Below are 72089 nucleotides of genomic sequence, written 5' to 3'. Positions count from 1 at the left end.
TATGGCAGGCTTGCAATTAAGCCAAAGTGTGATGATCACACTAGTCGGTACAATAAAATACAAATTCTTAAAACAAAAGGAATCATTGTTCACCTATTGAGACAGTAGAAACAATAAAGAATATTATGGTACACACAGGAGGAAAAGGCAGGTAATTACAACACAACTTAATCTTACCTTATAAATAGCTTAATAAACTGTAACCACTAACATTTCAAAAAGCAAATTACATCAAAGCACATTTTATTTATATTACTGATCATGCCACAAAGTGTAATAGACTATGTATTACTGTGTTAGTTGGTTGTAATATGTCAAGAAGCATTTGGTAAAAGAGCATGGTTTTGGAGTTCATATCAAAACCAAATAATGAGGTTAAATTCAGGGTGGGGGTGGTGGAATAAAACTGATTAAATCAATGACTTCAGGGGTTAAAATAAAAACTGCAAAGAAGGTATGAATCGAATCAATATTCCCAGACTCTTCAGCATTATAGACCTGGGGACTTACAATCCAGTGAATTAAACGATTTTCTTTTGCATGCATTTGGACACTTTAAGGATTTCCAAAATAGTTCAAAAGATAATCTGTACTTATTATTTAATCATGGTAAAAAATGCTGAGGTAGCAGATAATCACTATTGATCTATGTTTTAATATGTATATATATCCACCTCAGGGGCTCCATGAGATCTTCTGGAAAACGGAAAGAAAATGCAAACATTCTCTAGATCTGGGGAAGACATTACTAATGACAAGGTCTGCTAAGCATGCTGTTGAAAATTGATCAACTGAATGACAAATAGCAATTGGGCTGTGTGCTGAATGAATATCATCTGGGATATTTAGGAAAACACATCAATTTGTGTGTATTTAATGATGTTTTAGTAAAAATTTTTTAGCACTAAGTGAAGGTTTGCCAATTATCAAGAGAATTGGGATTATTTAGCACTTACATTGCAGAACCCAGTATGGATTCCCTGACCCTATATTCAATGCCTACAACTTGAATTTGTTATATAAATATTATCTGTGGAACTATGAGAACAGTATGGGACAGTGGACAGACTACGTGGTTTGCAGTGACAGAGACACAAATTTGAATTTCCACTATAACTCTGAGAGTTATTATACTCACTCTCTCAGAACCCTAATTTCCTACCTTTAAATAAGGAGCTCTGATTACATGCTGTAGTTGCTATCTTTCTTGGTGCCTCACAATCTTTCCTGCATTCTTGACATTACTGAACCCATCCTGGATGCAGAAAGATCATATCCATAAGCTAGGCTAATCAACTCTCAACCCTACTTCCATAATTAACTCCCAACTGTACTTCCAATCTCCAAGAGTGATTGTTGCCAGAGGATGAGAACATTACTCCAGCTGAAACAAGCGGATGTCCTCTGCTCTTGTATTCAAACTAGACATGAAGGAGACCAGGTCCCTTTTCCCCTTGATTAGGGATCTGCAAGGCATTGAACCAGAGTGACTACAGACATACCCCTAAGAGAAGCACATATGCGATAGCAGAGGATAGAGACAACATGGAATCCAGAGATGTTCTGACGTCACTTCCACCCCATGGCTTCAATTGTAAGATGAACCATCCCCTTTTTAAATGAAACCAGTTACAGACGCATTAGCAACTTATAACTTGAGTTCCACTAAGGCTCCTTCCTTGGGGGTTGTTTTGGAGTTAAGAGAGAGTACATGTAGAATATCAATCATTGTTTAAAAGCATTGTTAAGTTGAGGCCATCTTTATTATGACTTACTCTCCTTCCGCTTTTCACATATAAAGATTCTCATTTATAAGTTGAGTCAGCCTGGGGTTCAAGAATTAAAGTAAAATTGTAAAAATATTTGATAATTCAAGCGAAATATGAAAATACAACTGCTATGACTAGTAATCCCACTGTTACTACTACTACTACTATCATATCTACTATTATTACTATGACTACTGTATCTCTTTCATTTGCTGAATAACTACTGTTTCTGGTAGTATGCTAATGACTTTCAATGCATCATCCCATTTAATCTTCATAGAAATTATTACTATTATTATATCCATTTTATTGTTATATAAATTTTATTATTATTCCAGTATACAAAAGGGAATAGAACATTAATGAATTTAAGTGGCATAAACTGAATTCAAGTCCAGGTATGTTTAACTCTAAACCTGAGAACCCGACCATTAAATCACGCTTACTGACATTCATATAATTCAGATGAAAATGGGGTATTTGCATGAATCATCCTGATAATTCCTTCATTTCTCCAGGTTTCTCATTGTGTATGTGGCATAAGCCCAATGGCAGGATCACTGAACATTTCAAAATCAAATCAAGAAAGAAAATCTCCCAAGCTCTGTTTGATTACAAGTCTGAGAGATGCAAAGCAAATCATACTTCATTTTATGGATTCTCCTTGAATATATTTTATAGAATATATATCAAATTTGGTGGATAATATGCACATATTTAAGACTTATAAAACGAAGCATGAAAATGGCTCAAAGTGTGTTTTGGTGTTGCTATGTTTTCACCATCTAAATCTTGAGAGAATTTGTCATAGCAATAAATCTAATAAATGTCTCTGCTAAGAAAAAATGGAAGCTGTCATAAACCCAGATCATGCTGGAAAAAAATGAGATTATACTTAAACTAAATGGAAGGGTAGAATATTGCTAGAGGGAGATAGAGTTTTGAAAGGTGCCAGAAAATGCCAAGTGAGTGAGTTGTTCCCTTTATCTATTGTGCATCCAATTTTTAAATATTCTTTATCTGGACTTAGTCCTATGTTGGTCATATAATCTGCAGCTAAATCTCTCGGTCATTTCTGGGTCAGCTCTGGTGTCCTTTTCTTTATATTATTTTCAGAAAAAGTGTTTAAACTACCTTTTGGGAAAACTATATTCTTCTTCCTTTTCAGCTGTCAAAATGATTTAAAGTGTGACCTCTCAATCAATGGACAATGGCCACTTGGTCTTTAAACGATTTTTTCTCTCTGCTTCTCTTTTGTCTTTTGTTCTCTAAGTGTGCCATCTAAAGCAGTACTTTGAGTTGTTCAAATTGGTCCATTTCCTGAATTGCTTTTCCCTTTCAATGTCTCATTTAATGTTTCTCTAATGGTTAGTTACTGTCAAAAGCCCTGCAAAAAGGTATGTCTTTGAGTTTACCTCTTCCCTAATGAACATAATCTTGAATATTTCATAATATAATTCTTTGAAAAGCATGCAGTTTTATCTAATTGCAGACTCATTTCCCTGTCCTTCTTGAAGGATGTGTGCTGTGAAATTTCTGTTGATATTTTTTAACTGTAATTTTGCCTTCATAATATAAAAAAAGTAAATTAGAGGAAACACCTTTTTCTGAGTGTCAAGCATAATTTTACTTACAATAAATACTGAATAAAAATGATAAGGGGAAGGAACAGAAAACAAATATTTATTGAATGACGACTTTTTTTTTGCCAGCTTTTTGGACTGTACTAGGTATTACCTCATTTAGTACTCACCACAACTATTTACAATTTGGGGAATGTTCAACAAAAGTTAGTGAATAGTTCCAGTGGTTAAGACTCCATGCTTCCAATGCAGGGGGTGTGGGTTCTATCTCTGGTGGGGAACTAAGATCCCACATGCCACGTGGTGCAGCCAAAAAAACCAAACCAAAACAAAACAAACACATTCTCTCCTTAAAAGCCAATGAATAGTTGGATTTTTATCTATTACTTTTGTGTTTCACTGTAAAGCTATAAACCAAGACTTTGCAAATTTCTGCATAGTAAATAAAGTACAGAAAGCACTTCTTAAAATGATAAAGTTAAAAATGAAACATATAAATGATTGTCAAAAATATTTCTTAAAATGAAATACATTGTTTTCTCAGGCCAATTATTATTATTACTTTTTAACAAATCTTTTACTTATGTGAGCACTCTTCCACCCCTCAAATAAGCCAGACTGGTAATAGGTTCTGAAAGGCAGATCTTCTTTTTGGCTTACTAGACATAAGGTTGATGTACACCCCAAGCTGAAAATCATATTTGTCCCTGCTACTGTTTTGTCCAGGCCCTCCTCAAGCCACCCTTGTCTAATTTTTCATTTTTTGCAAAGATCTCCATTTCCCAATTTTCTTACTTCTAGCTTTATTTTCTCCTCCCCACTGTATAGGTCATTTTTCTGTATAGATCAGAATTTAAATGCAAAGTATTTTAAAATCTAATTCAGCATATCCTTCCAAATATACCCAAATATACCATCAAATGCTTCACAGAAAGCCCTATACTCTTCCATCTGCCCCCCTGAATTATCAAACATCCCTTTTGTAAGGATGCATGACCTCTGAAAATGAAATTAAGAAACACAATTTCACTTAGAATAGAGTTAAAAAGAATAAAAATTTGAGAATGAATTTATCAAGAATTTAAGACCTATTCTTTAAAACAACAAAACATTGCTGAAAGAAAATTTAAATGATCTAAACTAAATGGGGAAATGTTCCATGTTCATGCATTGGAAATATCAATATTGTAAAGTTGGCAATTTTCCACAGTTTTAAGTACAGGTTCAACATAATCCCTATCAAAAGCCAGCAGATGTGTTTTTGCAAAAATTGACAAGCTTATCCTAACATTTAAATGAGAATGAAAAGGACCAATGATATCCAAAACTAATGTGAAAAAGAACAGTGACAAAGCTTACTATAAATCTACAGTAATCACGGCACTATGATTCTGGTAGAAGGACAGATATATAGATTAATAGAATAGATTATTAGAATGCTGTTCAGAAATAAACCCTAGCGTTTATGTTCAACTGATTTTCCACAAAGGTGCTAAGACAATTCAGTGGGGGAAAACATAGTCTTTTCAACAAATAATGCTGGGGAAATTGGATATTCTTGTGAAAAAATTTAATTCAGACACCTCATATCATATATAAACAAATCCAATGCATCATACACAAAAATGTAAAGGTTAAAATTATAAAACTTCTAGAATAATATCTAGGAGAAAATCTTTATGATTTTAGGCCAAGTGTTTTTAGATATGACACCAAAATAGTTGTATGTAAAAGAAAAATAAATAAATATAAATTGGCTTTTATTAAAAAAAAAACCTTTTTGGTTTTAAAAGACACTCCTAAGAAAATGAAAAGGTAAGTTATAATGTGGGAGAAATATATATATGTATATATATATATACATATATATACATATACACACATACAGTTGACCCTTGAACATCATGGGTTTGAACTTCTGGGTCCACTTATGTGCAAATATTTTTTCAATAGCAAATACTACAGTACTACACAATCAATGGTTGATCAAATCCAAGGGTTCAGAGGAATCATGGATACAGAGGAATGACTATAAGTTGTATGCAAATTTTTGACCACATGGAGGGTCAAACTGAGCCCCTAACTCCCCACATTGTTCAAGGGTTAACTATGTACATATACTTACCCTTTATGATTTGGCATATGATTCATTTTAACTTATCTGTGTATATGTCTACATAATTTTCATGAGAATATCCAATTTCCCCACCACTATTTGTGTATGGAATATGTAAAGAACTCATAATTTAATAATAAGAAAGACAACCCAATTAAAAAGTGGGCAAATAAACTGAATAGACCTTACACCAAAGAAAATATATGAATAGCTAATAAGCACACGAAAAGATGTTCAGCATTAATAGTCATTAGGGAAATACAAATTAAAAAATCACATGAGACACCACTTCACACCCTCTAGAACAGCTATAATTAAAAAGGCAAACAATCAACTGTGTAGGCAAAAATAGTGGAAAAACCGGAACCTACTTATATTGCTGATGAGAATGTAAAATGGTACAGCCAATTTGAGCTGTTTCTTAAAAAGCTGAACATAAACTTATCTATGCACTGGCAATTTCACTCCTAGAAATCTGCCTGCAATAAAACATTGGTCCACACAAAGACCTATGCTCACAGCAACTTTATTCATAATAATAAAAATTCTGACTACACATAACATGATTTAATTCATATGCAATGTCCAGAAAGACCAAATCTATATAGATAGAAAGCAGACAGTGGTTTCCTGGAGCTGGGAGTCAGAACCGGAAATGAAAGCAAATAGTCCCATGGCATATTTTCAGGGTCATGGGAATACTATACGACTGGATTGTGGTTACACAACTCAATAAATTCATTAAATGTCCAAAAAAGTGCGTGAATTTTATGATATATGTGTTAATTTTCTCTTGCTCCTGCAACAGATTGCCAAAAGCTTTTTGGCTTAAAATAATACAAATTAGTTATTTTGCAGATCTGTGGATCTGAGGTGTGGTAGAGGTCTCAGTAGGCTAAAATCAAGGTGTTATCATTCTTCGTCCCTTTCTGGAGACTCTAGGGGAGAATCCACTTCCTTGCTCATCCAATATTGACAGAATTCAGTTCCACGCAGCTGTAAGACTGAGTTTTCTGTTTCCTTGCTGAAAGTTAGGGACCACCCTTAGCTCTGAGAGGCCTCTCTTCAGCCCTTGCACATAGCCCCCTACGTCTCGGAACCAGCACTGGGCATGGAATCCTTCTCATGCTGCCATCTCTCAGACTCTTCTCTCATCAATGCAATATTCCTTGATCCAGACAGAAAAGATTCTCAGATTTTAAAGACCCATGTGATTAGATTGAAACCATCAATTATCTCACTGTCTCAATGTCTTTGACTTCAATCACATCTTCAAAGTCTCTTTTGCCATGTAAAATAACATATTCATGGTTCAATGTATTAAGGTGTAGACATACTTGGGGATCCATTTTCACCTGCAAAAAACAGTTTTTTCCATGGAGTATTTTTTTTAATCCATATCATGTGCTTAAATTCTAATGGCATACAGTAAAGTCTCTGAATAGGCCCATGTAGAAAATTACAACAACTGTGTATAATGACAATATAGATTTTTTTCTTTTTTTTCCTTCCAGATCCTTATGTTTTAGTTTCTTTTTTATTTTCTGATCTCATATAACCCTATGGCCTTAAAAACCTAACAGCTTTCCTAGTGTCTCAGGCTGAGAATGTCAGAGCCATCCTTGATTTCTCTTTTTGATCTCAAACCCAATGAAAAAGTCCTCAACAAGTCTTGACAGCAGTACCTAGAACCGAATAATGAAAATGACTACTTTACTATTTCTACTTACACCACTTTATTCCAAATCCCTGTAAGATTTTTCTTGGGCTCCTCTGCTATCTGCCTTAATGATTTCTCTGCTTCCATCCTGCCCTGCTTTCCCGCACCCAGTCTATTTTTCATTTAGTAGTCAGAATGATCACATAAAATCATTATTAATCAGAGTCCCTAATAATAGCTAAACTCACCAAGTCCTATATGCCAGTACTTAGGTACATAATTTAGAGGGAGTAAGCCATTGACTTTTTTTTTTTTTTTTTGCCACTCCAGCTGGGTAGTGGAGTTTTTGTTTTGTTTTGTTTTTTGTTTGTTTGCTTTTACATTTATTTTATTTATTTATTTTTTGCTGTGCTGGATCTCTGTTATTGCATGCAGGCTTTCTTTAGTTGCAGAGAGCAGGGGCTACTCTTTGTTGCGGTGCGTGGGCTTCTCACTGCGGTGGTTTCCCTTGTTGCGGAGCACGGGCTCTAGGTGCACGGACTTCAGTAGTTGTGGCATGCGGGCTCAGTAGTTGTGATGTGCGGGCTTAGCTGTTCCACATCATGTGGGATCTTCCGAGACCAGGGCTCGAACCCGTGTCCCCTGCACTGGCAGGCAGATTCTTAACCACTTCGCCATCAGGGAAGCCCTAAGCCATATACTTTTCACAATAACTCTATAAGGTAGATATTATTATTTTACCCATAATTACAAATTAGAAATTAAAACCCTGAAGAATTTGGCTTATACAAGAGTAAACTTCTAGTAAATCCAGCAGCCAGGATTTGAACATGGGTCAGTTACTCCAAAGTCCATAATACTCTTACAACTATGCTGGAGACTCAATCCATCATTTTTCCAAATGTTGTTGAATATTAAATTCAACTCTATGTTGATTTTGAGTTTTGTCAGCCACCAAATGCCAAAAGCAGTCCCTGCTTCCCCACCCTTCCCCAATGTGTGTACTTAGGAGACTAAGGAGAGCAAGGTGGTCAATATCTTTGGCCTTATGGACAGGGCTGTCTGGCTGGGAGAGGCATCCAGCTGCCCAAAGAGATGACAGGGAGACTGCAAGATAATCACTGATGTTGTCACCATAAAAGGAAATGGGCATTCTGTCTCCCAGCTGGGTATCTGCCTAGGCAGTAAACTTGTTGACCTTGCTCTCTGCCTTTCTCAGCAGGGAAAATAAGCAGTTGGAGTGAAGGCGGCTGGCGGTCTAGGAATCTGCACTCCCATCTCTTGGCAGCTGGGCTGCCGGTGTGGGTAGGAAACGGACTGAATAGGAATCAGAACTCCCAGATCAGAGACCTGGGCAGTGGGGAGGACCTGCAGGGCCCCCAGATCTGTCACCCACACTGTGCAGGAACCAGCAGGTCAGTGCCTGCCACACAGAGACTGACGGCCAGCAGTATCAGCTAGAGAAGCAGAGAAAGTTGGCAAGGAGGGGCCAAAACCCAAATGTGGCCACAAAGAGCCAGTTGTCCTCTTCCCTGCCTACCTCCCTACTCTGAACAATGTAGAGGATTACATCCTAGCATCGGAAGGAGAGGATGGATAGAACTCTGAAACATGGGATTCAAATGTGAGACTGGAAGTTTGAACGTGGACTGGACAGATTTTAATAAACTATAACCAGTGGTCCATCTGCAGGTCTCACTCCTACTCATCTTTCATGATCAACTGTCACATTTTCAGACTTTTTCCAGAGCACTTTCTCTAAAGTTGCCCCTCCCCTGACACGACCATACAGTTTATATTCCCCTGCCTTTTTTTTATTTATCCATCAAATTCCCAACTATAGAACATTCAGAATGGAAGAAATGCTGTTCTATTTGTTAGCAACTCCATCCAGTCATCCAAATTGACTCCAGTTTGGAAGGTTGGTCTAGAAACTTAGAAAGACAAGAATGGAATTAACCGTTCTTTTCCGGGGCAATGTATTTTTAGAACGTCTCCTACATGGAAATTGCACTGTTGAAGGGATGGCCTCGGTGTCATGGGGCTTATCACCACTCCGTGTGTCTCAAAATTAAGCATCCCTGTGTCTGGGACCCACGTAATACACTTTCCCACTTTTCTACTCCCTTACCAATCCCAACTCTGTTTCTCTGCAATTTATAAGATAGGAATAGTTAGAAGACTCACTTCCAGACAAAGGAGTTACAAAAATTTGTTACTTTTAACCAGGCTTAAATTGTGACCATGTCATTGATTCATGACCATGTCATTATTCAGTGATGAAAAAGTCTGTCTTACTATGAAATTTGGTCTCACCATTTGGAAATATCTACTTTGCTATCTCCTTTCCAAATTTTCTGAGTTAAAATTAAGAAAGTTAATTGAGAAACATTTTGCACACCAAAGTATGGCATAACAAGAATCTTTCCATCTCCATATGTGAATGACCTAGGCAATTACTTCCACCATTCAAAACTTCTGCTTTCAGAAATATGCTGTTTTTCTTCTAATTTGAAGAACAAATGTGATTTTTAAAGCACCTCCACTGCTCCATTTTATTAAATAGGATGGGTGGTGAATGTAGCAGTAAGTCTGTTTAAAGATTCACTCCGGCACTGCAAGCTCTTGCCAACATTGTAAATGTGAGTTAACATTCTGGAGACCAAACCATCTTTCACAGATAATGGATATGCAGAGTCAGACTGCATGAATCTGCTAGCGGCATAGCCAGATTCCTCTCAAGCAAGAGAAAGACAGAATCATTATTCTGCTGGCCAAGTGATTACCTGGGAAAGGAGCCCTGGCTGTGCATATCCAATCCCTGGTAACTGTGTTCTTTGTAAACTGATCATTTAACACATCTCTATCTAAAGACCAATCATTCTCATTAAAAACTAAAGAACCATGATTATTACCCTGTTTCTATTTAGTTAGAAAATTAAACTATCCTCTATCTTAATTCTCCATTTGTCATTAGAAGTTCAAACCAAAGGTAGAAATAAATAATACTATGGAAATGTGTATCTGATGCAGCATTTTAAATACCCAGTAGGAATAGCAAAGATGACAATGAGGGACAAATAGGTAATGATTGGAAATAATATTCCATATAAATTCCAAGGCAAGTCCTGCTCTTTGAGACTTTTAACCATGTTTTAGTGGGTGATACTTAGGGCTGAATATGAGCAGAAATGAAATAATCATGATGGTGTATATTTCATGATGTGATTTAGAAGCCATTAAGAGAATTAACTTTTCCATCCTCAGAGCAACCATGGAGAACACTATTATCATTCTACTGATAAATGTGGAAACTAAAGCTCAGAGAGGCTCAGTGACTTTCCCAAAGTACCCCAGCTGACGATGACAGTAATGAACTTAAGTTGTCTTTATCTAAGATCAGAAATACTACCACTATAGATGATGGTGTTTGTAACTTCTATGCATTATTTCCAATTGTGTGTTGAACATAAACAAGTAAGTCAAAGATGAGATGCATAGGGTATTAGCTATTATGCTAAAGAAAAAAAAATGCTTTCGTGTACTTCTAGGATATAGTCATAATACCTACACAATACTTATCATTCATTTATTCCTCCAAGTATGTACTGAGTACCTACTATGTACCAGGCAAAAGCAGTGACTACTGAGACCAAAAAGAATTTCTGTGTTCTTCAGACTCATAATCCAATGGATTAGAAAAAAAACAATTAGAAATCAATGTGACAAACATCACGATGGTCCTAAACAAGTAGATTTGGTTTGTATTTAACCTTCCTGGAAAGACCAAGGAAAACTCCTTTGAAGAATGAGTTGAAAAGTTCAGTTACATGTGAATGCAAGGGAAAGCGCTAGGCAGAAGGGAAGTAATTTGGAAAATATGGACATAGGCAGAACCATAAAGTGGTAAGATCTTTTAGAAATATTTTTCCTGGATAGTCCCAAGCAATACAAAAGTACGCACTTTGCAAGTGCATTTATTTAAAATGTATTTGGTACTTAAAAATGAATCTTGTTTACTTTGTTACTTAATTAACAACTTTTGGTAAAAAGAAGAAGTTGCAATGGTAAAGTTCTGCAATACTTATACAATAATTGGAAATCCTCAAAGAACTCAAAGGCCGACAAATGATTAATGCTTAATTATGGAGACTATGGAGAGTATTATAGAAATAGAAAGTATATTCTGATTAGTGACATATTCATAAAACACCAGTAATAAAAAATTTTTCCATGAGCTCTCTATAGAGATGGCATTAACCAACTCTAACATCATCAAATTCTTAATGAAGTTGTCTCTGTCCAAAGTAATGGCATGTCATAGTAAACTAGACCTTCTGAAGAAAGTTAATGTGCCTCTTTGACATTCTTTCATTCTCTGAAAAATCTTTCCTAAGGTTTATTCTTCCCAGCCCTACCCATTTTCTAACACTCTTATGTATGTGCATCCTATTCTTCATTCTTTTTCTACTTACTTTCATTCACTATCAAGTACAGAATTCTATGCCGGCCAACCAATAAAAAAATCCAGACCTGAGCCTTAAAGCAGTCAGTTTGTGACTATCTGTTAAGTGCTTAAGAGATCTGGGAACTAAATCTTTTCCAGACAGCAAGCTCAAACCAAAGGAAAGGATAAAGGATCAGGTAGAAAGACTTGGGCTAGAAAAGATAGAGTTAAACTTGATGTGGCTAACAGAGTTTGGATATTCATATTCATATTCATATAAATGAATTCATGTACTGTCAATAAGATATATGGCATACTAATTATTTTGCTGAAGTTCAGTAACTGGATATGAACCACTTTTCCTTCCAGTGTTTATTATCCAGTGAACCTCCTCTCTGTCCTCTCTTCCTCTGTCCCTATACAAATTATTTTCTGAAGCAACTCATGGGGCAAATCCAGCTCACTATTTGTTTTGTGAATAAAGTTTTATTGGAATAAAATCACACCCATTATCTTATTTATTGTCTGTGGCTCCTTTTGTGCTTTAATAGCAGAGTTGAGTAATCGTAACAGGGACTAGTTGGCCTACAAAGCATAAAATATTTACTCTCTGGCCCTTTGTAGAAAAAGTTTGCCTGCTCTGAAGAACTCATTAGATAATTATTACATATTACCTCATATTATTTTCTTTTCATGTGGTTCATACTTCGCTGGTGAAATTGTTGGCCTTTTATAAGAGGGTATCGTGTATTGTATGACTTAGCATCACTGAACAATAACAAGTAAAGTAAGCTTTAAACAATAACTATGCAAGTTCCAGGAGTTGAGGAATTATATGTTTCTTATTCATTGTTTTACACTCGGTCACTTGCACTGTGTCAAGTACAGGGTAGATGTGCAAAGCAAAAAGCAAAAAGAATGGAAGCTGGTTATTGATTGCCGAGCTTGGGGGGATATCTGAAATATCTTGATTTTAAGGACAACATCCAAACAACCAAACTGATTTAAATCTGGTCATATGTACAAACTGTACATTAATATATGACATAATCAAATAGTCAGCTCCAAACTTGGAGTCAAGGAATGGGTCATGATCTATTGTATTTGAGATAACTATATATGTCCATTTATTTAATGGACATCCAGGTATAGCATATTTCCTCTAAACAATAAACATTCTTCAGTATATTTTTCTATGAACATAATGCTTATTCTTTAGACAACAACTTCAAGCTTTAGCACCAACTTAAGACTAATTTAAACTCCAAAAATACACAGAGCCCTCCAGGAGAGGGCTTAATTATCAGAAAGGTAGTGCAGATTTTTTTTTTTTTTTTTACTTCTTAATTTTTCTTTCATTTTTATTACCTTGCCTTAGCTCATGCCACACTTTTTCTCAGGCTGATTTATAGGATTTGAAAAGGAAGCTAAAAGAGCAAATTTTGAAGCCTGGAAATGTAGAACCTGCTGATTGTATAGCAGAAAAATCAAAACATTTAGATATCTGTCTATTGACTGTTTAAGGGAGTGCATGTCAAAATAAAGAGTCAGTCCAGCATTCCCAGAAAGAACTTTGTTGCTTTGATTCTCATCCATTATTTTAAAAGAAAGACACTTTTTTTCCCCCTGAAAGGTATAGGACCAGATGGATTCTGTGATGCTACTGTTTTGTAAGAGTCTGCAACTTGACGGCACCATGGTGTTACGGTGTGGTTTCAGCAGTCCTTTAGCAAATGTCCTAATGTCCACACTCCTCCTTCCCTGCCCACATCCATGTGGTCCACTTCAGCTTCTCCCAAAGCAGCTGTTTCAGCATACTGCCATCATCCATCCTCCACTTGTATCCAGCCCAGTGGAGCTTCATTAAAGTGAGAGGAGCTTCATTGCAGGGGGATTGGCTGCTTGCCAGAGCTTCAGTATTACTCATCCTTCCTTACTGCTCCTGTGTCATAAGCTCTTGGGAGACACTGAATCAGGTTTGCAAGAAACTCCATGGAGAGTTGTAGCAAGCCCAAGTTTTACTGCCTCCACCTACTAACTTCAAGCTCCACTGGTAACCAGCACTTGCCTGGCACAGAGCAGCATGTGCAGATATCCTGTATTTCAAATCCTGTACACAGAAATGACTTGGCAAAGGTAATGATAAGGGCATCTACTTATTTTTATCTGTTATTCTTTTGGCCACACTGCGTGGCTTGTGGGACCTTAGATCCCCCAAAGAGGAATCGAACTGAGGCCCCAGCAGTGAAAGTGCTGAGTCCTAACCACTAGACTACCGGGGAATTCCCTGAGAGCACCTACTTAGAGAAGAAAAATATATCATCACAATCTTGAATACCATTATGTTAAACCATTACAAGCATTGAGGTTTACTTACCAAGAAAAGCTAAAACTACTAGGACCTACCCTCTCCATGTCAACCGAACACGTGTTTTCCAATTCCTTATTTTCACAACCAAGAAATCTGCATCTTAGCAGAGCTTAATCTTCTGTAAAAATTTAAACTCTTCCACCAAATTAGGAAAAATACTTGGCAGAATATAAAATCAATCAGAAATATATTCTGAATTCATTTCCCATTTTTCATACAAATGAAAATGCAGATCAAATAAGCAGAAAGAGAAACTTTGAAGTGCCTTATTTCTCTACATTTTAAAACTGTAGGGAATAAAGAGGCATAAATAGGAGATTATAATCTAGTTCGGTAATTCAGCTTGCCAGGTCGCCACCTTTAGGTTGTGTTAAGTGAAAGAATTTAAATGTTAAATATGAAAAATATTTTGGCCCTATCTAACTTTCTTACACTTCAAATGACGAAAAAAGAAAGTAATGTATTAAATATACAATTAGTACCAGACTTGGGGTTACAACTCTTCTCAATTTACCTTACCACTGAAAAGATGTATCATTTTGAGACACAAAAATTTTCATATCCGTCTCCGATCATTCAAACGCCCTTCTCAAAAAACAAACAAAAAAAAACTAACAACTTTCTAGTTTTCACTGCAATGCTGCATCCACTGTACTCTGAGAAGCCTTACCTTACACAAACTAGAGGGATGGGCCCATGAATTTTACTTTTCCATTGTGCTTGGTTAGAAACATAAATAAGATTTGATAACGGAAGCCCAGAAGACTCCACCTGCCTTCCTGTTTTCCTTCAAGGGTCACAGATGACAAGTGTAGTGTAAAGCACATGGTATAAGGAAAAAAACATAGTTTTAAGGTACACTTAAATACCTGCATTATATATATATATATGTATATATATATGAATGTAGATATAGGTATTGCTATATAGATATAGATGTAGACAAAGCAAAAGCAAGTAAAATTTTTAATGGAGAATTAGAAGTTTTACTTGTAAAAGCAAGAATGCTTGAAGAAATTCTAATAGCAAAAATAAATGGTTCTGAAGCACCTAGGGACAGGACAGGAGTAAAGACTCAGACGTAGAGAATGGACTTGAGGACACGGGGAGGGGGAAGGACAAGTTGGGATGGAGTGAGACAGTGGCATGGACTTATATATACTACCAAACATAAAATAGGTAGCTAGTGGGAAGTAGCCGCATAGTACAGGGAGATCAGCTCGGTGCTTTGTGACCACCTAGAGGGGTGGGATAGGGACGGTGGGAGATAGATGCAAGAGGGAGGAGACATGGAGATATATGTATATGTACAGCTGATTTACTTTGTTATACAGCAGAAACTAATACACCATTGTAAAGCAATTATACTCCAATAAAGATGTTAAAATATATATATATAATATTTTGGGGAGAAATGATTTGACACATTTAGACTGAAGGAGAAAATCAAAGGTATAGATAGATATTTGAAGTGATGGGGCTATACCTTAAATACACATATAAATAACCTGAAAAACTATTATAGAACATAAAACAATTTTAGTTATGTGGCTGAGTAAAAACATAATGGGCAAAACTATATATATACATATATATATATATATATATATATATATATATATATATTTCCTACATAAAAATAGCCATCTAGAAAACATAATGAGAGACTCCCCCATTTTTACAATAGTAACAGAATAAGATGAACTTCTTTTGGAAAATCTTAACAGAAAAGTAGAAGATATAAAAATGAAAAGGGGGACTTAGAATACTTGAATAGAAAACCATGAATTTTCTTTGACTCTGTATTATAAAGATACCAGTTTTGCATAAATCAATCATAAATTTAGTGTAGCTTTAATACAAATCACCAAAATGATTTTTATTTGCAACCAAGCAAGCTAATTATAGGGTATATTTGGGATAAAAATCTTGCAAAAATTGCCAGGAAGATTCTTTTAAAAATGAATAATGCATAGTAATTAGCCCTGTAAGATATTTCAATATGTATATAGGTTTAGAAAACAAAGCAATCAGGTACTTATTCCTAAAAATACAGAAGGATCAATGGAATAGCAGAAAGAACATAGAATTAGATGCCCAAATAGGAATTTAGTTTATAATAAAGGTAGCCTCCAATTCCTGAAGAAATAATTCATCCTTGAATAAATATAAGTAGGAAAACTTGCCAAATACCTGAGAAAAGCACAATAATAAATTTGAATTCTATATCAGTCTTTAATACAAAATACATAGCAGGAGAATAAAATAAATAGAAAATTAATTGATAAACACATTATCATAAAATTGAAGTTTTTTCATAATATTAAAGGTGGGCAAAACATTTCAATATAGTAAAAAATTAAGAGTCTTAAAGTATAGATACATTTGACTACACAAAAGTTTTTAAATTCTTGCTTGAAAAGTATTATTATCCAAATTAACAATCAATGACACACAAAATAAAGATATTGAGCCATCTGATAGGCAAAAATGCAATTCTTAATGTATAATGAGCAATTACAAATCAATGAAAATCTGTGAAAATTCTATAAAAAAAGGGCAAAGGATATGGAAAGATATTTCATATAAAAATAAAGGTAAAAAACTTTTAAGCACATGAAAAATACTGTGTAAATTTTCCAATATAATAAAATGTATTCAAAATTGATAAGATGAGACATGATATTTCAACTATCACAACAGCAAGAGTGTGAAAGGTTGATTATACACTGAGTTGATGTTGGATATGTTGGAATGTGAGTGTGTGGGTTCACATAATGGAAACTTCTTTGCAAGGAAGTTTGTTTTTAAGTAGCCAAATAAAAGTCACATAAAACATTTGATGCAGTCATTTCATTTTAGGATTGTATCCTGCAGGTGTTTTCATACTTCAGCACAAACCATTTGGATAAGGATATTTTTCTCACTATTTTTTGTGGTAGCATAAGATTAAAATCAACAGAAATGGTTAAGAGATCATTGGTCAAATACATTATGTATAAGCATATAATGAATTAATATGTTATGGTCATTAAAATTTGTTAAGATCTATATAAATTGATACCAATAACAACCAAGATGTTTAGTTTGGGGAAGAAAAATGTTGCAAGAGAGCATATATATTATGATACCATTTAGATATTCAGAGATATATCTGAAATGATTCATAGGTCACTGGTAACTGGATATTTCTGGTAAAGATTGGAGATACAGAGAGACAGCATTGAAGGGAGACACATTCCCTGTTAACCATTGGTATTATATTAATTTTTCACTATATATATATAACGCTTATTAATAAAAATAGTATAAGCAAATGTAGGTTCTCAGTGATGGAAAAGGGATTGTAAGGAAATGTTCTGTTTATTCCCTTGAACTTCACTGAGTGGTTTTTAAACCTTGAGGCATGAATGCGATCTGTATATAAATGAGCTTTATGAAAGAGCTAAGTCTACTGGCATTTCCCCGGACACACAACGAACATAAACCGTTGTTTTGAAAAACGCCATCGACGGCTGACTGCATTTTCCCACTTATACTCAGATCTTTTCACTATTATAAGGGAGATATTTTTTCATTCATTCAGCGAGTATTCGTTGAAAGGTTTTAAGAACTACTGTTGTAGGTGCTTGAGATGCGTCAGTGAATAAAACAGACCAAATCTAGGCCTTCCCGCTAGAGGGAGCTGCAATCGCCTTCTAATACAAGCGATCACCTCTCTCTGGGGCCTGAACCCTGACTCTCCACATTCTAGCCTTGGAGGATGGCATGACACACTTGGAATCTATACACTGAAAAATGTGGATGCATAATTTATTGACGAACACGTGATGATGAGAGTGGATGGGCTAAAAGATGATATTCAGAAGTGTATTTTGGCTGACCACATTTAATGTATGATATGTGATGTCAATAACAGAAGTGAAACCATTTTTCAAAGTACAACTTAATAGACTTCAAATAATTACATTTTGTTTCTGCATAGGACTTTACCACTTTAAAATACTTTCATTTATTACTTTCATTTGCTTCTAACAGTTCGACCCTAGGAAGGAAGCTGGGACAAGTATTTCTTGCCCCAGTTTACAGATGGAAATGTGAGCCTCATAAAGGTTGTAAATTTTTAAGGTTTACTTGACTGATAAGTGGCAGATCTTAAAGGAGTGCCCAGGTTTTTAAAATCTTAGTTCAGTTTTTAGGAGCACATTACTTCTTAGGAAATACAGGAACAGTTCTACAGTTGTCAAATACTGAGACAGTTCACAGGGCCATAAAGTTGCACCGACAGTGCAAAGGTAATAAATACCACTAGTTCTTGCTCATACACCGAAGGGCAATTAAAAAAAAATCTATACATGTAATGCTATTAAGAATGCCAAAGATGCAAATATTTTGTGTTAACATAACAATAAAAGAGATTAGTCTCCCACATTTTCATGGGTTCAATCGCTCTGATGAGGTTAGAAGAATGTATAATGCTAGCTTCCATCTCTTTCAGTGTTTGTTTTGATATGAAACATAACTCCAAGAATCTTAATGAATAGTGTAATCTTCACTCAGAATAATCTTTTAGAAACTATACCAAGTGTACTAAATTACTTATCAAGTGTGCTAAATTACTTACATTTCTAGCAGATAGTATCCAAACTAAATTGATAAATATAACTCGGTCTCCCTATTGAAGTATTTAGAAATGCTTGGCTAGTCAATACGTATAAAAGCCTTTGAAAATACTCTGAAAAGTACAACGGAATGGGGACTATGACTTACAGTCTATGAGACTATGATCACAAAATCTGTTTGAGATCAGACATTATTTACCAACACTCTTCCAAAATAGTCAGTGAAAGCATCATCTTATAAAAGATGATAAAATGATGACATATTAAATGTATTCAATGTGAAATCAGAGGGAGTCAGTGTCAAATAAATCTGAAAATGCATGCACATATACAAATCATATACATTCTTATTGACTGATGATCAAGGTAGGGTCCAGACTATACAAAACCTGGTATCTCAAGATGTTCTTTGTGTGTACTTGTCATATTCTCTGTCCCTGACCATTCCCTATGTATATTTCCTCTATGTCAAAAACATCATTTATGGGCATGCCTGGGTATTAACAAGCTAATCTCTGATTAATCCACATGATTGAAAATATACCTCTTGTAGGTTGCTGCAAAGAGACATCTGACCAAAGGAAGAAATGAAGCCTTAAAACCAACTTGGGTCCAGGTACCAAATCTTGGCTCCCATGTGACTGACTGGACCTGCAGCTTGTCAACCTAGAAGAAAGAGCTGCATTTTTTTTTTTTTTTTTTTCGGTACGCGGGCCTCTCACTGTTGTGGCCTCTCCCGTTGCGCAGCACAGGCTCCGGACGCGCAGGCTCAGCGGCCATGGCTCACGGGCCCAGCCGCTCCGCGGTACGTGAGATCTTCCCCGACCGGGGCACGAACCCGCGTCCCCTGCATCGGCAGGAGGACTCTCAACCACTGCGCCACCAGGGAAGACCAAAGAGTTGCTTTTTTAAAAAAAATTTATCAGAAAGGATAAATCTTTTAGTAATGTATACAGAATCATCGGTCTCTTTTAGTTGCTATTGTGATTGAGATGTAGTAAAACTGAGAGCCAATAAAAATACTTAGAAATAGGTATTTTTTTAAATCACAGTAAGAATTTGTGGAAGCAAAACTATTTCATAACAAAAATACCCACTCCAATTTATGTAAAAACTGAACACATTCTCCAGGCTGTTCTTATAATAAGCCAAGTGGCAGCAGTGCTAAAAATGGAACTGAAACAGTCTAGATTTTCCTAGAAGCATGGTCCTATGTCACTTTAGCTCTGTATGGACTAACTCATACCTAGTCTACGTGTGCAAACTAGCTTAATCACAGGGAACACACAGAACTTGTTAACCAAAATCATCTTGTATAAGCATCCAATAACATATAAACAAGGATTAAAGGGCAGAAGAATATACTTACTCTGCTACTATATCCTTCATAGGGAAAGGTGTAGTCATCTAACTGACTGATGGCATCTCTATTGAAGCCTGTATTTTTTAAATGAAGACTAAGCATATTAAAGAACTAGGAAATGGAAGAGCATAGAGAATACATCCGAGGAAGAATGCCATGGCCTGATGGAAAGGACATGTTCCTGCGAGTCTAGAGAATATGTTTACTCAGTTCCTGGTTCTGCCAACAGCAGTCTGGTCTGACTGTGAAGTCGCCTTTGTCAAGCTTGATTGCCTTAAACTGCACATGTAGGGGCTTGGTTAGACAACTTGTAAGGACCTTCCCAATCTTGAAGATCTATGATTTGTTGAAATTGGCAGCTCTCACAGCAAAGGAGGCATCACTGGCTGCCTCAGAAGGTCAAGAGTGCAGAGATAAGCAGCCATCCTCACAAAATTTGTCTTCCCCAGGGGAGAAGACTGGGAAGAAGTGAAGCTGAGTCATTGTAAATCAAAGCCCTTGGGGGCATGGAAGTACTGAAAGAACACAAGTTTGAAAGTCAGAACCGAGTTTGAATTTAGTTCTTACATTTGCCACTGTTTGGTGTATGCTAAGTTATTTAACATTTCCGAGTCCTAATTTTCTCCTAGGTAATAGGAGTATAAAACCCTGCCTCGCAGCACTGTTGGGCTTGGATGGACAGGGTTGGCTAGCACAGGCCTTTCATTCGGCTTTAACAGAGAGCAAGCTTCTTGAGGACAGAGACTGATATAAAATCTTTGAAGCCCTAATACACTGACAATTAAATGACACACTGTAGTTGCTTTTTAAGTGTTATGTTCATTGAATAATCAGTTATACAATTAACAGCAAGTGACCCAAAAGTAAACTGTCATCAGGGTTGTTTTCCAAGGACAATTGATTCAATTACTATTTCTTTTGGATGGAGTGCAACATCACTAACATAAGCTTCTATATAATACTTAGAGTAATGGGCAAACTTTGAATATTATTGTTATCCCCTTGACTACAAAGGTTTAAATCATGTTCACATTTCTGTTTCAGAGCTTAGGGAAAAGTCTCATATTTTAAAAATGTATTCTTTTTAATGCACAAGGACAACCACTGGTGATTAAAATGTTAACTCTTTGCTATTTTGAAAATTTGACTATCTGAATTTTTCTTACAGAAGGTTCCAAATACAGAGGCTTATGTTTCTATAATACAGAGGATTGAGCACAATCTCATTGACAAGCAACAACCCTCCATCCCCCAAGCAGAAAATAGACATGGCATTCATAGCTGTTCTAATTATCTCTTTACGCTTAGATAGCCATTAAGTAAAACACCTAGTGGTGTTTATACATGTATAGATTGATCAATTTATATGAGAATGATAAAATAAAACAAGCTTCTGCTCTTTACAGATATTTTGGCCTTTTAAAGTACAAATGTAAAATGAGTGAAAAGATTAACTGACTAATCTATATAGCACAGTGAATCCATTAGAAATTACTTGTGAGGCCTACATATTTTGAAAACAGTGATTTATTAAGTTGGGAAACTATTAAGTTTGTAGGTATGTTCATGTAAATGTGATTTTGTGTATAATTTCTACTTATTTCAAGACAAACATAATTTGAACACAGTAAAATAAATTTTATTTTCTGGGAAATTGACACCTTATTGATTTTAATTTCTCCAAATCATTCACCCAACTCATTCAGAACATGGGAAATTTTCATAGTCATTGGTTACATTGATTTTTTCTTTATGTTATTGATATTGAAGTTTAGTCATTTTCTTTTCAGACTTTACATATAATATGTTAAGTTTCATTCTATTTCTTACATCTGGTGAATAATGTAACTTCATTTCCCTGAATAGGAATAATCTTGTTTTGTATGATTTTGAAATTGGTGTGACCCCTAGAATTTAGAAATTATAAATTCATAGAATATTTGGTCTAAGAAATTTCCTGTGAAATCCTTGTAAATTTGCATGCAAGTTAGTTGTTCATAATCTAGTCTCAATTGCTTCATTCCTTATAGTGGAGGAGGCAAAATATAGAACTAAAGACAAAGGAGATAAATACAAAATCATACATGGAGTTGCAACAATTTTCATCAGTAATTGGTAGGAAGAATGAAACACTATCCACCAACTTGACAAAATTGATATTTATAAAACATTTACCCAATAACTGTAGAATAAGCATTATTTTCCTGGGTACATGGAACATTCTCCAAGACAGATTGTATATTTATCCACAAAACAATTCTAAACAAATTCTTAAAATTCAAGTCTTACAAAATGTGTTCTGTAACAATAGAAGGATTAAATTAGAAATCAAAAGCAGTAAGACATCTTAAAAATCCCTAAATATTTGGAAGTTAAACAACACCCATCTAAATAATACATAAATCAAATAAATCATAATGGAAGTTACAAAATAAATTAAACTTTAGTGAAAACACATACAAATTTGGGAAGTAATTAAGGAAGTTCTTAGAAGGAATTTTAGGTCTATATTTAAAAAATATCAAATTAATTATCTAAGTTTCCTCCTTAAGAAATTAGAAAAAGAGAGCAAATTAAAATAAAATTAAGTAGAAGTTAGAAATTTTAAAAATGCGTGAAAATCAGTGACATAAGAAATAGATCAAATATAGAAAAATCACATCATCAAAAATTTACCCTTTGAATAAAGTGAATTATTCTCATAAAATTTTAGCAAGATGTATAAAGGAAAAAAATAAAATAGAGTGAGAAAGCAAAAGCTACTAATGTCAGGGATGAAATAAAGGACATTAGTATAAATCCCACAGACAGACAATAATTAGGAAATATTAAGGGAAACAATATACCAGTAAGTGAGACAACTTAAATAAAATGGAGAAAGTTCTTGAAAAAAAAAATTTGTCAAATTGGTATAAGTAGAAATAGACGCCCAAATATACCTATCAAAGAAACTGAGTTCATATTCAAATACCTTTCCAAAAAGAAAAATCAAGGGCCAGATGTATAAGTGAATTTCATCAGTCATATTTAAAAGAAATAATACAAATCATAAACAAGTCTTTTACAAAGATAGAGAGAAGGGACTAATTTTAAACTTGATTGGTACAGCATAACTTTGATATTAAAGACATTACACACAAAAAATCAGAGAAAAATAAACTTTATGAACATAGATGCAAAATTATTGACAAAAGTTAGCATATTGAATCCAACAATATGCAAAAAAGGTAGTATGTCATGACCAATTAGTGTTAATCCAGAAATGTAATGTTGGTTTAACATCTTTAATCATTGTAATTTATCACATTAAAAGTATAATGATAATTAAAATACATACAGAGAAAACAATTTGACAAAAGTCAACACCTATTCATGATAAATGTTTTTTTAAATCTCAGTATCTAGAGTTAGAAGATGCTTTGTCAATATGAGAAAAAGGACATCTATAAAAATCTACAGCTAACGTCTCAATTAATGGCAAACATCAAGCATTTTGCACTTAAACAAAGCAAATAAAGAAGACAAGGATGTCTGGTAGGTGCTCATCTCTTCTATTCAACATTGTACTGAAAAATCCTAATAGATGCAATAAGGCGAGATAATAAATGCTTTAAAGTGTAAAGATTAAAGAGAAAAAAATAGAATAGCAGTTATATATTTGAAAATAATTTGGAGTATGCAAAATAGCTATTAGCTATAAGAAATGAAATTGGGAAAATTGCAGAATACAAGATTAGAATAAAATTGATTTTATTTCTGTATGCAATCTATAAACAATCTAAGAAAATTAACATAATAGCACTTATTATAGCACCAAAATACATAAAAATAATTAAGAATAAATTTAATGAAAATGTGCAATATCTCTATGCTGAAAACTACAAAACATTTTGAAGAGAAATTAAAGAAGATATGAGTAAAGGGAGAAATATACCATGTTCATGGATTGTAATACTTGATATTTTTGAATATACATTCTCCCTAAATTGATGTATAGATTCAATACAATCACAACCAAAATCCCAGCAGACCTTTAAAAAGAAAATTTGTAAGCTCATTCTAATGTCAATATATAAATACAAAGGATCTAAAGGAATCTGACATTTAAAAACACAAACACTGGACGGGGGCATGGGTTCGATCCTTGGTTGGAGTACTAAGATTCCGCATGCAGCACTGTACAGCCAAAAATAAATAAATGAATAAATTTTTTTAAAAACACAAGCACAGAATTGGATGATTTATATTTCCTGATTTCAAGACATACTGTGAAACTACATCAAACAGTGTTGTACTGGTCTAAGGATAAACACATGGATCAATGGAACAGAATAGGGAGTCTCAATCCACACATATATTATCACTTGATTTTTTTTTTTTTACAGAAAAGTACAAAGTCAATTTAAAGGGAAAAAGGAAGAAGCGTGTGTGTGTGTATTTAGCATGTTTAACAAATGTTAAAACAACTGGATATTTATGCTAAAAAATAGAAACAAAAGAAAGAAAAATAATCTCAGCCCCTTCCTAATCTATAAAGGAAAATTGATTTGAAATGGTATAGACCTGAACATGAAAACTAGAGACACACAAGCTAGAAGAAAACAGATTATCTTCGTGATTGTGATAAATTATTTCTTAGAACGCACACACACAAACACACACACACTGTCAATTGATCTTATCAAAACTAATAATTTCTGCTCAAAATACACCATTAAGAAAATAAAGTGAAAAGCCACAAACTGAAAGAATGGTGCATCCATTATTTATAAAGAACTTCTACAATGCAGTAATAGAGAACTCAGTTCAAAAAGAGACAAATTAGTTGAAAATAACTGAAAAAGAAGACACATGAATGCTCAATATATATATGAAAAGTACAACAGCATTAGTCATTAAAGAAATACAAATCAAAACCCCAATAAAACATCATTTGTCACCTGCTAGAATGTTTAATATCAAGAAAACTCACAACGCTGACAAGATTGATGCAACTGGATCTCATACATTGCTGAGAGTTTCACTGCATAAATGGCACAATAACTTTAGAAAACTGTTTGGTATTTCCTTTAAAATTATGCATGTTTCCACACAATGATGAAACAATTCCACTTTGAGGTATTTAACATATGTTCACACACACACACAAAAAAAGTTTATAGGTAACGTTCATCACAGCCTTGGGCATAATTGTCTTAATCTGGAAACAACTCCCATAAATATCCATCAATAAAAGTATGGATAAATACACTGAAATATATTTATACAGTGGAATACTATTAAAAATAAATTAGAATAAAGTAATGATATATTCAACATGTGTAAATTTGTAAAATATTTTATTACACAAAAGAACCTAAGCACAAAAGAATACAATCTCTATGATTCTATTTATATACAGAACAAGAACAAGGAAAAGTAACATGTAACAATGAAATCAGAGGTGGGAAGGGGCATTTATTTAAAGGGATATGAGAGAATTTTGTTTGAAGATAGATGTGTTCTGCATCTTAATTGGAGCAATTGTTACATGTGAATTACCAATTGTAAGAACACATCAAACTGAACACTAAAGAAATTATGCACGTAAATTATATGTGAACAATTTAAAAGCTATATATCCAACAAAAATGCCAACAAATATCCAACAAAAATGGGTTGATTCTTTTTTGCCTATAGGATAAATTTCAAATACATTTAAACACATACAATGTTCTATATAGTTCACATTTTTCATTCAGTTTTCTTTCTCAACTGTTTTTCTACTTACTTATGCCCCATAACCTCCAGTGCTACCGAAATATTGTACTTAAAATTCCCCAATGTGGGAACCCTCTTAAATCTTCATACCATTACACATGCTGCTTCCTTTACCTGGATTTCCCTCGATCTCTAACTTCTCCTGAATATGTTTTACTTATCCTTTGGAACTCAGCACATATTTCATTTTGTTTCAGAAATATCTCCAAACTTGCCAGTTCAGTTTAGGTATTCCTATTGTGTGCTACCAGAGTACCATTCTTTTTACAGCACTTGTTAGCTATTTTGTAGCTGTCTATTTGACAGACTAAACAGAAGGAATTCCAGTCCAATGAGTCCGGGGAAAGCCAATCTTTTATTTTAATTTATTGCCTTCAAATATTTAATCAATCGTAAATAATAACAATAAAGTCTTTCTATAGTGACCTTATGGAAATTATTTTAATTATATAAATTACTAGCAACTAGCTTATATAAAGTGATGATTATCATGATAACAATAGCAAATATTAGCAACTATTGAGTGATTGCTATATGCCTTATATTGATGTACTTATTTTACATTTAATTTAATATACACAACAGCCTATGCAGTAGTGACTATTATTATCCCTATTTTACAGATTAGGAAAAAGAGATCCAAAATTTAACTATTCAGATACTGGGACTGGGTAATTTAAACAAAATAATTTAAACAAAACTTGTATGAGAAGACTTTTATTCATGAAAACTTAAAAATGATAATGAATCCAGATTGAAATATCATAAATTCTAACATTTAATCTTGCTCAATTTCCAAAAGAGAATTTATAAATCAAAGCAAAGATTTTCTATTTTCTCTCTATATTACAAATATATGTAAATGAATAGTCAGTCTGCTTAATTTCCATTTTGAGCAGATTGTTGAATCTAAACATGTTCAAATACTGGAATTGGATGATTTAGACAAAATAATTTAAACAAAATTTGTATAAGAAACTATTTTTTCATGAAAACTTGAAAATGAATCTGGATTGAAACATTACAAATTCTAACTTATTTAATCTTGCTCAATTTCCAAAAGAGAATTAATAACTTAGAGTGAAGGTTTTCTATTCTCTCTATATATTACAAATATATGTAAACGAATAATCCGCCTGTTTAATTTCCATTTGAGCAGGTTGTTGAATTTAATGTATCTCACTAGTTAATTAAATGAATTCAAAACTCTTTCTTTACTAGTACATGTGCTATTGTGTATGACACCAATGATTTAGTCATTACTAAAAGGTAATGTTACACCACGTTTGTTAGAAAACATGTTTGTCAACAAAAAAGACAGAAAGAGACTATTATGAGAAATGTCCCAGAATTTCCATTCAGCACCCATCAATGTGGAAATCAAAAAAGCAGTCTTCCATCACTAACATATTCCAGTAATGTGTTTAATTTTGCCTATGTCAAAGTGCTGTGTGTCATCTCCTAAACCTGTTTTTATTAAGCTTTAAGGGTTTTAGAAACAGGACTCACAGTATCCATTTGGTTTTAAATATACACAAGGACAGGCACACACGTACACATATTTATTTGTCTTTCTTTGTCTGAATCTCTGTGTCACAATAGTTTTCTACAAAAATATTGCTTGCAAATCAATGGTCAAAACCTTTCTTAACGTAGATAATCCTTGCCAAATGGAATCTCAACTGACTTTACTCTGCATCCAAATTATATTTACTAATTCAACAGATATTTGAGTCCTTCTAGTGACTTCAGTTTAGGGCAATAAACATGAACAACAGCTGTCACATAAAGTACACATATAAGGAAGCTGTTAAGTAAAATAAATAAATATGTTTACTAAACAAATGCTAAATAAATAGTATTTAAAATAGGAAAGAGAAGAATTCAAAGGAGAATTAATTTTGCCTAGTGGGCAGGATAAATAGTCTCATATGGAGAGAGCCTTATATTTTTAGTAAAATTTTTCTTTGCAATGGCAATTAACACAAAATTTGTGCTCTGAGATTTGGTCTTTCACAGTAATTGACACAATTCCTTGTAAAACTTTTATTTTAAAAGGCTTATAATATTATTTTGCTTAGGGGAGCTCAAAGAATTGAGAACATATTAAATTAAAGGCATTTTCAACAAGTCAAAAATACACAGTAAAGACCAAGGATCATCCTGAAAGATCCCTACCTTCCCCCTATGTATCACTTTGAGGAAATTATTTAGAACCCAACCTGAAATTATATAAAGAAGACTCATTTGGTTCTCAATTCCAAGTGTAGCATCACTCTGTTTCCTTTCTTATTTCCCAAATTCAACTTTTCCTTAGCTGATATTTGAATCCAACATCACAGTCAAAATATGCTACACACTTTTATGACTAATCCTAAAATTTTAAGATACAAAATTCTTCATCATGTCCTTAGAAGGGCATTAAAAGGACTGTGTCTCATTTATTTTTGGTTCTCCAGAAAAAATTTAATATATTGCTGGCACCTGGTATACATTTACTAAAGTCTTTTGCTTTCTTAATTAAACTAGACATTTAAAGGAAGTCAGGGAATGTGTTTCTCTTTATGCTAATTAAAAGTGTTGTATCTTAATGAATGGATATAGAAGATGTGGTATATATACAAAATGGAATATTACTCAGCCATAAAAAAGAATGAAATAATGTCATTTGCAGCAACATGGATGGACGTAGAGATCATCATACTAAGTGAAGTAAGTCAGACAGAGAAAAACAAATTTCATATGATATCATTTATATGTGGACTCTAAAATATTGTTACAAATGAACTTACTTATAAAACAGCAATGATTTTCCACTGCAAATTGATTGGAGAATTAACTGGAAGATTGAAGAAGAACCCATGGAGGAGAAAATATAAGAGGAAAAGATAAACTTCTCCAATAGTCAAGATCAAAATGTCAGTGGCAATACTTCATGGTATGATTCATGTTTCCTTGGAAGTGAAAGAACAAACTTGCGAATGAATCTTCTGGGAACAGTGACAAAAATGGTGGGTTTGTTTAACAGTTTAAAGGAAAGTACATATGAAGGACATCTTGTATGACATTAAATGATTCTAGTATGAAGATAACAGAGAAGAAAAATATGGAGGTTAAAATGAGATGTCTAGTCCACAGGGAATAAAGAATACTTGGTTGAAGTGGAAAACAAACAAAGAAACAAAAAAAACCATGAACTAGACTCAGACATAGAAAACAAACTTATGGTTACCAAAGGGGATAGCGGGGGAGGGGGTGAGAGATAAATTAGGAGCTTGGGATTAACATATACACACTATATAAAATAGGTAAATAACCAGGACCTACTCTATAACAGGGAATTATACTCAATGTCTTATAATAACCTATAATGGAAAATAATCTAAAGAAGAGTGGATATAGATGTGTGTGTGTGTATATAATAACGAAATCACTTTGTTGTGCACTTGAAACTAACACAACATTGTAAATGAACTATACTTCAATAAAAATGTTGTATCTTAAATTTTGTAAGAAAATTACAAAAAGGACAAAATGTATTGCAATAAGTATTAATAAACTCCTTTTTTAACCAATTATGTAGTTTCTTTTAAAAAAGGTTTTATTTCATCATCATTTATTCCTTCCTCTTGCTGGTATACTTCAAGCCACTAAATTGCTTCCATTCTTCCAAGATATTCAGATATTCCTTTGTCGTTTAAGCATGAATGAAATTAAAAGGAAGATTGAGGAATGTTCCCTGCTTTACTTAATAATTTTGTTTTCTGAAAGATTCAAGGCAGGCTATATATAAGCAGCAAGCAGCTTCTGTGGTATACTTGCAGTGATCCGACCTCAGTGGATGTAAAATCCCAGATGTGATACCATTTCAATCCCACAGCCTTCATCTATCAGATTTGTAATCCTGAATTCATGGACTGTCTTTCAGGAAAATTTTGATGGCTCAGAGAGTTATGTTGTCTCATCATTTTCCTCCTACCAATTTTTATCATAAGAAGCATGTGTTTCACTAATCTCCTCTTAAGAAAATCTTTGCATCTGACTTGCCTTTGGGGGTAATACATCCTTATTGCTTATAAAGTATGGCAAGATTCAAACTGTTCTTCATTCTTCCCCCCAAAATAAAATGCACCTTACTTTTAATACAGTGATATCCTAAGGGAAATGTATATTGTCTTTAAGTTAAAGCATCCTTTGAATGCTTGGATGGACATCAGTGAAAACTACGTGCAGTTCTGTATTATGAGCACTGTATTTTATGATAAATTTCCAGCTGTGTTGTTTTTTCCTTTAAATCAGTTAAATATAGCTGGTTTTGTGTTTCTGACTTTCTGAATCTTCAAAGACTATAATTTGGAATATCAGACAAGCTTTTAATGTGTTTAATTTAGTTGGTAACCTAAATTTCTGTTGGATTCTTCAATAACAATGCAATGATGGGGGTCATCAAACAAAGCTGCATTTAGCCTCCCTCTAAGAGGTTTGAAGAAATTGCTTGGAAATTAATACCTAGGTTAATAACTATGATGTTGCCATATATGCACTATCTATTAATGCAATTTGACAGCTTTTTACTATTTATTTGATTACTTGTGACTTATGTAGCAATACATTCAAAGTACAAAAGATATTTATGGATAAGGAATTAAAGTCTGAGAAGTGTGTTTCTGGACTCCCTCATTTAATTTTAGTTGAAATTAGAGAAGATTACAGTTGTTTCACTTTCTTTTGTTTGTAACACACATATATACATATATTTAATTTTGTGCAATGTTGAGTAGTTTTATATGCATATATGTTCATACTATTTAAAGTCTACTACTCTAGTTTCTTCCTTTACAATTAGTTTATATTCAGAGATAAATATAGCATTACTGAAAATTCTTGTTAAAATCAGATGTATTGTTATTTCTCTAGAATCATGTAAGTGTGGTCTGTCTTATAAAATCTCATTTGAGATTAGCAGATGCAAACTATCATATACAGGATGGATAAGCAACAAGGTCCTGCTGTATAGCAAACAGAATTATATTCAATATCCTGTGATAAACCATAATGGAAAAGAATATTAAAAAGTATATATATATATATATGTATAACTGAATCACTTTGCTATAGAGCAGAAATTAATACAACTTTGCAAATCAACTATACTTCGATAAAAGTTAAGAATAAAATCTTATTTATAGACTATTTAGCTTCATAGGACACTTTAACACAATAGGAGGAAAAGCCATCTTCAGATTTAAGTGGACAGTGCTTCAAATTCTGAGTCTGGCTCTTCCTATCTGAGTGTTAGTTAATCTTTCTAACCCTTAGAATGCTTCCCTTCTAAAGCTTGAAATTGTGGATAATGTACTCATATACTATTAAATAATTATGTTTCTTCTATAATATACTAGTAAATATAAGATAGGAGATGTTTGACCAGAAACCTACTTCCACCATTTATTAAATTTATGCTCTTGGCCTCAGGCTCTCTGAGCCTCAATTGCCTCATCTGTAATAAGAATGTAAATGTTTACCTTGAAGTGATTTAGAGACAATGAAAGTAAAACAAGTAGCAAGAATTGCAAAGCACAGTAGATGTTCAGTAAAAGAGAACTGTTTTCATTAAACAGCACTTATATTCTTTTCCATAACAATAATAACCTTTAAACTCCAGGAGCTTAGAGCCTCTGATTCACTCTCTGTATGAAGTAGTCATAACTCCTTGCATTGTAAATAATTTTGCTGTTTTAATTGTATCCCTCAATTAGCCAATAAGCTTGATGAAGGCCTTTTTCTAGGATTTCTCCCAGTGTCTAGCATGGAACTTGGTTATAGTAGGAGTTGAATAACTTTTAATTTACTGATTGATTTGACTCTGATAAAGGCAATTTAAACTTTAAAATATTTTACTTTGATTTTGGGAATATGCAGTTGTGTCAGGTTCCCCAAGACCATCCTAAGACACAATGATTTGCTACAAGGACTCCTGGGACTCAGAAAAATGGTTATGCTCATGGTTATAGTATGTTACAGTGAAAAAGGGCAAGTTAAAGTCAGCAAAGGGAAAATTCAGCTGAGACCAAGACTAGAAGAAGCTGTGTGCAAGCTCTCAGTGGTGTCCCATCCCAGTAGAGTCACAGGAGGACGCACTCAGTTCTCCCAGTAACAGTATATGACAGTATGTGTGAAATGATGCCAACCACAGAAGCCCACCCAGAGCCTGGTGTCCAGGATATTATTAAGGGTCAGTCACTGAGGCACATAGTACCTACGTGGCTGAACTTAGTTACTCAGACCCCAGTCTTCCCACTTCACTCTCCCCAAACACTTGAGGAAAAGCAGGTGTTCACAATAAATTACATTGTTAGGAAAAAAAGGTATCTGACCAAGCTGGTAGAGTGTGACTCGATGTCTCTGGTATACAAACACAGGTATTTACCATAAATACAGTGTGATGTAAGGCATCAGTCATACAAAAGTCATTCTTCCCAGACAGAATATACCAAAGACTAAGATGTTTCCTCCCAGGAGTCTACCAAAGGCCAGTCATGAAGACAGACCTTTCTTTGAAATGTTCAGAGTTTGAGCAATCCAGGACTGCTGAGTTAACCTTTCCTTGCCCAGTAATACATTCACATATGGAAAAAAATTTAAAAATATAAGAACATTCATGGAAAATTAGTCCTCCTACTGTTTCCTTATCCACCTAGTTCTCCTAAACATAGTAAAAAATAATCTTAATTTCTGACTTTTTTTCAGCTATGTGTATACATTTTCCTCTTTTAGGAAATGTCTATGCAAAGTTTGATATTTTAATTACTAGTATATCTTAGACCTCTTTCCACATTAGCACATAAATAAGCAACCTCATTATTTTCTATGACTACATAGTTGTCCATTTTGTGATTATGCAATAATCGATTTAATCCGTTTCTATATATATTTATATAGTTCCCAATATTTTGCCTTAGAAAGAATGATTCAATGACTGATCTTGTACACATGATATTTTGAAAGCATGCAAGTATATCTGTAGGATAAATGCTTACATAGAATTTCTGGGTCAATTTTGATATATACTTCCAAATGGACTTCCAGTAGAGTTTTGCTAATTTGCACCCAAACCAGGTTGTGATTATGATGACATTAAAGCAAGGGTTACAAAGACAGATAATTATAATTTTCTAAATAGCAGCAACATGTAAAGTATAAATATGAAGCATCATATTTCAACCTGAAGCAAGCAAATCTTAGGAAGGACAATTTAATATAGCATTAAGTATAGTATTAATATGGATATAGAGAATTAAAGGGCAGTGCTTGGTTGTGTTTTGTGTTGTTTTGTTGAATTCTATAAATTTTTATATATCAAAAAATGAGAGCACTACTATAGATACTTTTGTGATAGTGTTTCCATCTTGACCTCTCACTAACCTCGGATATGAGTGTGTAAATAAAGTAATAGTTATAACCAGGTTGGATGACTAGACATTAAAGAATAAATTACTGTGAACAGTAGATTTGTCCATTAACCCTATTGTAGAGAGTACAGCTTCATGAACTTGTATGATTTCCTTCCAGGAGAGTTTTCCCTTAGAAAGAGAATATTTTTCTCTAAATGAAGCTGGAAATAAAAACTTTTAAATAGAGTAGAATCACATTTCAACTAATTTAACTAGAGTGTGAAGAAAGAATTTCCGGCAGATAAGCTAATACTGTCTTCATTTTGATGACATACTTGGCCATTTTGTGTGGTCCTAGGGTTTTTGTCATGACAATGGATTCTTTTTTCCTTTGTCATTGTCATTTCTGACACAACAACAAGATATCAGAATTTTAATATCATGTGTATATTTTCAGTGATTTTGGCTAGGCTAAATTACCAGCAGCCTACATTACTGTAATTCTCTCTTTGCAAGTCTCACAGCTGCAAGGTTTCTTGTTCATGACAAGTTTCATGAACATATTTCTTCTTGTTGAAGCTTCTTCTAGACCAATGGCTACCTGTGGCATATTTTATGAGTTGTAAAGGAGATCATTTAAAGGCTTTTATACCTTGAGATTTTTCCATGCTGGTTATTTGTATGTATCAAGTCTTTTGTACCTTGCTTAAATTCAGCTTTTTGAATTCTAAAGAGCTTATCAATAGCAGGCCTTTTCGTTTTAGTACTTAATTATATCCGATAGAAGAAATAACAAAATTTAATATTTCCAGAGCTAGATATTTAATCAAATTAATTATTGTGATTCTTTACTTTTTTATCTAAAGCATCTGGGAATGTGTTGTTATTGTCCTCACTTGCAGAGAGCCACTTGTTTTTGTGTAGTTATAGAGGTAAATGACTTGGAATATTTACTTCCTGCCTACATACCCACTTATTTTCTTTTTTTTATTTTCAATTGACATTTTGCTGAATATCTCTTAGAAAAGAAAAATTGAGTGTGATAGTTTTTTTTCTTTGAATCAGAGAGGAAGAAAACACCTTCTAAAATCGTTCATTTAAATCCCAGTTGATAAGAGCATTAAATAAAGGTCTCTATCTTCTCTAAGCACCAGCAAATGGTCCTTCTCTTTGTATAAAGGAAGACAATCTTCCTTCAGAGATTCTCTCCTTTACTTTGACATGTTACCTGTATTCAAGATACATGCTGTCCCCTATTCCAAAAGCACTCTTTCCTTCAGTGGTGGACTTACTCACCTGTTTTCTGTTTTGTCTGTCTTTTTTTTTTTTTTGGTGGTATGCGGGCCTCTCACTGTTGTGGCCTCTCCCGTTGTGGAGCACAGGCTCCAGACGCGCAGGCTCAGCGGCCATGGCTCACGGACCCAGCCGCTCTGCGGCATGTGGGATATTCCCGGACCGGGGCACAAACCTGTGTCCCCTGTTTTGGCAGGCGGATTCTCAACCACTGCGCCACCAGGGAAGCCCTTGTCTGTCTTCTTAACACTTGTTAGAGACTTTCAGAGATCTGAATTCAAATCCCCTCCCAACTTATTAATCTTGGGAATGCTTTTCTTCATCTTTAAAAATGGTGACAACAATACTGTCTTAGTCCTTTAGGCCTGCTATCACAGAAATAATATAGACCAGGTAGATTGTAAACATCTGAAGTTTATTTCTCACAGTTCTGGAGGCTGAGAAAGTCAAGACCAAGGCACTGGTAGATCTGGTGTCTAGTGAAGGCTTGCTTCCTGGTCCATAGATGGCCATCATTTTGCTGTCCTCACATGGCAGAAAGGACAAAGGAGCTCTCTCTAGGGTTTCTTCTGCAAGGGAACTAACACCATTCATTAGAGCTCCACCCTCATGACCTAATTATCTCCTAAAAGACTCACCGCCCAATACATGGGGGTTAGGATTTCAACAAATGAATTTGGCAGGAAAATGAGCCTACAGCAAATGTCAGTCTTTCTCTTTGGTGATATCATATAGGTACATCCAAAAGTACTGCGAACATAGTAGGCATTTACAAAATAAATATTTTCTTGCCTTGTTAAATTAGTTAAATGAAAACAGAATGAGTCACTGTACCGAGATTGCATTTATACTGATATTCTAGTCAACATTGGGTTTCTAGTAATTGACCAAAGGCTACAACCCTACTTTCTAGGTTGAGAGTTTATTTGACATCTTTCCTGCTGGGGTAATCAGTAATAGTGATGCAGGAAGCTTGGCATTTTAGGCAAGCTGGAAATCCAGAAAAGTCTATCCTATTTGAAAAAGGCTTATAGAGTAGCAGTGCTCTTGTTATAAAGAAAAATTTCTTCTGCTGGTGGCCCAAGGAAGCTTGGGGATTTTTTTTTTTTGTGGAATGAGTTTAACTCTGCTCTACTGATTTTCTCTTCTAAAGTCCTTCATGCTTATGTAACATACAGCTTCCCTAAAGATTCAGAATGGTAAGGTAATAATGATACATACAGTTTTAATGAAATCACTCTTCAAATAAAATTTTTTAAAGGCTAAATGAATGACAGTGTTCCAAAGAAAAAGTAAAAATCTTCTTATATCTTGGAGTAAGTTCCCGTAAGATCACTTCCACCTGTGATAATCAATTCATAAATTATGTGTGAATGTAAAGTATAACTAATTATAACAAAGATAACTATTAATAATTAAATTAACATGATGAGATCAAAGAGATAGCTATATTTTTCCTCTAAGAGCAAGACTAAATATAAGTGCTTATCTGCTGGGTTTGAGATGCAGAATAAGAATAATATTGGGCAATAGGCCCATTAGGGACTGACACTCATTTGGGTACACGTAAAGTATATACCCTTTCTTGAGCATTCATCATGTGCCAAGAACTGTATGGAAAATGTTCCTTAGAACATTTTCATTTAGTTCTTTCAATACACTTATGAGATAGGTATAATTATCTATTCATAGTAGAAGCATTAAGTAAAATTTCCAGATTTAACAGCAAATACATTTCAAGGACAGAATTTTAACTAAATTCAGCCTGATTCTACAAATAGAATTCTTAGCCACTGCAAAGCAAGGGTCATGGTCTATTTATTTGAATAAGTATGCAAGTGTCTGATCCATGAGTCACACAACAAAGACTATTACTTTAGTCCTGCCCTTAACAGTAAACCGTAGGGACCTTCATAGGCTGCCTGTCTCCTTTCGGGAAAGTTGATGACCGCAGCCTGCTCCCCTACCCGCTTCAGAGATTAATCAATTTGCCAAGGTTCAGTCTCTCCACAAACAATGGTGACCAAAATGGTCTTAACATTCCCTTTAGTTTACCTAACATTATTCAGGTTCCTTCCTGACCGTAGGCCCCTGATCTCCCTTTTCTTGGAGCATTTACTTTATTTATTTACTTATTTATCTAGGCTGTGCCGTGCAGTTTGTGGGATCTTAGTCTCACAGGGATTGAACCTGGGCTGAGGTAGTAAAAGTGCCAAGTCCAAACCACTGGACCGCCAGGGAATTCCTTTGGAGCATTTATTTTAGAAAAATTGCCACTGTAATTGTTTTCTCTGTTCTTTTGACCCGTGTGTAAGTTTTCTCCCAGTCTCTTGCCAGTTTCCAACCCAGGGAATGTCTTTCTCCAGGACCTGAGAACTATGTCTTGGAAATCTAAACCTCAAAGGAGATGATAACATTATCTCTCTGTCTCTGTGAGCAAGGAGGAGCCTAACATAGGATGCGCACCAATTAGCAAACATACATGGCCTAACCGCAGAGTAAAAAAATACTTGCAAATATATGAATAACTCAATGAGCTCAACACATCCCATTGGTCAACCTCCCCCCTACTGCCCTCCAGTATTTTTCCACTAGGTCAACTTGCTCCACTAGAGTGATGAAGTGTATGAGACTGCTAAAATAATCAAAAGTGCCTACAGATTTGTAAAACCAGAGAGAAATATTAAATGATATTTAATATCACCTACCGCCCAGGGAAAATATCATTATTATATCAACTAGTTGAAACTTGGCTCAGACCCACTACATCAATTTCTATCCCCACCATTTACAATGTTCCTTTCACAAAGTGGCTGTTTAACAAATCTGTTTTGAATAAAATATAGCTCAGAGACCAAGAAATCAATGAGATAAATTCTCTCCCAGCTGTAATTACAGAATAACAAAAGGAATTAATAACCTTGATTACTTGTTCTATTGGTTTGACAGTGCTGAAATAACTGGCTCAATAGGGCTCCACTGTACCTGAATCTGTTGTCTGTGCAACTACTGAGTCTTGGGTAGGGAGAAGCAGCTATAAATGTCAACACTATGTATAGATACAGAAACAGCTACAGAAGACAATGGACAATTTGCGTAAAGGTTAGTATCAGCCTCTTCCTTGGGAGATGTTATGTCCTGCAAAAACAGGAATTGAAAGATAATCCTGAAACAAATATAACAACTGATTCATCCAGCCTTTCTTTTTGAGGAATGCATTCCTGGCTGAATATTTGAATATATGTATATGTTTGTGTATGGGGAATATTTTGTGAGCTTTTGAACACATTATTTTACCAACATACACATTCATTGTCTTGAAAGGCAACAAACATATAAAAATCTTTAGTGAATTAAGATAAGAAGTGCATCTGAATCCTTTGTCTCTTTTTCAAAACATATTTATTGGCTCACCCAGTAAAACAATGTACCTTGAAGTCACATCTTTGACTCTGAATGTATCAATTAAAAATGGCCATAATGCCAAGCCATGCTTGAGTTTGTTTTACATACAGGAAATAATACAGTAATATTGTTCTATTTCACCAGGGTGCTCTGAGGAATAACTAGCAAAAGTGGCTATAGCATACTTTTGTAAAAGTAGAAGCACTATGTAAATGCTAAATAAGGCTTAAGGTCATAAACACACAACTAGGGCTATGTTCATAACAAAGAATAATACATTCGAATAAATCAGTGGCACATATCCCACACGGAAATCAGAGGACCCTTAGTTGTTAGGCAGCTTTTAATAATTTTCAAAAGAATCCTCTCTGAGGGCAAGAGATTGATGCTGACTCCTTTCAGATCATTCTAAGTAACTCCTTTCAGATCATTCTAAGTAAAAGGATTTCATCTCTGCCTGATTAATAAACATGTATTAGTGGTAACCAGAATAAAAACTCAGAACTACTGAATTTGGTCCTGAACTCTATAAAATAAACTGTCCAATGTGCATTTACTCTCTCTGCCACATGAAAGATCACAAGATTTTGCTCTGCATCTATTCAGATAGTAAAATGGAATTGTCCAATTTAAACATAAAAGTCAGTTATATGGAAAATATAACTGTGTTTTTCCAAGTCCAAGGTGCTCTCTGTTGCAATAGCCTACTAAGTTAGTCCCCTTAACTTCCTTTTCATTTTTGGATTCAATTTTAGAGAATGGACTTTCTCTGTAATACAGTTACCACCAGCATTACTCTTACTTAAGGGAATTTGTATTCAGACAAATTATGTGCCATAGGAGGGGAGCTTCTCCATGTAGATTGATGACACTACGACCTTCATGGGTTCACTTGCTAGAGGAAGAACTGGACAGGAGTCACCATCTACACTGGGGACACACTCCACAGGTTCAACTTGACCCTTAGTCATTGATAATCTATGACTCACTTCTGGTAGGCATTTGCATAGACTCACATTATGAGGAGACTTGGATAAAGAGTTGAGGTTGTGTGTTCTGGAAAGAGAAATTAGGAAGGAATTCCCTTTAATACTTAGCAGTTACTTCCTTAGGCCGTCCCCTGAGGAAATCTTACAAGGAAGTACTTTTGATGTCACTGCCAAATTGAGTTCAGTATTCCTGTATATTCCTATATTTACTGTATGTCTTTTGTGTGAGAATGTCAAGATTTTAAATGACTTCACAAACTTCCACGCTGTATTTCTTCCACAGCTACTATGATATAAGGGGGTGACTCTTCTACCTTCCCTCTAATATTTTTTTAAACAAGACAGAAAAGTTATCTTTAAAGAATCTTTACTAGGACTGGCCAACCTGTTCAGAAATAACTTCACTGAAAGCTTCACACCTTTTCAGAATTGAACTTAAGCTGTATCTTCTCCTTTCCTCTTTTAAGGCCCTGAAATAATTGGAAGAATATTTTTATTATACCATCCATCTGGAAAAGGAAGGCTGGGGTACTCTGAGAAGGGCCGTTCTTTCTTGTGGTATTTTTGGTGCTGTCTCAGGGTGGGATGTTTGATATGTCATGAGGAAGACGGCGTTCATTAGATTTTCAGCCCGTTTGCGCAGGCACCAGAAGAGCTCAAAGGGGAATGATCAGCATCCGGCCAGTAACCTATAAAATCTCCACCTTTTGACTTTTAGCTCTAACTAATTTTTATAACAGCATTTTTTTTTCCTTTTTGTTAAGATTATTTTGTTTTCTTTATCTTTTTTTTTTTTTTTCTTTACTGCTTTTTTTTTTTTTTTTTTTTTTTTTTTTTTTTTTTTTTTTTTTGTGGTACGCAGGCCTCTCACTGTTGTGGCCTCTCCCGTTGCGGAGCACAGGCTCCGGACGCGCAGGCTCAGAGGCCATGGCTCACGGGCCCAGCCGCTCCGCGGCATGTGGGATCCTCCCGGACCGGGGCATGAACCCGTGTCCCCTGAATCAGCAGGCGGACTCTCAACCACTGCGCCACCAGGGAAGCCCTAGACAGGGAATTTTTAGATGCGGATTAATGAATTTAGAAACGTGTTCATGTTCATTCGCAGCACTACTGTTGCTGCTTTACTGTGCAGAAGTATAACATTATAAACATATTCAAGATTGAAACAATATGGCCTTATTAGCTGTATTAGTTTCTTTGTAATAAGTAGGTCATTGATTTGGGCAGAATTTCATGATACCTTGCCTGTTAATTAGAAGCACTGGTTTCTGTCCAGTAATCATTATCTAAGACTAAAGGGTAAAATTTTTGTCAGAATCAGGCTCTTTTTTGAGTTTCCCAACAAATTCAGCTTGTTTGCAGTAGCTACAAAGGGTGTTAATATACATGAATCAAAATTTAACAGAGGGTCAGCAAATTCACATGCAGATGTAAATTATTAACCTGTAGGATTTAAAAATAAAATAAAGAAATTCATACAACTGTATGTATTTTAGGTTCTGGACCTACTTTGGCAGTGTTTCTGGGCAATTGTTTCTATGGTTTAGATATGATTATTGATAGAAAATTTGTACCTGAGAATATATTAAAAAAAAGATAAACCAGAAATTGGTTAAAGGTCATATAACTCATTCAAATGAAAAAGTGGCACTAAGGATATATTGAGAACCAGAAGTTGATGTATATCACATTTGCTTTTAGTAGTATCTTTCTCTTATAATCCATCTTTTGGCCCTGTTAATGGCCCCACTCCCTCCTTGGTCCAGCACTTTACCACAGGAAATTAAGTATAAAGATTAAAAGAGGGAGCTTTGCAACATCATGGGTTAGAATTGGAATCCAGCCCCACCCCTTACTTATTACGGAGGATGGTTACCCTACATAACTTCTTTGGGCCTTGGTTTCCTTATTGGTAATAGAGGTTAATAAAAACACCACCACAACTACATAGGGTTGTTGGATGGATTAAACATACATAAAGGGATTAACCATGTGTTAAGTATCAAGTCTGTGTTCAATAAATAATAACAGTATTAGTAACAATTAATTTCTTATTCTCTAGTTATTATGTCTTGGGTCCTTACTTGTGGTTTCCTGCCCCAGTTAGCATCCCAGTCTCTGTACCAACACTGTATGCATCTAGCATTTGTTCCTCTGAATTTCAGTGAAATCTACTATGACTCTGTTTTATCCTCATGAGCCAAGATGTTTAGCGTATTTGATGGGACTATTAGCTAGACTGATGTTCCTTGTAAAGCCAATAGTAAGTGAAGAACAAAGTAAAACTTCCAGGTATTTTCTTTTACGCAATTTGGCAGTGAGCACATATTTTAAGAAAGAGACTCTAAAGGCCATACAAGCAGTCATAGAACTTACAGCTAAAAGGTTTTTATCCAGCAAAAACCTTTCTTTTTAGTAATGAAATAATTAAGTATCAGAAACTTTTCAAGGACAAAAATGTGGTATATCAGTCTGAGTTTATTTAGGAGACAGAAACTACATCATTTTTTAAACCCAGTATAATATATATATATATATATATATATATATATATATATAGAGAGAGAGAGAGAGAGAGAGATTGATTGATTTCTAACTAGGTAATGAAGAACTGAAGAGCCAAGAACTATCACAGAGGTAGTAATTGTGGGGCAGTTTCCACCCCTGATCCAGAGAAGGAGCTGAAATTATTGAAATTTAGAAGCTACAAGGAAGGATTCTGCAAAGCTGAAACACAGACTGCTAAACAGACGATGCCGTTAAGCCTGTACTGATGTCTCTAAGAAGAGGGACCCATGGAGCCATTAGCCAGAATAGTTGGCTTGTGCTGGTATCTCCAAGGCAGGGGGACAATGAGACTGGTCCTACAAATGTTTGACAAAACTTCAAATTGGATTCAACTATTACCAACTAGAATGAACTGCCACTACCAAGTGAAGACACATTGCTAGAATAATCCTGACAGGAGGAAGGAACAAGTTTCTTCTTCCCCCTCCAGTCTTCTATTTTCCCTCGAGGGTCCCTCATTGGCTGAGCACAAAAGGGAGCCAAAGTGGGAAAACAGAAATGTGGCTGGCAGTTCCAGCCTCAGCATCACAGATTATTGAACAGAGGGTTAAACTGATGTACTTTACTAATTGGCGCAAACGGTTAGTGAAATAATCTGGTAAAGCACCAAACCAGATAGAATAACTCTGATGGTAGATGTTGGAAGTAGTGGATGAAAAGTGTATCTCCACCTTCAACTCATCTCTCTGTCTCACTTCCTATATGTGAGGAATCACACAGAATTTTCCATTGCTCTACATCCTGCCTTTCACATTTATGGGCTTCTCTTCTTCCATGTAGTTTAGAATAGTTCACACCTTGAATTCCTCTCATTTGGCCTATTTCATGTCATGGAAGATTTTGAAATCAGCCTGTTAGTCTCTCATCCATTGGATACTGGATATTTGCTAAGAGAATAGATTTCAGGTGCTCTTACCACACATACACCCAAATGGTAACTATGTGAGGAGATGGATATGTTTATTAACTTGACTGCAGTAATGTATATCAAATCATTATGTTATATGTCTTCAATATATATAGATTTTATTTTTTAAATATCAAGAAGGAAATTCCATGAGGCAGGAACTGAAATTTTAGTGGGTCTACACCCTAGCTGGAGTGGATTAACTTTGGCTGTACACTACCACCCCAAATCTGTACTCTCCATATAATCTTCTACACTCAGAGGAATTCTCTGTTTGAGATACTCTCTTGAGCTTTGGCAATTCACATCCTTCCCCACGATTCTCTCAACCTAATCTTGCTTCATTTTCTTTCTTTGTTTCTGTGGTTTCTGTGCACTTAGTTCAAGGGATCTCCTCTCTACCTCCTGACAAAGATTTCCATGGTGGGAAAGTATCTGTAATCAGCTGATTCATACCATGCTACACATAGTTGCCATCATCCAGTGCATTTGGTTAGGTTACTTTTCAGTAACAATCTATTACCTTAATCTCTTATCTTTAGTTTCAGTGTACTCTAATATATCTTTCACATATTAGTAGTTAAGGATGTGGCTTTAGACCCATGATGCCTGAGTTTAAATCCTAGCTGTTCTGTTTACTTACTGTGTGACCTTGGAACAAACCTCTGTACTTTAATGGCCTCAGCTATACAACTCCTTGGTTTGTGGTAAGGAATAAATTAGTTAGCACATGTCAAAGGTTTAGAACACTGGCAAGCATATAGCCAGCACTTTAGAAATACTAGTTATTATTTCACTGGGACCACAGTTATCTTCCAAATCCAAGTAGGTGAACACTTTTGGCATAACACCATGCTATCTGACTTTGTGAAAGTTATTTAACTTTCTTGAGATTTAATTGTTTTCCATGCTTAAAATATTGCTTGAAATGGAGATAATATCAAACTTATAAGGCAGTTGTTAGGATTAAATGATAGTGCACAATTGACTGGTTGTATGTTTGAGCCAGACCTGAGACTTAGATAGACCAGTGGGTGGCATACACAATGACTACTTCTTAGAAGTCCCCTTAGTCCTCCAAATAGACCAACCACTTGAATGTAATACAAAGTGCTAGTGTTTATAAAAATATCACATATTGTGTAATTTTGCTAAAACATTTCCCAGCCACAGCTTTAATTTACACAGGGTATAGGAGCGCAGTGTAAAAGAACGTGAATTTCTCCTTTTTAATAGACTTATCCAAAAACAAAGAGCAATTAAGGAAATCAGATGAAGGGAAAGAATAAGGAGTGTCCTTACTGTCCTTACTGAGTCCAAGTTCATACTGCTCACTGAAAGGCAGGCCAATAAATCAAAAGATCAGTTGTTGGGGCAAGAAATAGTGACTTTATTCAGAAAGCCAGCAGACCGAGAAGATGGTGGACAAATGTCCCAAAGAGCCATCATACCCGAGTTAGAGTTCAGGCTTCTTTACACTAAAAGGAGAGGGAGGGAGTGTGGCTGGTAGTTGCAAACTTGTTTGTATTAGAATCTTTTGTTCTTGCAGCTGTCCATGTAGATCTGGTCACAATATTCCTATAAACTTCCAACAAGACAATTGTTACTGCACCACTTTATCTCTATATGAATGGAAAAATGTTATACATTTAAAGATCAGAGCCCTGAGAATGGACTATTCTGTATACTTCAGGCTATAGGTAATATTTTGTTACACTCTGACTACACAAAGGCACAGAGCCAGCATGACTAAGCACAGGCAACAGAGCACAAGCGTTAGAGCTAAAGGAATAGATCCAATATGGAGTCAGGTTTGTTCTTCTCTGTTACAGGAACCCATAAAAAAGAAAATAATATGGGAATCATATGGGAGAGAGGTCTAGAAGAAAGGTCCAGGGAGAGCAGCAGGGCCTAGAATGATTACAGTTGACCTGTAAGGGATACACCTGACCACTCTAACCCAAGACCCACCTGGGTCCTTTTCTCACTCCCAGATTCTGTTTACTCTGAGAAAGTTTCACAGGATCAGGATCCTAATCTCTCTGCTGTGGAACGCCTTTTGAACGACTGTGCACAAGAAGTATGGAATACTTCACTTCTGGCCAGAAGAAACCAGGCAGGAGCTTACAGAGCAAAAGAGCAGGATGGTGGTAATTACATTTGCAATAAGACTTCACAAAATGAACTAGTAGTTACATATGAAAGCATCTCTGGAGATGCTCAGGTATACTAGGAAAGAAGAAACATGGAAAAAAGGTTCAATTTTCTGGGAAGATGGTGTCTTTGATTTTTTACTTTCAAAAATAAACATTTGCACTAACCAGTGGTAAATCTTGAAATGTACCAGCTATATATAGTAAAACCTTGTATATGACCTGGCACATAGCAGGTGACCAATATCCTTCACTCCAAAAAAGGCATAATAGTTACCAATTTCCATCCAAAATTGATGGACAATTTCCTACTGGTGTTCCTTCACTTACACAGTTTCCTAGTTTCTAGAATATCTCCAGTCAACATCCCACAGGTAGTCATTATAAGTGTAATTTTCTAGTCAAGGGAAAGCTTACTCTTTGAGACCCACTTCAGACAACTATCCTTTATACCTTCACTGCTCAGTTTGGTCCATAAAACAGCTAAATCAGCATTACTCCTGAGCTTGTTAGAAATGCAGATTCTAGGTTCCACACTAAATCTACTAAAACAGAATCTACATTTTACTATGACCTCCAAGAGATTACCTTCATTAAGCTTTGAGAAGCATGGATTTCTCATTTCTCATTTAATTTGTGCAGGTCTTATATATCTTGGTAAATTGAAACTCACTTGAGAAAAGTCTGTACACCTTTGAAAAACTCCATTGCCTAGTGTTTTCTAAATAGCAAATATTTTAAAATGTTTATTAAATTGGATTTAGAACACTGGCCTCATCCATGTGAAAAGTTAATCATTTGTAACATCTTTTTAAACTAGATCATTTAAATCTAAAATTAGTGATATTTTAGATCAAACGCTATAATCAGAAAAAACAAAAAACAAAAAAAGAGCTTATCAGTGTTCTCTTCTTCCCTTTCCAGTAATGAAATGTTACGTTTGCCTCATAGAAATAATATCGTCACCATGTTTTTCTAAAAAAGAGAAAGCAAAGACTAATAGACTTTCTCCTGTTAATCTCCTTGCCCAGACTAGATCCAACAAATGGTATCTAGTATCATATTTCACATTTTGTTACAACTTAAATGTGAAAATTATATCTCAAATAGAAATCAGAGTGCACATTTCATTTGCCAGGGTTTTTTTCTCAATTTTTATTTGTATTCTTAGAACATCTTGCTATCTCAGTTCTGCACACGTTCCCTTCTAACTTCTATTAATTCTTCATTGGGTGGATAAGTATTGCTGGAACATGAAAAAAAGGAGCATAGCACTCCTTATACTATTTTTCATATGAAACCTGTTGACATTTCCATGGAAATGATCTGTCTTGCAGAGTTCTAATCACTATCATAATTGCTCTAAAGTGGAAGAATTTGAATTTTTTCTCTCAAAAATGTTGAGCTCTCTTTCCTTCTAACTCAATAACCATTTCAGTGAGAGTTTCTTTGAGTGTATTGTTCAGAGAAAAAAACAGGAATTTGTCTGACACAGCATATAGTAATTCAAATGTAGCATTCCACTGTCTACAGGAGATCTTGGAATCTCATGTTTTCTATAACACAAAAATGTTTTACAGGTAGAGAAAAGATTTGTTAGGTTTCCCCTGACACAAGGAGTATTTTATAAGCTTATTCTCTGGTGAAATTTTAGTAGATTTCCTGCCTGTACTATATTCATTTTAATCTCATTACTGTTATACAAACCAAAGGAAATAGGCATTAACACTTCAAAATACTATTCATTTTATATCCTATAAAAGACAAGCTTACGTAAAGGTTTGTATGAAATTTTCAAGCACTAAAACATGAAATGTGGAATTAAAACAAAAACTCTTTCATGTTAAGGAAAAGAGGATAATAAGCTGTGTTCTTATAAGAAAAGCAAATTCCGTGCTGATCTGCATAGAAAACATGCATTTACTTCTTCACAAACTATTTGAGAGGCCACCGTGGGCTCTATTGCACTGACCCACTGGGGATGTATCTGTGAATCATTTTGCCCTCAAGTATCCTACATTCCAGTGAATACACAAATGATAAACAAGTGAAAAACAAACAGTATATACTTAAAATATAATAAAACCATGAAGCAAACAAACAAGGGCAAGTAAGTGAAAAGAGATTGTTAGGGAAGAATTTTCTGAGGAGGTAACATTTAAGGTGAGATCTGAAAGCTTAAAGTGAGGAGCCGTTTTGAAATTGATAAGACCTGAAGGAAAGTAGAAGTGGCTTGTGAAACAGTGACATGAGATAAAGTTTAACAGTGAGCCCTGGGCTAGATTATCCGGGGCCTTACAAAGCATTGTAGTTTGGATTTTATCTGAAGTATAATTGTCGGTTATCAAAGAATTTTAAGGAGGAAGCGAAATGATTGAATTTATATTTTTAAAATGTTTCCTTGTGTGTTAAGAGGATGTTAGTTTGGAGTAGAGCAAAAAATGAAGGACAAGTAAAATGATATGGCATCTGCTAAGCAAAGAGAGAAAATGGTGACCTGGACAAGGTTTTTATAAGTCATGATGGAAACAGCTAGGTATGAGATTCATTTTGGAAGGGCAGACCATTAGACTTGCCGGCTGAATAGACAGGGAAAGTAAATTACCTTTAACAAAGATGATCATCAAATTAGCCTTTCTTTACCTTAAGAGTATATGATGGTTTGGCATGGAATTGTCTTTAAGGACACATGAATTCAGTTTACCAATTAAATTTGGCTATTTATATTTGGCTTTCTGAATTTTAGCCATTTACTGTTCTGGATGCAAGCAATAGAAAACGATCCTATTTAAATAAATAAATAATTAGTTTTAGTGATACAAGGGATCTTACTAATACAGAGGTAACATTAGCAAACTAAGTTTGAGGGAGTCCTGGAAGTTCTAGAAATATTAGAGCAGGAATTGCCCCCGCCCCAGTCACCAGGGTACCACAATTAGAATAAAACTCAGTCACTTTTTCCATCTTTGCATTATTCACTCAAGATTCAGTGTTCCAAGAGAGAGGGTCTGATTATACATTCTTTTGCAATACTGGGGCTGTTAAAAAAAAGGAGTTGTTAAAGGAACTGCCAGGAACCTTTTCAACTGCATGGTGAGAGCCAATACATGACTTACATTACAGTCCAACTATCATGGCATGAAATGAGGAAGAGATAATTCCCCTAAAGAAGATGGATACTGGAAAACCACACACCTAAAAATATCCATGGAAATAACAGAATAGTCATCTGCTGGCTTCTACTGTTAGGTTATATAGCTTTGCTTTTCAGTGTTGATCTTAAACATATTTATTTTATTTTATCCATAGAATGGGATCTAGAAGATACTCCATAAAAGGTAACATGGACTGATTCAAAGTACATTGAAGAGAGTGCTTTATTTAGTTGATGAAATTTATCTGCAAGCCATAGGATTACCTTCTGCCCGCCTTTACCTATGACAGTGTTTGCTACAGATTTGGTTAGGTGTTGATGGTTTCCTCAGTAATTCCCCTCTTTACTGGGGAGTTAAGTTCTTTGAACATTTTTATTTTGTCCCGTTTATCTTACATCAGTCTGATTAATACAGTTTTTCTATTAAAAGCAATAATGGACCACACACGTTTTCACCTTTTCCATCACCACTTAAATTTTAAATTCTTTTTTGTAAATACAAGGAAAATTACATTGCTATGTGAGAAATTATTAAAATGAACAAAGAAAAAAAAAAACCAAGCTTCATTTCATTGCTATAACTGCCTTTAAAGATATGTCCAGTATAACCATTTGGAAATCAGTGTCAAATAAAATTAAACCACTTGATTGCTTGTCAAAGAACAAACCCATGCATGCAAATTTGTTCTTCCTGCTGCACGTTACATCACAGCATGTTTTTCCATAAGCCTGATGTCTAGGAGGTAGATCCTTAAGGAGAAGCTTGGCCTCTCAAGGGACTTTACCCTAATCTGGCAATTTAACAATAGCACTCGATGTTTGGATTAAATTTATAGAAGAAATATGCCTGAAGAACAACAGTATTGGAACATCCTTGTTGAAGCAGTATCGCAGAGTGGTTAAAAGCCTTGTCTTTAGATTCAAACATGGTTTTGGATCTTATTTCTTCCATTTACTAGCTTGTGACTTTGAAGAAGTTAAGTATGTCCTAAGTCACATTTTTGAATGTGCAATGAACATAAAAATACACAGAAGTGTTGTTTTGATGATGAAATTATATTGATTGATGTAAGTATCCAATGATTCATGACAGGAGGAGGAGGAGGAAGAGGATATAACCATGATGAGGATAATGGCGACGAGGATATAAAGGAGCATGGGAGGACAAGAAGTCCCTCTGGTGTGAGATAATGGCTGCTCAAAGGACCTGTGTGAAATAAAGCAAAGAGAAGCCGCAGAAAGTCAAGGAGAATCACAGAGCACAGTAACATCCTTTCTCAGAAAATCCTTGGGCTTGTCAGTTAGTAACTGAACTTTAGTATTACTTGACAAAGTTCATTTTATTCCATCATATTAACCTTCTTCCTCCCATCAAAATTATTGAGGCAGGTGGTAGGATTGCTGGCCATGGGAAGCTCTCGGTACAGTATTGGACTGTTAGTTCCCAAAGGCATCTGAGGAGAAATCACAAGTGGTGATTTTCTCCCCCTGGTGAATTTCTCAGCATGAGCTCTCAGATAGTATTTCCTGCCACATCCAACTTCTTTAAAAAATAAAATAAAATAAAATCATAGATTGCCTTTCTTAATGAGAGTGCAGAATGCTGTCCACATCAGAGAGTAATCCTTTTCAGGCAGGAATACTGGGTATAATTTTCTACATAAATAGAAAGAAGTAATATTATCTCCAGTATATTTCTTTTCTGTGTTATGCAGGTTTAGCCAGGCTAAAGCTGTTGACAGAAAATTCTCCACTCGGATGAGAAGCAAAGATGAGAAGAGGTATTGCAACAGTGATGGAAAAGCTTTATATAATGAGACAAATCCCAGCCCCTCTAGGGAACTCACTGCGTATGGAAACCATTTCATGTTTCTCGCATTATGGGAATGATACACTGTCTATTAAAACTACAGAAGTGAGATTGTCCAGAGTTATTTTAATAGGGTGGCTTGCTTTGGATCGTCATTTGGTTTTACAAACAACAGCATGTAAGGATATTTGTCTACAGCACCATGCTTCAAATAAGTCCAATCTATCATAGTATGGTGGCGTTAGCACTTCTCATTATATAAAGCTGTCAGGGCATTACAACATAAACAACACATTCTGCCCAGCTGTAAAACACTTATTCAAGGAGTCCATTTAGTTTCATAAACTTTTTCTAAGTCTCTGACACCTTAAACAAACTATGACAGGCATTTATATTGTATGTCAAATAGGATACTATATATACAATATAACTCACTATATAAAATGTATCTAGTGACTACCAACAAAAGAAAAAGATATAAGATAAAATAAATCTCTAGTGGAAAAAAATCAGATATATTAATAATTCCAAGGAAAATATTCAATTTCTTTTTCCTGTTTTCAAGCAAGCTGTGACAAAGCATAAAATTTAGCTCAGATGCAGACATTTTTGTCAACCTTGGTTTACATGATTGTTTTCTCACTGATAGAACTACTCTCCTTTTGGTGGTGGTTTCCTGTGCTAATCCATTTGATATGATGTTATTTAAATACATATATTATAGGGGTAAACATATGTATATTATATAATATATACACACCTATTACGTGACTGAAAACATGCACTTAAAAATGTGAATCCTCCAGAAATCACAGTTTTCTCCCTCCTGCGTGTGTGTGTGAATATATATGTGTTTGTGTATATAAAGCAGGAAATAAAATCATGAAGTGAGTGAAACTGTTCTGGACTTGCATATCTCTTTTCTATAGAATAATTACTCTTCTCTAACATGAATTTCCTAACTGAAACATGCCGTAAGGAAATTCTGCATCATAGCTCTGTGATTTATAAAACTGGTCTCAATATCCTCCAACTATACCATTTAGAAGTCTCCCCAAGTATTGACAAGGTGAGCTACAGCCATTCGCAGAGGAGAGCAAGCTTATATGAAGAGAGACAAGTATACTTTCAAGGGACTAAGATTTGAAATATTGATATAGTCACATTAATTGAATTTTTGCCTTGAGAAGTGATTACAAAAATGTTGCTCCAATATTAATTTGTATCTGCTTTGGATAAGATTAAATTCATTTCTTCACCAGTCCCCATTACTCTTTTATTATTCATTAGCATCTCTCTTTGCATGTGTAAGAGACCTTGATGAAGCATGTTTATTCATAGACTAACCTTTTTAAATAATTCTAACAGCTCTCTAACAGTCACCTTCCTGGCATGCAGAATATCTTGTCTTTGTTTCATTATTCAATGCTTGCACTCCTTCCTCCACTTGAGATGCTGAACATGAATCATACCCCTCTTCCTATCGCTCTCGTCCTCCCACTAAAATGTCCTCTGCAGCCCGATCCCACAGGAGAGCTGTGTTCACAAAATACTGCAGCAAAAGAGTCTCTTGGTTGGATCAGGGACGGTAAAATTTTCACAGATCTCAGGTGCAATTATTGATCGATTTTTTTTGCAGCTCATTACATATTTGTTACTTTGTTTTAGTTCATTGTTCCTTTACCTTTTGTTAGAATATTTAGTTTGAGTCGCCTTTGATGAAAGCTCTGGAGGTGACATTTTATCTTTTCTTTGTGTATGTAGGCTCTCGGGCTTATTTTTCTGAGCAGATAAAATGGACAAAGCTGTGAAAAGGAGAGGGAGAGAAAACCAGAAGAAAAGTAGAATCAGTAATTAGATTTTTCTACAAGCTGGGACATCATTGTCTTTAAGTCACATAGGCTGTATGAATACTTGAAAATGAGCAAATATAATTTTTCACTGGAATTACAGGTTTAATGTTAAACATCTACCTTAAAATAAAACCCAGAACTACCTGTCACATAAAATCACAGATTTTCTTCTTTTTGAGTTAGAGTCAATTTTTTTTTTTTACTGTGGAACAGACCAAAAATATATGTTTGGATATTTCTGGCCTTAAGCATTCTGTTTATGACACTGAAGGGACAGTATGTGTAAAATTTGTCCAGGAAAATAAACTTTTCTTATCATCAGTAAAATAATGATTATTTTACCAATTTTAAGGAAGGATATTATTTAGTTTTCTTTAATCACTCAAAAATATATTTTTCTCAGAGCTTCTTATACTTTGTCACAAAACAGAAATAAAATATAATAATTCAGTAAATTGGCAAACTCCCTGAGTTGTCATTTGACAAATTAGAGAAATCATGTAATATTATTTATCATTTTTTGTAAATGAACTGGATATAAGTATAATTTGAAAACATTCCACATTTTAATGTCTAATATGTTTGGATTACATTGGGTAATTTATTATTATTAATTGTTTGCTTTATAAGATATTTTGTTTTAACTTTGAAAGTTGTGCCTGTACTGTCAGGCTCCAGCAGCAAAGGCAATGCACAGCAAATATGATTTCTTGTCACCAAAGCATTACAGTACAAGGAAAGTCTCGTGACACAGACCACATGAGGCTACAGTGAACCAAAGGTCCTGGGTTTGATATAACATTCACAGTAATCTGGACACCTCTTACAATTTGTTATAGCAAAATTTAGTTCAATTGAATGAATTAGTTTACTATTGACTTCATCTCACCCAGTAAAATAGTATAGAAATTTACAGCCTACAACCTAACCAATATATGCACAAATCAAGGAAATAAATTTCTGCCAAGTGAACGGCTGTGGATCTAGGCACTTACTGTGCCAGGCCATGCACATATGGCAGAACAGAGCAAAACCAATGAAGAAAATGTCGCCCCTTTATTAGAAAGTGAAAAGAGGCTCCCATGCAATGACCCCAGTGAGACAGAAGCTTTCATTAGGAAGATGACGTCTTTCTTTGACAGAAACAAGGCAATGAGCTCTAAACATAGCAAGGACCTTCACCTGTGAAAGACAGGAGACAATCCTAATTAAGTGAAGAGACTTGAGAAAGAGGGGTTAAGTTCTAATTCTAAAATTCCATGGAACATAATAATTGAGTGGAGGAGTGAATGGCCAAAAACCCATACCAGATATTCTCATCTCTCTCTGAAGAGAGAGACAGAGAGACAGAGACAGAGAGAAAGGGACAGAGAGAGCAACACACACACACACACACACACACACACACACACACAGCATACATATATAAATATACATTATGTACGTGTGTTCATGTGTAAAATTTATATATGTATATTTGTGTACTGTAAATTTTCTTACATGTTGTGAACCATTTTTCATGTCACATACAGATCTATCCCCTCAATCTTAATAATAGCATCATTTGCATTACCTATCTGAAACATAACTATATTTAAACCAAACCCTTACAGTTGGATGTTTAGATTCTTTCCTTTTTGTCCTTTTCTTTTTAAAAAAATATATATAGTCTCAACCACACTGAGATTAACAGCCTCAAGAGTATATCTCTGTGAAATTTGTAATTATCTCTGAATGAATTACTAGAAATAAAAATTTTATACTGATTCAAGGAGAAAGAGAAGAAAGTCGGAGCCCAAAGGGCATATACAAATTGAACATTTTTGAAACCTACTGATGAACATTTCTCCAGAAAATTTATTACAGTTGACATTCTGCTTTGGCAGCTTATAAAATAAGATTTCTTCCAACACCTTAGCTGCCCTGGATTGGGCATTGCTCTCATTCACCACTGGTGGTACAATATTGACTTTTAAACGTGTTACATAATACTTATATTGCACTCTTATTATACTTGGAAAATTTTTCTAATATTCTATCCTATTTCCTTTATATGTATAGCTATTATTATTATCACTACAGCATATTTATAATTATGAAATTTTAATGAGTTTTAATATATGGCAGTACAAAAACTACTTCTTTACTCACCTCTTTTCCATGATTTGATAGCTATTCTATTTTAATTTTTCTGCATAAGGTTTAGAATTAATTTTTCACATTTATTTGGACAAATTATTTGAATACCAGAAAGAAAATGGTATTTTGATTGAAGTAATTGTAAATTTAAAGATCTAATTGAGAAAAATTAGCTTCTTTATAGCATTAAGATTGCCATCCAGGACAAATGACTTTATGCATTTTTATAACAATGAATATAGTTCTGTACTTTTCTTACATAGCGCATTTTGTTACACTTTTGTATATTTTAAATACTTTTAAAAACAACTTCATAGTTTTAATTATTTTTTACATATAAACACTACTTAGATTCTGTAAAATGTATTCTTAGCTGTATTACATGTTTTGTTTTTCTTGGAAATGGGAGCTTTATACCAACTATAATTAGTAAATGATCTTTTCCGGGAATGTAGAAGAGATACTAAGTTTTATATATTGACTTTGTGACTGACTATTTTAGTACACTCCCTGGTTTAAAAGCTTTTCAATTGATGCAGTTAGGATTAAAGAAATCTTGTAAATTTAAGAACATTAAAAATATGTTTCTTCTTTACTAATACTTGCCATTTGGTTATTTCCCTAGTTCCCTCTCTCTTCCTTCCTTCCTGGTCTTCTTAATTGAAATTTACATATAAGAAGAAAAAAAAAAAGCTAAACGACTTTCCTCAACATAAGGATCCTGTCTTATCCCTGGTTTCAGTGGATATGACTTGAGTCTTCAGTTTCTGAAAATGGTAACACCTGCAGTGTTCTACAAGATTTTAATATGCATGCTTCTCAAAAGGAGACTTTTTGCATCATTTATATAAGGAATCTTCAGAAAAAAAGTCAAAACAGAAAGTAGTAATTTGGTTGTCATGGCCTGGTGGGGGGAGGAAACAGGGAGAGGTTGGTAAAAGGGTACAAACTTTCATCTACAAGATGAATTAAAGTCTGAGGAGCTAATGTGAAACATCATGTCTATAGTTGATAACACTGTAAAAAATTACTGTGGCAATGCTTAGTTAAAATTAAAAAGGTTATTTTACTATAGGGTTTCTTAGGTCTTCTTAAACACACATGTACAAAAGCACACCCTCTGAGAATAAATGTGAGACATTCTCACATGCATTTGAACACAGAATGCTTTTCTCTTTTTTGAGTAGAATATATGTTATATCTTCAAAAAGTAATTTTCTATAGATCTCAAATGGAAATGCTGCATTTACATTTCATCTTAAATCTAATGTTGATGATTAGCTTCAGTTTTTTGCACTGTGTGTTAAGGATGTATTCTTCCCCCCTAAGTTTGCTAAATATCATCAGAAAGGAAAAATGAATTTAATTAAACCCCATCTCATATGATTTTGCCTTCTAAGACTTAATAATTTATGAGTTACATTGATAGGCTTCCTAATGTGCACCTACTCTACCATCTATATAATAATAAACTCTTGTGATACACTCACATCCAAATCCAAGTCATTTGTAAATGAGATATGTTTGAAGGATTTAGTTTTGTACAAGTCATTTTTTCAGGTTTTCTTACAATTGCAATGTTGATTTCTTTCTTTTTTAAATTGGGGATTTCCAAAAATTTTATATGTTTTTTGTTCTATGAATATACTCTGCCTGTTCCTTGAAAATTTTGTATTTTTCTCCCATGGAAAAAATGAAGGAGATTCTACTTAGAGGGGTTTTATGACACTAATTTTCTTTTACTAAGCTTTTTATGGTTAATTGACTTTTCTCATTTTCTACTTTTTGAATTAATTTTGGTAATTTTATTTTTCTAAGGAAATTACCTATTTCAGTATGTTAGCACAGGGTTTCCCAATGTGATGGTTTTACAATGTTTAAATTATATTTATCTGTAGCTATATGATCATTTTCATTTTCAGAGTTAGAAATTTGTTCTCATATATATATTTCATTATATCAGCTAGAGGGGTTTATTGCTCTTTTCAAAGAATTAGCTCATTAAGTTACTGATTAATTGTAATTAATTATTGTTTATTCTAGTTGCTTTACCATATTAATTTTTTACTCATACTTTCCTATAATTGTGTTATTTTTTAATAAGTGACCCCTGAAAGTCTATTTTATTTATATATTTATATTCCTTTTTTTTTCTAATTTATCAATAACAAATTTCAAGGAAGTGTACTTCTTTGAATAACAGTTTCATTGCCTCTCACAAACTTTAATACATTATATTCTCAAATAAAAGGTTCTCAATTTTAAAATGATATTTAAATTTATCATTTGTTATAATTTTTTTTTTTTTTTTATTCAGAGACTGGGATCTGTACAATTTATTTATTTGAGATATTTATTGATTTGTCCCTACACAAGCAATTTCTGTATGGGTTCTGGGATAGTAGTATGTTAGATAATAATTCTAATTTTGTTCTAAATAACATAAAACAGGTAGAAATATATTAATATTTATATATCTATTAATATGCCTCCTAACACCAAACAAAATACTTGGCACAAGGCTTTTGCATAATGTCTAAATAAATCTTTTATCATATTATTCTGATATACTATATTTCTATTTACTTTTTGCCTAGACATTTCATTAAGTATATCATAGTTTATTTTAAATTTTAAACCAGCGTTGCACCCTTGAAATATACCCACATTCATTATTAGAGAAAATATATTAAATATTAGAATATTCCATTCTGTACCTTTCATTTATGTCTCTTTCTATGTTTTTATGGACTTATATAATTTCTGAATGACATTTAATTCAAACACTCACATTTATTATACACCTATTATAATGAAATATCAAATTGTTGAAATTTTAGAATTTTTTACCTACAAAATAAACATGATTTTATATTGTTCATTCTGATTGATTTGTGACTGGTGAAAAATTTCAAAGTCACTTGGGGGTAGAGAGTGATGGAGGGGGTAGGGACCATGAACCAAGGATTAGGAGTAACTATTTGTATCACATTATATCCAGTCAACAGTTGGCCATCTTAGGCAAGTTACAAAAGATATCAAGTAGTACTCTAGGAGTGCAAATGGAATAATTTGAACTTCCAAGGAAGGTTAAGAAAACATAAGATACTGCCAAGGACATCAAATATAATACATCAAATTTTACCTAAACAATGTTACTGTCTTCAGCTGCAATGTATGAAACAACAACACTAAGCTTTTTCTCCAAATTCCACTGCTCACCTGTTGTACCAATAAGGTAGAGATATAGACCAGTGAATTTTGAATGTCCCTTGAGCATTTAGCAGGTAGAATTTTCCCTTCTCTCTCTCTCCCTCTCCCCTCACCTGTTATTGTTTATAGGCTGCCAGGTACCTCTACTCAATGAGCCTGAACCATAACGTGAACTCTGATTGCTATACAGAAGAGCCTCTGTAATCCATGTGCAAAGCATATTTGTTCTGAAGATTTCAAACCCTCACCTAAACAGTTCCTCCTCTCCCTCTGTTTAAATCTACAGCTTAATCATGTTTGAATTCTGGGTATAACACTTGTGATTAGAAATCATTTCCTTCAGAATTCTATAAATATGGTTATATTGTTTTCAAGTATCCAGAGTTGCTGTTGAAAAGTCAAACTGCCACTGTGTTTTCTAATCCTGTAAAAGAAAAATGGTTTTTATTAGTTTGGTTGTCTTGAGTTTTTTTTTTTTTTTTTTTTTTTAACCTCTGAAAGTTTCTGGTGTCTTCTATCCCCTGTGAGCCCCTTAAGAAGTTTCACAATGATATATATTGGAGTAGGTCTTTTCCACTCTTGTGCTGGGTTCTCAGTGGATCCTCTTAATCTAGGTACTGATGGTATTCAGTTCAGGAAAACTTGATTGCATTGTTTGATAATTGTATCTCATAAATTTTAATAATTATTTCAAGCTCTTTTTATAAAAATTTTAACAATTTTATTGAAACAAAAATGATATACAATGAAGCGTGTGAATTTGAAATATAAAATTAAAGAAGTTTTAAAATAGGTATACATGTGTGAAACTACCATCACACTCAAGATAATGAATTACTCTCAAGAGTATTCTCATGACCTTTTTTTGCCTTTCTGATTTTATTTCATTGATTTCTGCACTGATTCTTCTTATTATTTTTTCTTATTATTACTTTGGGTTTTATTTGCTTTCTTCACAGTTTCTTAAGTCAAGTTTTTTGATTGGAGAACTTTTGTCTTTAATATAGGCATTTAGAAAAGTAAATGTCATCCTCAGTACTGCTTTAAATACAACCTACAAATTATGATATATTAGGTGTTTATTTTATGTAGATTTAATGTTCATTGACATGCCATTAAAACCATGACTCCCTTATTCTTGACCAGGTAGCATTGTTTTTTCTTTCACTCCCATGTTTTACATCTTATAAACTATTTCATAATAATATTGAATAATATGATTTCTAGTGTATCTGAGAAAACTACTTTCTTGCCTTCACACATAAGTTACAACATTGGATGTTAGATTCTTGATTCATATCTCATTGTAGTTTTGATTTGCATTTTCCTGATGACTAGTACTGTTGAGCATTTTTTTTTCTCATGTGTTGGTTGGCCATTTGTGTGGATTAAAGACTTAAACATAAGATTTGAAACTGTAAAACTTCTAGAAAAAAGCATAGTGAAAAAGCTTCTTGATATTGTTCTTAGCAATGATTTTTTTGGATGTGACACCAAAAAACACAGGCAACAAAAGCAAAAATAGACAAATAGGGCTACATAAAACTAAAAATCTTTGGCACAGCAAAGGATATAACCAATAAAATGAAAAGACCACCTATGGAATAAGAGAAAATATTTATGAACCCTATATCTGATAAGGAGTTAATATCCAAAATATATAAGGAACTTCTACAATTCAATAGCAAAAAACCAATAACCCAATTTAAAAATGAGCAAAAGACTTTCATAGATATTTTTCTAAATAAGGTATACAAATGTGGTGCTCATTATCATTAATTAAGGAATCTCATAAGAGGATTTTATGTGAGGAAATAGTCCATATCATGTCAGCTCAGGTTTTGTCGGTTAGAAGTCAGTCATATGGCCACTTCTACCAGCAACGGTGACTGAGAAATGTGGACAGATATGTGATATGTACTTATGAAGAAGAAGTGGGTGTGGTGAGTGTCTATCATACTATCACTATAACCTACCCTGGCTTCCACTTCAGATCCTTTATAGGAAGAGCAGAATTGGAGATTCTGAATCACCAAGATGAATCATTGCCGCCCCTTTGTGGCTCCTTGAGGCCATAACCATTTCTGGGCAGACTATTCTGTGACCTTAGGTAGGAATTAGACTTTGCAGTTTCTGGCCCCCAGGAGCCAACCAGGCCCTTAGATGTAACAAGAGGTCAGGCAAAAACAGAGACACAGGCATACTTGTCTTAAGGTTTTGCTTTTCAGTTTGCATTAGGTAGTGCTCTAAGACTGAACAGTTCAGACAGGAAATAAAACCTGGATAAAGGTAACTGTAAAAACAGGTTTTCTGTAGTCAAGGTGAAATCCAGACCAAGGAGGAGAATTCATAAAGCACGCAAAGCAGCAGTGAGTCTGAGACACAGACAATCCAAATGGTGTGAGACAAGTCGTCTTGACATGAATTTCAGGATCAGAGGCATTTTCATTTTTAATCCAGCAACCTGAGGCTTCCTAATCAACCCACTCACTCCCTGGGAGACCCGTGATCTATAAGGTTCTGGAAATTATCAAAGATCTGTAAGAGTAAAGCAGAAAGTACACAAGAGATAGGTGGCCACTTAAATGTTTAGTGTATGTCTTTACTCAAGGAAAAAGAGGAATATCAGTTCAAACCTATTTTTGTGCTGCTATGGGCAGGAGAATCATCCTGTTTTATTAAGGAACAAACTTTCCAATGACATCTTGGCCAGGAGGACTGAGTCTGCTTTCCCGATGAAGTGTCATGCTGGAGCATGACTGCTTTCCGTGATGACTGTCCTTGCTTAAAATGTACGATGTTTTTGAGTCTCGTCTTCCCTCAGGTGAGTAAAATCATCCAGTTTGGGGGTTGAAAAGAACTGTTAGAATTTTTTATGCACATTCTCTTTCAGTCACTACTGAATTATAGGCCATTTGTGGGAATGAAAACCAATCAAATTTCTACCTATCACCTAAATATCCTCTGAAGACTTCTGATCAGTTTAAATGATTTTCTCAAACACTGAAAAATCAGCTTTGCCATGGATGAAATCAGTCTGTTTAACTGAGAATTGGTTCTCCTTAGATCTATGCTGATGACATATTTGGCAGTATTGACTCTCTAAAGGATTTAAAAGATCCTAGAACCTGTATGTGAAGTTAAATTGCAGACAGTTTTAACGGACATGGCTAGAGGCAATTTGGTGATTCTTGCTGTTAAGTTTTCAATTCTGCTTACTGCATAGTCACCCCAATTGATCACTTTACAATTAATCATGAAGCCAGGCTAAAATGTCAAATCAATAGACCTTGGCCAAACTGGGTACCTTGAGGGGATTTAGGTCTGCTTTAACTTTATTCTTTTTAAAACGTTTTTATTTTATATTGGAGTACAGTTGATTTACACTGTTGTGTTAATTTCAGGTGTACAACCAAGTGATTCAGTTATATATCTATTTTTTTTTCAAATTTTTTTCCTGTTTAGATTATTACAAAATATTGCTTTAACGTTGCTCTGAGGACAAACAACTTCACAGTACCAACTAGACACCTAATAAAGTTTTGATGTGGATGATGTTGATTGCCATCACTGGAAAAGTAAACAAAAAATGAACAGAAAATGAATTTTCCATCAGGCTAACATATTCTGCCTTTTAACATAGGAAGATAAATTTTCTTGTCTCTGAAATTTGCTTTCATCCCCAAAGTCAAGATGCCACAGAATTAGCATCAACATCAACACTGTTCAGCACTTACAGAACGATTTTAGTTGTATTTGTAAGTTACAGTGAATTTCCAACATGCTGAGCCATGTGATCTGTCACATTAGTCCAGGTGTCAGGTGCCTAAACTTTCTCTGGGAGAAAGTATTTGCAGAGTTTTTTGCTGAAGAAGTCATAAAGAACATATGTGGGAGACGATTGTTATTTAAGTTAGTGGATGGTATTACGAGCTTTTTTAAAAATAAAAATACCTAGACTGGCTAGTTTATATTTGGATGAAAGGGATTATTTTCAAAACTCATTTTCTCTAATTAAATAGTTGTTTGTTATGGAAACATGGCAAGCTGTCAAATGAGTGGAATGTCTTTTTCTAATCCTGACTTATTAGTATAATTTTTCCCTTCAAGATAGGCTGCAAAAATATCCATGGGAGCTATAATTGACTATGAAATGAGACAGTCGCCTCTGGCAATAGAGGTGAAGTAGGTTGACTGTTGAAATGTAAAACCCTATTTTTCGTTATTATCTCATGTCCCTCCCTCTTACCCCATGTGCACAGGTGAGGTTAATCAGCAGTTCCATAGTAGGAAGCACCATGGTCCTCTGAACTTGTATTTGAACTCAGTTTCTTACTATGTAAACTTGGAAAAGGACTTTACTCCTCTAAGTATCAGTCTCCTCATCTGCAAACTGAGAATAATACCTTGTTGAACTTTGTTAAAAATAATTCAATATCGTGTATATCACGCGCCTGGCAGAAAGTACTCAGTAAATGGCAGTGATTATGATGATGAGTTGCTATAGCCTGGGCAAAAACAATTTGCCTAACTCGAATCGGATAGCAAAAGAACCCTACCCTCTCTCCCAGAGTATGACTGCCTTTATTTCATGGTCAAAATACTAAATGTCAATTTTAAGCCCAGAGTAAAATTTTATAGCCAGTTATCAGATCTAGAAAATGGGGTAGATAATGGAAATGCTGACAAATCTTTTGATGTTTTCAGGAAAGTAATGGGCTTCTTAAGGAACTGGAGTTGCAGGGTAAGCTGTTTACTCTGTTTTGCTAAGGAGGCAATTATGCAGGCCTGTTGCAGAGGTTTATAATATGATTAAACAGTCAACATTAAATCAAATGATGATTGAATCCCCAAAAGGCAGTTAAACTTCATAGTGCATTTGAATTACTGAATTGTATTTTCAGATGTCTTTGTACTGGACAATGAAAAAGAAAACACCAATGTTTTTAAGACAACATTAAAATGAAGATGGGTTGATGGAAAAATAACTTTTAAAAAACACATATCCTAATCTTAATATTCAATAAATGAGAAAAGTTTCTTCTATTTGCATTTTTTAAAGTCTTCAAAATAACTACAATCTAGATAACTGGTCCAGACAATCTACTGAATATTTGCTCATGTTAATTTTCATCAGATTTATATTTAATATACTGCAAAACAATTTCTGCTAACACATGTAGCTAACAAAGATTATACTTTAAATCTGTGTAATAATTCAATTTGCAATTTATTTCTAATATACTGGATATTAGTAATTTTATAAACAGTAAAATATATTAAATATATTGCAGAGGAAGATTCTGTGTATTAGCCCTAGAAGATAAAATGCTGGTAAATATTTACCAATCTGTAAATAATATGATTTTTATATTTAACCCTGGAATGATTTATTTACTATCACTGTGTCTACATGAAATAAAAATATACAGTCTTCCATCTTCTGATATGCATTAAAAATAAAGAGTAACCTCTTAATCAGTGAATTTACACTGATTTTTTAAAAACTAAAAGTATAAGGGAAAGTACATTATACTCAAAAACAGATCAGCTGAAAAAATATAATAATTATATGGAATTGAAAAAATCATGTAGCCTCACTAAGCCTCTTAGCTAGTATAAATTGGAAGTAAATAAAGATTAAATTAAACAAAGTGGGATAACACTTCAAGTTTTTCATAAATGTTCAATGTTCTGGTTATGATGATGCGGTTGTATTTTTAAAAACAAAATAACTCTAAGAAGAGTAAGAGGCTGCTTATTTAATAGGTAACATGAAGAGTAGTTAAAAGCATGGAGTACTAGATTACCACGTTCAAATCCCTGCTTTTTCCCAACTGGCTTTGTGGTGATGGGTAAGTTACTTAGACTCCTCTGAGCCTGGCTATATCCATGTGTAGAATGGGAAATAAATAATACCACTTAAGTTTGTTTTGAGGAATGAAGGAGTTAATATATGTAAAGTTCTTCAAACTGTGCCTGGAAAAATATACTGAATTGTTAGATGTATGTACGTGCATGTTTCTGTATGTATGTCTGTATATGTATTTGAAAGCCTATATATCATGTGGCCATTTTCCAAAAATTTCAGATAGACTTTCATAATGAAAACTCACACTCATTCTGTAGTAGGTATGACCTAGAAGAGTATTATATATACAAAAATCACTGTATTATGTAAAATGAACTCAGAATTGGTAAGCATTAGATCAGCGTTCCTCAAAGTTTATCAAAATCATGTGGATGACTTATTAAAACACAGGCTGCTGGGTTCTACCACCAGAGATTCCTATTCTAGGTCCTGGGTGAGGCCTGACAATTTGCATTTTTCTCAAGTTCCCTAGTGATGTTGATGTGTTCCTTTGGGGACCACACTTTGAGAACCATTGCCCAAGTAGACAATTTGGAAAAGAGGGAGCCACTTGAATATAGTATGTGTATATAGAATAAAATGTATATAGAGAATATATGTATAATATAGAATATATGTGTGTATGTATATATATATATATATATATATATATATATGATTTATTTAAATAAGAAAGAAATTCCATTAATGCAGTTTGTGCCAACACTTGACTGGTTAGTTGACATGTAGAGGATATAAATGGTATTACAGAGGAATAGGATGGCTGTTCACATGTGTAAAAAAATTGTATTCAAATAACTTGGATTCCACTTCTTAAGAAGTCCCTCTTGGCAAATCAGTGTGGTCTGGAAACATCTTTAAGCACATCCATTTAGTGAAAATGCTCAGAATTTTTGCAGCCAAAGATAACTAACAGAGAAATGGTGGGAAAATGATGAATGAGTTGATGTGTTAGCGACTTGCATTGACAAGCTAATCATATTACACTTCAAAGCTAAGCAGGGGGCAGCCAAGTCTCCCCACCTCCAGGGCCTGTGACCAGGAGAGTGTCATCTAAGAAATGTTTTAGGAAGATTAATTTTGTGGTAGAATAGAAAGGAATAGAGATTAATTTAGGCTGGAAAGAGTCTATAGTCATAGAACTCTTATGAATGGTGGCAGGAATAAGTAGAGAGAGAAAGAGAGGGAGGCATCTGGAGGAAGCATTTTATGGGCTTTATATTGAATTAACTTTCTAACTCTAAACCAAAGTGGCTTAGCTTCAAGGGTAGCCTGTTTTCTTGCTCTGCATCAACTTAGAAGCAAAATCAGCACTGGTCTTCATGTCTCAGATAAAAACCGCTCTACCAGTGATTAGTTCAACCAGGATTTCATGTCTCACCCTGTCAATTTCCCCCCTCTCTCTCAAGCTTCCAAGACCTTTCTTCTTCTTACTTCACTCTCCCAGCCACACCACCTCATGTGAAACTTGTGGCTAGAAGGAAACAGAGTCAAGATAGAAATTCTGGTACTGTTATATTTTATTAACTTGTTTTGTTTGATTTTATCTGAACAGCAGAGAATAAGGATGTACTATAATTTGGAACAAGAGAGGAGAGGGAAATTGAAGAGAAATGAAGAGAAATGAAGAGAAAGAAAAATATTTTAAGAGAGCCCTCTCCAGACCACATTCTAATTGCTCATCCTTTATCATCTTATTTAGAAAGATGAAGGCAAATCTCTGTGAGCACAGATGAAAGGATAAGCTCTGGGACTGCATATGGAAAAAGACAGAAATCTGGAGTAGTAAGGATAGAGAAAAGTGCTGTCTGCGGGATACCTGGGGCTACTGACCCTATCACTTGGCCGATCGAGGGCAGAATGTAGTGAAGTCAAGGAGTACCCAAGGTCACCAATCACTTCACTTTATCCAGGCTTTCCAGCTGTTGCCAAAATGGTAGAAGCAGTTCCATTATCTAATATCATTGTATGTGCATTATTTCTGTTGAACACAGCAAGTCAAAGGGGAAACGATGCAGCTGCATTGATTCTTTCTTTATAAAAGCTAAGGTGTATTGAGTAATGTATTACGTGTTAGACACTAAGCTGCTCTTGTTGCCAATAAACACCATGAAGCCAAAGCGTAAAAACAAACATTTAAAAGCAGAAAGGTAAGAGGAAGTCACTAGATCACAAAGCTCCACACATTGAAGTTAAAGAAATACCAAAGCTAGTACATCCATAGATATTAAGCGTCTAATTGGAGGATTCTAGTCACTCTAAATTTGTGAAATCATTTTATAATGAGTACAGCAGCTAGGATCCATCTATGTACCATGAGATGTTGTCTAAATGACAAAGCTGTCTGCAAATATCTCCTTCACTTTTGTGTGAGATACTTTTAAGGGGGAATCTCCATGACACAGTACTGACAGCTGATATCTTGGTAGTTGCAGGAGTCTTCAGTATGTTGATACCAAATCCATTTTAATGCTTCATGAAATTCAGCATTTAAAGAAACACAATCCAACAAAATGTGTGTATTATTTTTGCCATATGTATTTTCAAAGAGAAAATAATGAAAAGTTGGAAAAAGTTTCACTTTTGAAACTGCTATAGTCTTTTTACATTTGGGTTGCTGTTTGTTTAATTTTTAGTCTTAATTATAAACTGACATCCTGGAGATGCTTAGATCCATAGAGAAAAGAGTGATGAAATTAATCTTCCATTCAGGTGGAGTTTTTTAAATGTGATAATTTTCTGAGAGGTGGAGAAAGATTTGGATAGGAAGGAGGGTAGTATTCTATCTGGAGAGGGGACTGATATGACAAATGTCACTGGAAGTTACAGAAATAATAGCTAAAGTTTTAACAGCCTTTGGAATCTCAGAGAGCAGAGATGAGGACAGTCATAAAAATGCCGTCATTGGCCTGGGGGCCCTTGCTCTTCTCAGGACAACCCACAATACTCCTGTGCAGTATATACTCCTTCCTTGACCTCTGCCTCTAGTCCTCTTTCAGAAGCAGAGGCAGTGCGGGAGGAAAAATAAAAGGAAGTTTAGTTCATATCTGATGATGTGGACTAGAAAGAATATAAATCGTACTGCAGCTATGAGTTTATATTATTCAAATGTCCTCTTCCTCAAAGGTACAGAAATAAGGAGGAAAATTATCTTATGCAGAAATGGGGATTTGACAAATTAGTCATTGGTGTCCTAGAATAACCAGTGTGTCTTTCCTGTTGCAGCAAATGAACTGCTACTGCAGACAGGGATATTCGCTTCTGGCATATTAAACAGAAATACAAAATGCATGGTATCAATGAGAGTCAGTCAGAGTTGATGGGATACTATGCTTCAGTGAAAATTTGAATCCATTAGGCTGGCCTAAGAACTACCACTCAGAACATCGTTCCTGTTGAAAAATATCTTTTGAATTCCAAACAGTTGATCTGCAGATGAACTTCTGGTACCTTCACAAACTGGGGCTCCAAATTTCCAGAACAATACAAAGGAGTTGTAAGATGTTATTACTTGAATACATTAGAATAGGATGAGACAGTAGCCATGCACCTGGAGGTAATCTGAAAGAGCCCGGCACATACTTAGTCATTTACCTATGTTCCATTAGCTCTCCTTAAGTTTATCCATATTAAGGCTTCTTTCAAGTGCTTATTGATATTCTTATCTGTTCTGCTTAATTAAGCACACTATTGACAAGAGCTGGATCTTTATCTAATCTAGCCCAGTAGAAGTTAGAAGCACTCTTTCAATTACTGATGAAACTCAGCCAAAGCAAAACAGAAACCTTAGGGTGACAAGTTAGCAAATGTAATATTTTGTCACTTATTATATGCTAGATGCTGTCCTAACCCTGTAGCAAATATTGTCTCTTTAATCCTTCAAATAACCCTATGATACGAGTATTATTTTTATCCCCATTTAACAGACATGGACACAGAGGGCAAAGTTGCAAAGCTAGTAGCAGAACCAAGATTTAGATCCAGTCATTTTATTTCAAGAGCCTGTTCTTAATTACTATTCTATGTTGCTAGCTGTTTGCATCTGTCTGAGAAGTGATGCATTCATTCTCATTAAATGGATTTTGCAGCAGAGTTGAGTTGTCAGTAGGGAAAATCAAAAATTATTATCTTTTCTCCCCCAAATGATAATAAACTGTTTTTCAAGGAGTGGTGCCTTTAACACATTTTATTATTTCTCAATCCATTTAGAAAAGAATTTTGCATTTTAGGAACTCAGTAGCATTGACTGATATATCAGCAAAACTAATATATATATATATATATATGTATCATATTAGCTTTTTTTTTTTTTTTTTTTGCGGGCCTCTCACTGTTGTGGCCTCTCCCATTGCGGAGCACAGGCTCCGGATGCGCAGGCTCAGCGGCCATGGCTCACGGGCCCAGCCGCTCAGCGGCACGCGGGATCCTCCCGGACCGGGGCACGAACCCGTGCCCCCCGCATTGGCAGGCGGACTCTCAACCACTGCGCCACCAGGGAAGCCCTCATATTAGCTTTTAAGGATAGATCTTTCCTATCAGAATAATTAATAACAAAATCATCTTTTAAAAAAATTTTTGATGTTTCTTATTCTCATAGTATGTGCTTATTTATCAACAATACTTTATTCCATGTCATTCACTGGATTACTACCTAGAACTTTCAGGTAGTAATCATCATCTAAGATTAATTTACAAATGACATATACTTTTGAAAGCATGAACAATAATAAAAGGCTACAATATAATTCTAGTTCTACATAGACTAACTGAAAGAAAAGTAACACCTTTTTGAGCCAAGCCTTGCTCTATGTTCTTTACTTTCATCATGTCATTTAACTTTTCTATGAGTATAAGAACTACTAACATTCCATTTGACAGGTGAGGACACTGAGATTTAGGGAAGTTAATAAACTTGTCTGTTGTCAGACAGCTGGTCAATGATTGAGCTGGAATTTAAAACTAAGTATGTGGACTTGAGAGCCTTAGGTTTTAAAAACTGCACAATGCTGGTTCTCTGTAGTCATAAATCATAAATTATATTTTCTTTGATATCTAATTTATTTGAAGCTTTTCTCCTGTTGGGGCTGCATACTACCCAGTTGTACCATGTGTTTGCTGACTGTAAATTAGGAAGAATATTCAGATTTTCATCAATATTATATTGTTTTAAAAAACAAAATTGGAAAAGTCTGATTTTTATAACATTTGTTGAGCACATCTTTATCTCAAACATGTTATGCTGAAGAATGTAGGGTTTTCAAAGAGGTTCAACATGAACCCTTCCTAGATGATTTTATTTTCTTTATCTATGTTTCTCAATGAGAATGGAGTAGAAGATCGTGGCTGGAGGGGATACAAACATGTTATAAGAAGCATTTTTTAACCTTGTATTTGACACCCTTCCAAACCTCTTCCTGAGAATATGATATTCCCATCTCCAGTTCTAAAATGATAAGAATATCTTTAACTTGGAGGGGCAAAGCATTTAAAAGCTCCCTTCATCTTCCCAGGTCCCTCTCACTGGATGTTTTCTCCTTAGATGTGAGGTAACATAACATCAGGATTTCTCCCACTTCCTATTTAATAGGCTAAATGTGAATAGGGTGATATACAGGGGAAAAAAGGCTAAGAACAATCTCCTTAGGCCTGCTTATAGTCTAGACATAAACTATAGGCACAGCATGTGTTCCTAAACTCATGGATGTTCAGCCTATAATGCCAAGGAAATAATTCACATGGGATTCGGCATTCTAGATCAAAACAAAGCAGTCTTCCTGAGGTGCACCCTGAATCAATCTCCCCTAGGAACTAGAGAGAGTATGTATTCAGGGACCATGGCCCGGCCGCTTTCCATCTGAACAATGACTGAGTTATAATGTCTCAAGTTTTTTAAGCCTTTATAAAGTTAGTGGAACAATGTTACTAAAATTTCCACATTGGATCCTCATAATAATCCCTGCAAATAAAGAGCTTTTGTTTTACCAGTGGGGGAGAAAATGACCCTCTCTAGGAAACGGAGGATAATAATATTAAAAACAAAGTGTGCACTGATCAGAGATGTGTTAAAAGAACAAGAAAAGCTGTGTGGGCTGACCTATGTGAGTGTGGCTGCTATGAGGGGAGAGGGGGAATACAGGATAGAGTTTGACTAAGTTAGCAAGCCTGGGGGTTAATCCAGTGCACCAGTTCACATAGTTAAGGCAAGATGCAAGTCAAATATGAAAATCTCATTCTACTATTGAATTAATAACACTATAGATGAAAATACAACTTCATCTATATGTTCATGTCTGTTGGGGCTTAGTTTGTTTCCGATTCAAAAGCAGGTGTTAAATGTAGGTCTGGATACTGTTCAGAAGATTATAGTTTTCATGATCCCTAGGCCTGCAAAATCACCCTGTGAAAGTTGTTCAGAAAATACCTAATTACAACTTGACATGTTAATAAGATCGTGATAAAATCCATACATTTTCTTCATAGAAAGCAGGCTTTCATTGGAGTCTGAATACCATTTCTTCTCTCATTTTTAATTTAAAAAGTGAACAGATTTTCTATTTGAATGTTGAGGAGGAAATGCCTGAAAATTTACTACATCTCCAGGGCTAACTTTTAAAAATTCTTTGTATTTAATATGGCTTTGATGAACAACTTTTAGCCGGTAGAACTTAATAACCAAAACAATTGAATATTATCTAAAGTACCTCTGATTTTTACAAGCAAATAAAAGCCAAAAGGAAAGAAATAGGCTTTAATATAATTATGCTTGCATGTGGAACCAACAGTATAATTAAGTATTTCAATTATTAGAGAAGTGATTTCAATTATGTACCCTCAAACGTTGTGTATTTGTATTAAAAGGCAAAGATGTAATGAGTCTTATTTTAAAATTATGATGTATTATACTTTCTTATTTTAATGAGAATAAATATCCATTATTGCAAATAGTGTAACATAAAAATGTTTTACAGATTCTTTGGCTTCATGTTTTGGTCTTAATGCAACATAATGAAATATGTGCATTGACCAATGCTGCAGTCTTTGAAACATACCATGTCTGGATAAAATATGCTTCATTCCGAAACAGATTGATATAAAAATGCATGCATACTATAAAAGAACAAAGACAAACTGTTTTCTAAAACATTAACTTTCTTATATTCACACATTTGGATATTGGTGAAAATAAACATTGAAAGCAATCTAACAAGCTGCCCAAACCTGCACAGTCCTATTGTGTTCTAGAAGCGTGACAGATGTAAGACTGGAGAGTGAGCAATAACCTTCCGAAGACATATTTAAAAAGCCAGTGTTGCCAGAATTTTTATGAACTCTCTCATTGCTCAAACTGAAAGTAAAATAAAGTTTAAAAACAGGGGACTTCCCTGGTGGCGCAGTGGTTAAGAATCTGCCTGCCAACGCAGGGGACACGGGGTCCAGCCCTGGTGTGGGAGGACCCCACATGCCATGGAGCAACGAAGCCCGTGTGCCACAACTACTGAAGCCAGTGCGCGTAGAGCCCGTGCTCCGCAGCAAGAGAAGCCCTCGCAACGCAATGAGGAGCAACACCTGCTTGCCGCAACTAGAGAAAGTCCACGTGCAGCAACAGACCCAATGCAGCCAAAACTAAATAAATAAATTTATTTTAAAAAACACAAAATGTGTAGCTGTTCTTAATTTTTTAATATATGCCGTCTTGTTACACGATATCTGTTTGCTTCTGTCAATCTGTTGGCATAATTGAATCAATTCTCTTGAGCCTCAAAACACAAAAACTTATAATTTGGTACAAATCTGTAAAACAACTCGTTAGCATTTCCATGGTGTAGCTACAAAACATTGAAGTAATCATTCTCTTAAAGAAAGTCATGTTAGGCTTGATTTTAGTAGATACAACAGGCTTTCCCAATTAAATTTGCATGTAAATACCTCACCAGTATTTGATGCTCAAAATTTAATTACAGTAGGTTTCATTTTCCCATTAACTTTTTGGTTCTGCATCCTTTCGTTCCCACACCACTTCCCAAAAGCCCAGAGGAAGCAGCCTTGGGGCTTATGATTAAACTGTTCTCTAAAATTTAAAGAAGCTTTTACTCCTTCATGTTTCTTAATACTCTGACTTTTGACCTCATTAATACTAAAACTCTGATGGAGTTCACAGGATAAGAAATAAATCTAGAATGAATTAAATAGCTACACTCAAGTACCACTTTGCAATCACTGAGTTCTCAGACAAGATAACTTACCACCAGTAATTTGTGAGCAAAACCATCCAGTTTAGTAAGTGTTAGACTGTCTTGCCTAATCTAGACAAAAAGTATTATTTCTCCCCCATATCCTTCTTTTATCTTTGGTTTACCGAGATATAATTTAAATACAGTAAAATCCACCCTAAAAAGGTATACAGTTCTGTAAATTTTGAAAACTTATACAGTCCGGTAAGCACCACTGCAATCAAGATATGGAATATTTTCTCATCCCATAAATTTCCCTCATACCCCTTTATATTCAGTCACTTTCTCCCCATTCCCAGCCCCTGGCAAACACTGATGTGGTTTCTGTCTCTATAGTTTTGCCTTTTCCGGAATGTCAAATAAGTGGAATTATAAAGAATGTAAGTCTTTTTTGCTGAGTCTTTCACTTAACATAATGCTTTTTAAATGTATCCATGGGCTTCCCTGGTGGCGCAGTGGTTGAGAATCCGCCTGCCGATGTAGGGGACACAGGTTCGTGCCCCGGTCCGGGAAGATCCCGCATGCCGCGGAGCGGCTGGGCCCGTGAGCCATGGCCGCTGAGCCTGCGCGTCCGGAGCCTGTGCTCCGCAAAGGGAGAGGCCACAACAGTGAGAGGCCCGCGTACCGCAAAAAAAAAAAAAAAAAAATGTATCCATGCCATTGCATGTGTCAGTAGCTTGCTCCTTTTTCCTGCTGAGTATTATTCCATTGTATGAATGAACCACATATCTTTTTTCCACTCCCCTGTCGGTGGACATTCAGGTTGTTTACAGCTTTTGGTGATTATGAATAAAGCTGCTGTACAGATTTACCTACAAGTTTTTATCTGGGTCTATGTTTTCATTTCACTTGGGTAATAACCTAAGAGTGGGATCACTGGGTCTCATGGTAAGAATATCTTTAACTTTATAAGGAACTGGAAAACTGTCTTCCAAGTCACTATACCAATTTATATTTCCACCAGAAATGCATGAGAATTCCAGTTACTCTGAATCCATGACAGCACTTGATATTGTCTGATTTTGTTTGCTGGTTTTGATTGGAGCCACTCTAATAGCTATGTAGTATTGTCTCATTGTGGTTTTAATTTTATTTTCCTAATGACTAATGATGTTGAGTATCCTTTTATGTGCTTATTGGCCATTCATATATATTCTTTGGTGCCTGATCAAATATTTTGCCCATTTTCAAACCTGGGTTGTCTTATTACTGAGTTTTAAAAGTTCTTTATGTATTATGGCTTTTATATATTCCAATTTTTTTGTATATTCTGGAATGAGAGTGTTTTGTTTCAATTTTCTACATCTTAAGTGGAAATAAACATTATTTATGTGAAGACAACAAATATACAATTTTCAGATGACAGCTGTATAAAACTCAAGTGGTCATAAGCTACTTAGGACCATCTTGTTTACTG

This window comes from Kogia breviceps, chromosome 16 (genome assembly GCF_026419965.1).
Source record: "Kogia breviceps isolate mKogBre1 chromosome 16, mKogBre1 haplotype 1, whole genome shotgun sequence".
Lineage (NCBI taxonomy): Eukaryota > Metazoa > Chordata > Mammalia > Artiodactyla > Physeteridae > Kogia > Kogia breviceps.
This window is presented reverse-complemented; position numbering follows the sequence as displayed.